Source organism: Nannobrachium achirus (assembly GCF_963921795.1).
Source record: "Nannobrachium achirus genome assembly, chromosome: 19".
Taxonomy (NCBI): Eukaryota; Metazoa; Chordata; class Actinopteri; order Myctophiformes; family Myctophidae; genus Nannobrachium; species Nannobrachium achirus.
This window is the reverse complement of record NC_137826.1, coordinates 44,046,388-44,118,476: the sequence shown is the minus strand read 5'-3', so window position 1 is coordinate 44,118,476 and position 72,089 is coordinate 44,046,388. Positions and strand designations below refer to the sequence as shown.

The window sequence follows — 72,089 nt, the reverse complement described above, 5'->3', positions numbered from 1 at the left end:
TATCGTTAGCTTCTAGGGAGTGCGCTTGCAAAGTTTGAAATTGATCGGTGGAGTTATAGGTAAAACCACAAATCGGCCTGTTATAGCGCCACCATGAGGCTGATTTCAAAAATTTTAAGTGGCATTTCTTCTTCGACCTAGTGGGAACGTGTGTGCGCGATTTCATGATGATTGCACTTTGCGTTTGGGATTTGAGGCATTTTGTTCCAAACGGCTCAATCCTACAAACTTTGGAAGCCAATCTTAGCCAATCAGGATGGAATATGCAAAATCGGACAGATCCGTGTCGATCACATGACTGTGGAGATACTGCCTACCGATTTGTAGGATGTTTGGCCGAAATCTGTAAGACTAGTGCACCAAAATGTGTTTTGCGAACATCGGCCACTAGGTGGCGCTAGAAAAGGCCCATTTGAAAAATTTTGGGCAGAGGTTCTAGATTGGCATCCAGGGAGTGTGTGTGCTCACTTTGGCAGCGTCCGGGCCAACGGCGACTGAGATTAGGTGCTCACAAACTGCGAGGACGGACGCACGCACGCACGGACGGACGGACGCACGCACGGACGGACGGACGGACACACGGACGGAGGGGAAAACATACTCTCCCTCAGCCTTCGGCTGGTGGAGACAATAAAGAGAAGGTGCATCAATAGAGGGGGCGAATAATATATAAGTATATATACATAAAGTGTCTTGCAAAAGAGACCATAGCAGTCAATGCTAGTTAGTGCAAACAAGTATCTCACTGTCATTGTTAAACAAAGCAAAAATACTCAGAAACTACCAACACAACCTAATAGTGCAATGTCAAAAATCAGTGCGAAAAAAGAAGAAACTAGGAAGCGTGTCACCGCAAGACGCACATGAGCACTCTTCCTGGAAGGTCCTTAGAGGTCAAAGTCAATACAGCAATACTTCCTTAGAGGTCAAAGTCAATACAGCAATGGTTCCGTCAGTCCCTCCCTGGCACAAAATAATTTCAAATAGGGGTGTATGGCCCCCATTCAGTACACATCCCACAGCACACCTGGACTTGTCTCAGGCACAGCACTGACCATGCCTCGGCACACCGCTTGGGAACCACTGGCCTACTCAATCAGGACAATCCAAACAGTGACCACCTCTCACAGAAATACTTTCCTTGTTGATTGTCCAAACATTCTGATACTCATTGTCATTGTATTGTCTCAGTCAACCACACCCATGTGGCACTTCAAGCAGCCGAAAACAAAAGCCTGGGGATTATCCCTGCAAATACAATTTGACCCCGGCCTGGTGTGAACACTGCTTTGTCACTTGAGGCCCTGAGGGAGCCCATTTTTATCGGCGCTGACGGATGGCTCATATGTAACCCGAACCCTGGGCTTGTGAACAACAGCCAGTCCTGAGTCACTACTTGCTGCTGGCGTCATTAGGCTGGACACACACCCACGCACACGCACACGCGCACACACACACACACACACACACACACACACACACACACACACACACACACACACACACACACACACAGGCTATTATACTTGAGAGGACAGCAAACCTTAGTTTTGTTTTAGTTTTTTGTTGTTGTTTTGTTTTGTTTTGTTTTGGGGGGGGGAGGCAATCATTATTTTTTTAATTGTACTTTGTTTCACTCACTGAATAAAGACAATCTACAAAATTAATGACCTTATTGATCCCACGGGAAATTTGCAAAGTGACATGCTGTAGCTCTGTTCACACAATGCTGTACCCCCACCAAATGTACATACTTACTTTGCCCCAGTTCGTTTCTTAAATTGGTTTATTAGGTTTTTGACGCTTGCTTTGGCAATGCAAACGTATGTTTTCTCATGCCAATAAAGCTCCTTTGAATTAAATTGAGCGTGGGGGAGGGGCAGTTAGGGGTTAAACTAGTGCCTCGACGCATTCGAATCAAACCTGGGACTTGTTGTTTCCCAGGCGGCCTATCTACCAATTCAGCTATGGCCGCCCCGTCTAAGCATTGCATAGCTAAACAATCCACCCATGTTAAGACAAGGGATAGATGTACATAGTACTACATACTGCACAGGGCTAGCCTGGCGTACATAGACATTAAGGATGTCCATAATGACAACACCAGAGGCAGCGCCACAGATCACTTTCAACCCAGAGTCAAAACCAACAAAGGGTCAAACTCTTTTTTCTGCTATACCACCAAAATGTGGAAAGCCTTACCGAAGGTCATAAAGGAGTGTGGATCACTAGCATCCTTTAAAATTGCCCTGAAAAATCACTTACAGGCAGCAGCCGTTCGCAACTGGTAAAAAACTAACCTAGCCCAACCCTACCCTCCCCTGCCCCTTCTTTGTATATACTGTTTGTTTAGACTTACTGTTTTGTTTTTTGTTTTTCTTTACATATCTACTGCATAGTACTGTGTTCTATTTGTCTGTCATTCAATGTTATATGAGATACTTCAATGGTTTCCAGTGGAAATAAGCTTAGTCTTTTCATGGATCTCCTTTTAGTAGACCTTGTACCAGTGAACTGTACCGTCATGAAACTGTACCTTTTCCTATGCAAACTTCTAATAAAGTCTTCAATCAATCAATAGACATCAAAGGGGGCTTGAGCCCCTGCCCTTTTATCCGTCTGTAAAAAGTGCCCTCTCCAGAGTCCAGACCATGAATGCAGTTTTCACTAAGGTGAAAGAAATCCAAATGCCCCCTTTTCATGTCATACCTGAAGGCATCGTTCAAAAGAATTGCCCTGTCCAAACTCTCCTGAACTTGAATGCAGCATCTTATGTTTTTTTTTTTTTTTTTGTAATTCAAATGTTTTTTATTTTTTCTTCTTAATACAAAAAGTGGTAATGGGTGGTACAGTGCAGCACAACAACAGGTACAAACATATACAGTCAGTCCAAGATAATACAAAAAAAATAAAAATACAAAGGAAATAATACAAAGGAAATAAAAGTAGGAACCTCTTCACATCTTCAGATAAGTGTCATATATGTTAGAAAACTATCCCATATCTCTTTCGCAGCATCTTATGTTGAAAGAATTGCCCTCTCTGTATAGGAATCCATGCCTTACGCCACATCAGTATTCACTTGATTATGCTTAGTTTAGTGTGGTATCAAGTACCGAAAATAGCCGACCTCCAGGCTCAAAACGTGGCGCGCTACAACGCGTTTTGAGCTTGGAGGTCTGCTATTTTCGATATTTTCACCAAAAGGTCCTTTTTAGAAATTTCAGACCCTGCCTCTCTAACATTCTCTACTCGTCCCTGAGTACTAGGGCACAGCGAGTCACACTGCAATCCGTTTTGATCTTCTGCTGTTTTTGGTGTGCAACAAAGTATAAACCTGGCATACCCCCAACACCAACCCCTAAACCCATCATCCTCATTCCTCCTCACAATATCCTATTACTCAAATCCTTCTTGTGGACATCTGGACCTCACAACTAATGCACGTACACAATCACACACAAAAACACACGCACACGCACACTCACACTCACTCACGCTCACTCACACTCACACACTTGCCATCTCTCAGACACACGCAAGTTGGCTATACAAACCACATGAATCACAGTTCCATGGTTTAGATACATTATTGGAATCCATAAATTCAACAACATACTACTGACATAACGAGATTCCACAAGCTTCAAAGATCTCCAATACTTTTACTTCTACTCCACTGCATCTTGGATCCAAATATTATACTTTTACTCCACTACATTTATTTGAAAACTTTAGTTATTAGTTACCGTACATACATTAACCACTTCAGCCCTATATACATTTTGTGCATTTGAAAATAGCAGATCTACAAGTACATCTTTGTGCCAACACTTTTGCTCAAGTACATTGCATAAAACATGTGAATACTTTTTCCACCACTGGCAGAAACTGAACAAGAAACAGCCTGTAATTCTCTCTCTATCTCTCTCTCTCTCTCTCTCTCTCTCTCTCTCTCTCTCTCTCTCTCTCTCTCTCTCGCATACTGTACACACACACTACACTTGTAACCCAATCACAACACAAAATATATGTGGGGCCCTCTGTTTCGGTAGAAAATTACCCCCAAGCCCCAGTCAGCAAGATCTGAAACCAATATAAATATATTTAGATCCATGAAAAAGTAGCACAAGATATTAACTAAGGTACAATGAATAGCAGACAGTATTACAATTGCAACACTCTATTCAAAAAGAAAATCATATCTTGGAGAAGAGCATTTCTTTGTTTGTGATTGATTGAATACTTTATTAACAGTTTGTAAACAGTACGGTGGTATGATTTTACAATGATTGTTAAAAGCATAACACAAAAAGCCCAATAGGGCTTGTTTCCATTGTGGTCCAGATGCAGTTGTATGTACTGTTTATTATGGAGATAAAAACACAAATTATGATCTTGGAGGGAGGGGGCCCCGAACCATTCACAGGGCCCTAAAGACATGTTTACTTTGTTTAGTCAAGTGGGTCAGGCTGCCTGTGCACACGCCACGCGCATGTGGCGCGCACACACACACACACACACACACACACACACACACACACACACACACACACACACACACACACACACACACACACACACACACACACACACACACAGGCATCTTGTCTGCTTTGTATTTTCTTTGCCTCCATCTAATTACTTGGCACTGGAGCCGATATACCATGTCATACAGACACTGTGTTTCCTGTGTCTGTGTCACGGAAGCAGACCGGAGTCAATGCTACACAGACCAGAAATGTTGAGCTCTGCTGATGATGTTTGATTAAAGACACAAAACTCCCAACCCAGATCTACGTGCGTGTGTGTGTGCGCGTGCGTGCATGTGTGTGTGTGTGTGTGTGAGAATCATCCTGACATACAGCCAGAAGGCTAAAGTTGCACAGAGCCACACAGACAGACACACACACACACACACACACGCACCTGCATGCCACACACACACACACACACACACACACACACACACACACACACACACACACACACACACACACACACACACACACACACACACACACACACACACACACACATACACACACACACACACACTGTAAACATTTGCACTTTCACAAAAACGTACATTACTCTCACTGTGTGCACGCGCTGTGTGTGTGTGTGTGTGTGTGTGTGTGTGTGTGTGTGTGTGTGTGTGTGTGTGTGTGTGTGTGATCTTGCTATATCGTCTCTTCGTCTCAACACGGAGCATCTTTGACCCCGTAACCTGGCAGCGTATGGCCAGCAGCTGAGCACAGCCTTGACGTATGGAAACACTCGCCACATCTGGAAGACGTTAACCTCAGGCTAAATGACTGGGTGGAGGAGAGAGAGAGAGGACGGGATGCTGCCTGTGTGCTCTGCAACACTGCCTCTCAACCTCTTCCATTTCAAGGACCCCCAGTTTGATATGCGTTATATAGGCCAGTGGTTCTCAACCTGTGGGACCAATTACTTAGGGGGTCCCCAGGCCCAGATGATTAACTTGTGAAACATTGTTTTCTCACAGTAAACAGACCAACATAAATAGAGGGTATCTGCACATTTCTAAAGTGACAATTAAAGGACTTTTAAGACCTTTTTAGTACCTCTAAAATGACAAATTAAACATTGGCCAAATTGTCAAATATTAAGAGGCAGAAATTGTGAAAATAGCCGATCTACATGTTATAGAATCGTATTAAACAAAATGTAATGCCTCAACTCCAAGTAGTGCTCATCAGGGTGGGGGGGGGGGGGGGGGTCCCAGTTAAAATATGATTATTTTGGGGGTCGCGGCCTGAAAAGGTTGAGAACCACTGATATAGGCCACAGACTCCCATTTGATACCATTTTATTTTACTCACTGCGCCTGGGACCCCAATCTACACTGGAAAATCCCCAGCGTTTATTTAACTCTGAGAGTGTACAAATTGAACTAAATGGAATTTGGTTCCATTTTGTACACATCAGAGTTATAGCTACGAGTACGGCCGGGTACATTTGGACCTCTGGTGGTCCCCAGACCGGACGTAGAAAAACAGTGCACTACAGTCATCTTTCTCTCTAGCGGCATTCACAAAAAAACACACTACGGCTCTGATTTCTGACAGAGCCGGGACACATTTGCCACGGGCACGTACCTTTTAGGCGAAGCCCGAACTGGCGAAGTGGGGAAATGTCCGATACCGTAGCGATCTGGCGAACGTCTTCTGGACAGGGCGTTTATCGTGCGCTTGCCCAGGCCTTACGGCCTGGTCATAAATATAACGATTGCATTCACCACGGCTTCGTAACTCGCGCGGCGCTCCGCCGGCCGCGCGGCCCTGGCCCGCTCTTCGCGGCCACTCGCGCCTGCGGCGCTCGGGGGCGAAGAGCAGGACCAAGGTCCGCTGGCCTTCGCGCCGCTTGCAGTGTCGTGGACAATCGATTCGCCAGATCGCTACGGTAGGAGACAAATCCCCACTTCGCCAGTTCGGGCTTCGCCAGAACAGGACTTTCCCATTTGCCACAACAAGGTCACTCACTGTTTTATTATGTAGTATATTTAGGCTCAGGGTTTCCTGCAGGAAAAAACAGTATAGGTGCTACTGGACTGGAAGAGAGTGCACATGTCTGCACACGCTGGGGCTGCACATGCACAATATGGACAAAATGTTGTACCTCAATATTTATGCCACATTTATTCTTGGTGTGGTGGCCCTATATAAACATATAAACTGCTACCTTTAAACACATTTTAAATACAAGGCTGTTTTTGTATACTATTTAAATCGTGTTGAGAGAGAAATGTTACTATTTGTCCCAAAGTGACTGTAAAGAATTGCTGCAATTCTTTTCAAAAAGCTTGCCTTTATACCCTGTATATATAATGAAAAAATGTGACATAGCTTTGTATACACAATGCTGTACCCCCTCCAACTGCATATGTTCCACCTTTTCAACTGTTTTTATTATATATTTTACAACTGCTTTGGCAATGTAAACATATGTTTTCTCATGCCAATAACGCTCCTTTGAATTGAATTGACCCATTCAGTAGGCCTATCGGGTGAGGGGCCTGTTGGAATCCCTGGCTATATACTTCATCAAATGCCGGTGTCGTGCACCGAAAATAGCCGTTCTATAAGTTCACAATGCATCGTATCGTGACTTTAGCCTGTAAATTAAGTGTAAATGCTTCACATGCTACCAACAGAAATGGAATAGCTGACACATTCCACAATATATCACGTCATCTTTTTTTACGTTCCTAAATGGTTTCTGTGCGTCTTGATGTGTGACATGCCAGACATTCAGTCCTCCACATGTAATTACCAAATCACAGTTCCACAGCCAATTTCACGCTGCGCCGGCCCCCACCCCACCATTCAGGTGTGAGAAAAGTACCTGCTGGCATGTTATTCTAAGGCCATAGCGTGGTAAGCAAAATACCTTTCGGTTTACCTAAGAACAGAGACGCCCTGTTGTGTCAACAAGCCAAGATTTATGATTGAATTTATTATTCTGCCTTTTTTTGGCAGCATTTGTGGGATTGAGGCCATAACTGCCTGCCACAACTTTGTCTTAGTTAGCCAATTCTCAGTTAACCCATCTACTTTGTTAGAAAACAAGTTGAGGTAGCATATTATACCACATCATCAAGATAACAATCAAATTCAAGCTTTGAAGCAAGTATGCACTTCGGTTAAACAAACAAGGAGCGTCATCTATTGACCAAACCATGTAAGTACAACAATTATATTGTGAGTGCAATAGAAATCTGTCTGTCTGTCTACAGTATCTATACATCAATCTATCCATCTATCTCCCCTTTTGATAATTGGAACACCAGCTCATTCTCCCTATGGTATTTAGTTCTTCACTATGTTAAATGTATGAATTCTGTGGATTGTATAATGTCTGTGTACTGTATCTTACCGTATATCCTTGAAGGGTTCAATGTTTAATATGCTCATGTAATAACTCTGTGTCTTATAGGCTCTGCTTCAGGAGGGTCATTGATCTCAGATTCTCAGAAACAGTGTCCTGCTTGCTAAGAAAATCTATACGATAACAGGGGCGATAACATCATTGCAATAAAATGGTTTATGTCAAGGAAAGTGTCTGACCAAAGTTCCAGTGCCACAATGTTGGTAATTCTTTTTATGTGTCTATGGAGTTGACTGCATTATTATGCCTGCAGACCACCCTGTGTGTTTAAAATGTGTGAGGATGTCTTGTAGACTGTAAGCATTACAGTCATCGACAGAATCATTTGCTTAACTTGCTGGAATGGCAATGGGAAAGACCGTTTTTACATGCCCTCTTTGGCAGCAAAAGTTCTGGTATTGCCTGATAAGTGACATCATCATTTTTTTATTTTCACTCCTGCGAGATGTGACTGTAAGCATGTGAGAGATGTTATAATTGAATGTGTGAACTGAAGAAAAAAGTGTGAACTGAAGAAAAAAGAACCACACAAGACCAAACCAGGTGTTGGGCATTCATTCAGCCCATCAAGCTGGACCTAAAACAAAGAACACCACATAAAACCCAAGTGAAAACACTTGAGTCCCCCCCTCATAAAGATGACACTGAAATGTGTAATTTACTGTAACAACTGTAGATAAAGTCACGCATCTGTCTCTGTCTACCCTACAGTATGTCTCCGCTTAGTCTCCATCTGTCCTACAGTACTGATATTTCTCCACTGAACACAAAACTTGCCAAGGAGTTACAAAAGTTGTACAAATCGTGGCTGTAACCACAAGCAAATGTGTGCTTGTTGACTGTAACAACAAGCACAAATAAGCATTGAAAAACTGTCACCCAAACTTTAAGTACCCTCAGTACAAAATACCCCTTGAAGTACAATACAATGTGCAGACTGCCAAAGCAGAGCCACACAATAGACAAAACACAAAGGCGCCCTTCTAAAGGAATACGGTTTAAACAAATGAAACCGTTTCATTTTAGTGCTAATCCCTAAACCACAAAAGGCTCAAACCAAAATACCTAATGGCAGCTCATTCACACACAAAGCAAGCCTCATGCAGGCCTCATGGGCAAAAATGTTACAACATCCTTTTCATTGAAGGGGTGGTAATTGATTGATTTATTGAATACTTTATTAGCATTTTGCAAAGGAAAAGCACAGGAATAGTACAGTTCAGGTCTATAAACTCAAGAAAGCACTATGGCTTATATTGGGGTCCTTTGTACTCAATTCATTGAGACATTAATGACAGACTCATATACAACAATACTATGCAAATTGAATCTACCACTAAAGCTCACATGTTGCATAGCAATGCAGCTTGTGATGCTATATGGTCACTATTTTTGAAATAAGGATTACTGTTCCGCATCTATTTCAAACTCCTCCTTCTCGTCTACAATAGGCTGTCTCAACTTTTCTGATGAATTTTAAGATGAACACACTGAGGTATTTTTCTTTTAAATGAAAACAGCTATGTAAATGTATAAAAGTACCCATGTAAATAGTAGGCCATTAGTGGGTTATTGAGGTTACACAATTGATGAGATTGTTTTGTAATGAAAGAATCTGGCTTTATTTACTACACATACACGCCTACATTTCTTCTTCTCTGAGCTGTTTAATTGTTTTTTTCGCACAGATTTTTGACATTGCACTATTAGGTTGTGTTGGTAGTTGGTAGTATTTTGCTTTGTTTAACAATGACAGTGAGATACTTGTTGCACTAACTAGCATTGACTGTTACGGTCTCTTTTTGTAAGACACTTTATGTATATATACTTATATATTATTCGCCCCCTCTATTGATGCACCTTCTCTTTATTGGTACTGTACTGCTCTTGTTTTTTTTCCTCTTATCTATCTTTTTTTTCTTACTTCTCTGTAACTTTGTAAATAACTGTATGCTGTGCTACAATTGGACAACTGAATTTCCCCCTTGGGATAATAAAGGTATCTATCTATCTATCTATCTATGGAAGGGCCAGGCAAACTATGAGGTGCCATAAGTATAATCTATTTCACCACTTGCAAAATAGATTTTATTTATTTTGTGATCTTTACCTACCCTACCAACGGAGTCAGGAAATAAGACAGAACCACCCAGATTAAATTAGGTTGCTGTACTTGTCCTCTACCCTGAGCCAATCCAACCTATGGATTAAGCTATGTGCAAAGAAAGCTGTTATGTGCATTAGTAAGTGGGTCAACACTGACACCTAGAGGTCTTTAAACAGCTTACAGCTCCTGGAAATAAGCAGTTGTTTTTCATCCTGTTTGTTTTCACTCATGAAGGCTTTAAGCATGAAGATAAATCATTAGGTGTTGATCTACTCTTCACATTTGTTGATTTGTTTTGCAACTGACTCCATTCATACTTGCAGGACAGTAGCCAACCATCCCTATAAATAATTACATAAACAATACCTGCTCAAAAGGGTCCAAAAACATGAACCCTTAGAATAAATCACCTTTAAAAGAATCCTTGGCATCCACCATGAGTAACCATTCATTAAGGCACACTATAAGCAGAAGACATAGATATGGTGATCCTTACCTTTTTGAGATCCTTGGTAGGCATTCAGGTTGGGCAACTTCCATCATTCACTATACAGTATTTCAATGTGGTAACATCAGCCTTCTGTTTGAGGAGCATGTCTTCTGGGGTCCATTGTGAAAAGTTTATAAATATGGTCTGGAAATAAAACAAACATTTACAACAAATTAGACTCTGTCAACAGAATATATAATGTCACATAACTGGATTATTAGTATCAGGTTTACATTATATATTTCACAATGGGCTTTCTATCACTAGGTCCTAGTGATAGAAAGCCCATTCATTTTTCCCATAGAGATTTCTGAATATATTTATATTAATTATTTTAAGCCTGGATCCAAGCCACCCAGGCTCCTCCTGGTGAATCATGACCATAAAACATTTGATTCTGTATGAAAATATATTTTAAAACCGCAAAAAAGCCTCAATATCATCTTCGGATTTTGTACTGTTATTTAGAAGCCGGAGCCATTTTAGGGATTGCCTTACTAATAATGAATTATTCACTTGTCCAATTCCTTTCATCCTGAGGCTGTGGCATGTCTTTACCAGACAGATCTTTAATGCAAATTATACCTGTGACCTGATTCAATCCAATGTTGATAAAAGAATGGATTTCCTCTTAGATCTGTTATATATTAATACTCATTGGGGTGTCCACCTTCATCTCCTGTACATGGCTCCTTTAGTGCCAGCTTTGAATGACCAATTGATAGAATGTAGGAATAGAGGGTATGCACATGCATACAGTGAATGGCAAATCGAGTGGCAAAGTGAGTGGCAATGTGAGTTTAACATTGTTTAATACAATCAGATAGGACTTTTCTGTTTGGATGTATGAGCCAGAAAGTATTTTTTTTTGCCACTCAATAGGCATTTCCACATAAATTCTGGGTATGATGATGTCACACGCATCCCCTCTATCCCTGTTAAATCTGGACAGTCTTTTTAATGCATTCAAATCAAGAGGTATTTTGATTTTCCCAATCTATTTAAAACATTTCAGGTAATATAGCTTACAGTGCCCTGATAATTGATTCATACGCGTCACTCTTTTTTTTTTTTTATTCTATAATTTTTGTCCCACGATTTTGCAACCCATTTTTTCACCCAGTGCCAATCGCCTATGTAATCCTGGGCTCTGCTCTCCCTCTGCCGTGCCTGGGGAGACAACAAACTGACCTCATGCTTCCTTCAATGCATGAGTAGTCCAAGTTGTTTCTTTTCACCTGACAGGGGGGCTTTCCCCGGGATGGACGTAGCGCGTGGAAGGAACACGTTATTCCAACCAGTTCCTTTCCCCTCCATCAGGCGCCCCGGCTGGCTAGGGGGAGGCATTATTGAGACCAGGATTACTGCATGTTTTTGTGAGGGTATCAACCCTAGGAGACACGGGGAGAACATGCAAACTCCACACAGAAAGGCCCTATCGCCGATCCCACCTAGGGTGTGGGTGCTGATAACGCGGAGGGAGAAACACACCCCCAGCACCCACAGCGTCCCCCGGCGGGAATCGAACCCAGGACCTTCTAGCTGTGAGGCGAAGCGCTAACCACTGCGCCACCGTGCCCCCTTCATACGCGTCACTCAACCAGAATTAAGTGCCTCTCTGTGAGATAAAACAACCAGCATTTTAAACCTTGGGCCCTTTCGTCCATGCCTAAACCCCTAAACTTCTTTACTTTTTTTTTTTTTTTTTTTTACTATTTTGAAAAATATTTTTCTTCAAATAGCTGATCTACATCAACACATTGTGAGCTTGAAGATCAGCTATTTAAACTATTTAAAATGTTTTTCAAAATAGTAAAAAAAAGGCAAAGAAGTTTAAGGGTTTAGGGATGAAAATAGGGCCCCTTGTCTCTTAATTTCCAGTGATAACTGATCTTTGTAATTGTACCCCTCTTTCCAGACCAAAGGGTCTAGGAGGAGAAGATGAACAACTTGGCTTTGGATAAATTGAGCCTATCAAAGAGGGAAAATCCTGTACTGCTAAACACATGGCTTTATTTATTATGTGTTTTTCATCAATGTAAGGAAGGAAGTTACATTTGTACACAATAGACAAACAAACACAACATGACTCTGCATGGTGTAGCTGCTGAATGAAAAAAAAAAAGGAAAATACTGAATGAATGTGTTGATTTGTTATTGAATGCATAAGTGAATTGCATAACACAAATTCTTCTTAAACCTACAATGTATTCAAAGGAAGAATCGGAGCATAAATAGAAAAAGTCAGGTCTCCGCCAGGTCAGGTAGGTTATTGTGGGCCAGCAATGTTCGGAATTCGCCAATTCGCCAACATCGGTCAGATCCGTCTTGATCACTTGACTATAGTTCATAAATACATCAAAGATGTGAATTATAGCCTACGGTAATCAATTTCTAATGGATAAAGCCTTGGCCTGGAAGAGAGGTCATCAGTTAGTCCCCAACCTTCTTGGAGTGTTTCAACCCTTAACCACAACCCTCTCAGTTGGCGGGTCAGCAGTGATTGGCCAAATCACTGCCCCTCTCCTCCAGTTTTTTTGTCCAATCTCCTATTAGCCAACAGGAGGCTCTCTCCATGCCTTGTGTGTTCTTGGGGGACTGCAGGTACTTAGAGGTTTCTAGGACTATGGTTTGCTTCCTTCCTAGGGTCCTCCTACATCTCACCAGACTGTTCGTCTGTGTGGTGTGCATGCGTCCGTCCTATAGAAATAATGTGTAGTGATTTGCGTGATGTGTAGGAGTAAAATAAAATGGTTTGCAAAAATCGGCCTTCCGGTGTCGCTATAATAGGGCAATGTTAAAAGGATGGGATTTATTCTTCAACATAGTGCGAATGTGCGTGCAAAGTTTCACCACGGTCAAATGCCGCACTCATGATTTGCGGCATTTCTCTCAAAACGGGCAAACTTTAGATGTCAATCTTAGCCAATCAGGATGGAATATGAAAAATCCCATCTTCTTCACATGACTATAGGGATCATGTGTACCGATTTGCATGACATTTGGATAATATCTGAAGGAGTAATTTAAAAAAAAAATGTAAAACTGTAACATTTCACAGAAATTGCATGCATGCTCGTCGCTGTGTTCATGATTTGAGACATTTTGTTCAAAACTGAGCACTCCAACTTTGGAAGCCAATAGCCAATCAGGATGAAATATGAAAAATCCGAAAGACCAGTTTTGTTTAATGACTATACAGATACTGTCTACCGTGATGTTTGGACAAAATCTGTAGGAGGACTATAAAAAAAAGGTGTTTGCAAAAATCAGCCACATGGTGGCACTATAACAGACCCATGTGAAAAATTCGGGGCAAAAGTTCTGCTCTGGCATCCAAGGATAGAGGAGGGAGGAGGGGGAGGGGGGAATGTGTTCATATGCACATCTTATATATACATTCCTCCTATTGCCGCATCCCACTTCCAAGCCCATTCACGCCCCCTTTACATCGACTTCAACTCATAGGTAGTTGTCTAGGACGTAAGGAATACCGCCCCTAACGCTATCATTCGCCCCCCGTCGCCATGGTGACAGCCCTCCATTGGCTCATTCCCAGCTATGGGACCGGCGGATCCAATTTCAACAGAGGGGGGCGTCGCAGTAAGTGGAGTGAAATTTGACACCACTGTGTTTGCATGTGCGTGCTGCTGCTGCTGCCTCCACAGTGAGGGCAGAGAAATAGCAGAGGCATAACAGTCACTTCTCTCCAGTGCGTCCGGCGGTCAAATATGTCCGACCGGAAACGTGCGCTGCGGCACAATAGTTCCGCCACAATAGTTCCCCCCCCCCCAAAAAACATTTTTTTTTTTACTTTTTTTTTTTTTCTTTTTACTTTTCAAAAAACTTTTTTTTTTTGAAAAAAAAAGTTTTTTAGTAAAGAAGCGGGCGTGGACTCTAGATGTGAGCGGCCCGAAGGGCCGCGAACCTCTAGTACTGTAGACTTGCCTAGTTCCCCTTTAAAAATAAGAAACACCATAAATATATTGGGGGACAATAGACCACCAATGCAGTCAGTGTTGTAACTTCCAGTGCTGTAACAATCCAAGGACGATGAGGGGCAGGAAAGGGTGCTTCAAGAAGATGTCCTGGTATACAACAATCAACCACCCATATTGTTACGCTTGCAGACATTTTAGTTCTCCCAAACTAAGGATGAGAGATGGTTAATATTGCATTGACCACCTTGGGTAAATGTGTCCTCTGCATTTGACCCATCCTAACTATTAGGAGCAGTGTGCAGACACTGAGCAGCAATAGGCTCTATGTGTAACTGTAGCCCTGGGTTTCTGGAAGGTGGCATACCCATTTCCTGTTCCAATTCCTGCACATTCCTGAGACTATTCATGCAAGGTCTGGGCAAATGCCTACAGTACAACAAACAGAGGATCCACTATAATATTTAATGCCACAAAACTTTGCACAAAGATGATATGACAGGATTATGTGTGCGGGGGGGGGGGTTGTAATTTGCATGCAGCATGGTTAACCTGTGTGGTATTTCAGGAATGTGAGGAATGTGGTACACCTGTGTCTTTTCCAACTTAATGACTGGGACCATGATATACATATCCTGATGCCTGTTGGGAACGATGCCCGTTGGGAGTGTCAGTGTATGTCCCAGCCTCCAGTTGTCAGAGAAGTTGTACCGGTCTGTCTGTCTCTCTGTCTTTTATGCCCATGTAATTATTGAGTTCTACGTATATGTCTGTCTGTGTCCCTTTTATCCAATTCAATTCATCTCATTACTACACAAAACAAAATTAAATGTATATCAGCAGGGGACGTCGTGAGACCAGGGCAGGAATATCATGGAGGCCATGAAGGCCATTGCCCCTCAGTTTGGCCTTGTGCCCCTCAAACCAATGGCGTGACCTGAGGCCACAGTGGCCTTAATGCCCCAGCTGACTCACTGCACTACTTTCTCCTCTGTCTCTTTCTTGTCAATGTGTAGACAGTAGACACCGGTGTCTCTTTCTTGTCAACACCAGTGTCTTTTGTTGAGATTCTGAAATCCCAACTTCCCCAAGTCCCCATCTCTATACAAATCCATTGACTTTGATCAGCGCAGGGCTGAGCATGTATCAGATTGTAAATACCATAATTTATCTATTTCACAGCAGAATGCAGATTAGGTCCCTAACCCTTAAATTCAACAAATTCTTTCAATGGACTGAAATCTTGTTTTATTTGATGACCTTCCTGCCCTGGCAGTTGGCCTTTGTGTCCTAAAATAGGACAACACCAAAGGCCAAGTGGCCTTGGCCCTAAAATTACAAATTCCAGGCCTGTGTGAGAGTGAGAGAAATAAAAACACATTAACTAAAACATACTGGGTACCAGCCTTCTACGCTACGTTTAGTGGATTGGTGTAGCATAGCAGGTTGGTACCTGCTCGTATTACATATAAAACTAGAAGCAGTGCTCTTCCGAGCACAGGTCTCCACCAGGCCACACAAATCGGCCTGTTATAGCGCCACCATGAGGCTGATTTAAAAAATGTGGGGCAGAGGTTCTGAATTAGCATCCAGGGAGTGTGTGTGCTCAGTTTGGCAGCGATCGGGCCAACGGCGCCGGAGATTAGCTGGTAACAACCAGGCCACACAAATCGGCCTGTTATAGCGCCACCATGAGGCTGATTTGAAAAATGTGGGGCAGAGGTTCTAGATTGGCATCCAGGGAGTGTGTGTGCTCAGTTTGGCAGCGATCGGGCCAACGGTGACTGAGATTAGCTGTTCACAAACTGCGAGGACGCACGCACGGACGCACGCACGGACGCACGGACGGACGGACGGACGGACGGACGGACGGAGGGGAAAACATACTCTCCCTCAGCCTTCGGCTGGTGGAGACAACAATTATGCCCCATTTGCATCCTCCCATCCACACTCACACACGCACACACACGCACACCCTGAGGCAGCTGTGCACACAGTCACACACAAGCAGGCAAACATCCATGAATGAACCCTCTAGTCTTCTAGTCAACAACAAACACATAGTAGAGTGCAGAGAGAACTAGAAGCAGTGCTCTTCCGAGCACAGGTCTCCACCAGGCCACACAAATCGGCCTGTTATAGCGCCACCATGAGGCTGATTGAAAAATGTGGGGCAGAGGTTCTGAATTAGCATCCAGGGAGTGTGTGTGCTCAGTTTGGCAGCGATCGGGCCAACGGCGCCGGAGATTAGCTGGTAACAACCAGGCCACACAAATCGGCCTGTTATAGCGCCACCATGAGGCTGATTTGAAAAATGTGGGGCAGAGGTTCTAGATTGGCATCCAGGGAGTGTGTGTGCTCAGTTTGGCAGCGATCGGGCCAACGGTGACTGAGATTAGCTGTTCACAAACTGCGAGGACGCACGGACGGACGCACGGACGCACGGACGGAGGGGAAAACATACTCTCCCTCAGCCTTCGGCTGGTGGAGACAACAATGTAGTGCCTTAGATAAAGTTTGACCTGGTATCCCAGTTTATCTAAGGCACTATAGCATCCATCTAAAGCAGTGGTTTTCCAACATGTTCAGGTGAAATTGATATACCGGTATGTATTTGGCTACAGACCACCATCCGAAAGGATTTGTGCCAGGGACCCCATGAAGATATGTGTTAAAGAAGTTATAACTGCATAATGTGCATAGACAAAACTAGCATCTATCAAAAAAGAAAAAGAAAATAATACTATATTAGGTCGTTTCGCTGCAATGTTGAGAAACTGAAATGCAATAGTTTTACTGTTGTGTCCTGTACTATATGTGATGTAATAATCTTGAATCTATATCCTAATCTATATTGTCTATACTTGCGATGATATTTGAATGGTTTTTGTTGCTATTTTATATGTTGAAAAATTGAATACCAAGGCAAGGACCTCCAACGAAAACAAGATCGCAAGGGCTTTTTGGGGGTGTTCCTAGGCAGGTTGTTTCACTGTACTCCCCCCCCCCCCCTCCTTTTGACTGTAGGCTACTTGTACTGTTCTTAATTTTTGTCTAATAAAATATTCAATCAATCAATCAAAAGTCTGGCCTGGTTCCCCCAGAACCACCACTTGGGGGTGATGCAGCACCCCAAAAGTTCCTACTATGATGTCAGCATGCTCAAGTAGGCAGTATACAGTAGGCCTATTAAGGCCTATATAGTATGTAAACAAGGAAAAGTCACAAATCATAAAAGTCACAAATAATACAAGTTTTAATACACAATCTGTCTCATGTGTTTATAATATAAAATACATAGAGTGTGTATAGTGTTCCAGCCCAGGCGTCTAAAACATTTTACTTGTTTACATTACTTTCTCTTCTCAAAGTAGTGGCATTTCCAGATGTAAGGCCTGTGTGTCCTCCAGTCCAGATGGTGTAGGTTGCACATCCACAAAACATCCGCACGTACGCCACACACTCAAGCAAAGCCTTCTTGGACTAAAATGTAAACGTGCAGGGAAGCATACATAGTATTACCGTAATTACTATAAATGGTTGCAAAAAACATTTGAACTTGTCATCTTTTTTGTCTTCACCATATTCTGCTCTGTACAACGTGCCTGTAGTAAAAGTAAAAGTACAAAAGTATTGGTATCAAAATGTACTTAAAGTACCAAAAGTAAAAGTAGCCTACTCATTGTGCACAATGTCTCATTTCAAGTTATCAAATGTATAAAAATCTTTTGAAAAAAGCAGATCTACAAGCTCACTTGAACTGCAATTTTGTAATAATAATCAAAATCTACAAAGTAGCCTAACTAAAGTTTTGAAATAAAAGTGGAGTAAAGGCCTAGATGTAGTGGAGTAGAAGAAAAGTATTAGAAATTGGAATAACTCAAGTAAATTAAAAAATAACTCAAACGTGTAGCCTACAGTAATTTAAGTAAATTGTATTAGTTACTTTACACCACTGCCTGTTTTATATCTTGGTTTTGAGTCAAAGTTACAGCCACATTAGCCAAAATAGGCAGATCTGACAAAAGATTAACATTATCTATACCAGAATACATAGCCTACACTTTGTTATGTGGTATGGTACACTATACAAAAATAATGCCCAATGCCTGCCCTGGCTATTTTTCTGCAGTAGACAGCTAAGGAATGCTGCTGCGCGTCTATTAGAATAACAGGGTGATTCTCCACTAACACAAGAGGAGGTTTTACGTGGCAGCTAGTAGTGGGGAGAGAGTGAGTGTGTCTTCTATTCCTTTAGCCCCCAAGACAGGAGACGGCTATATTTTCGGACAGCATTCAAGGCGTGAAGCTAAACAAGAAAATAAAGGTAAGTCTGGACTGTCATGGCACCATTTAACAACAGTATACGTCAGAAGAAGTGGCCGCATGCATGCTGAGCTGTTGTTGTCATCAAAACATGCAGGGGATCTGTTGTCAATATCAACACATACACTGTAGGTAGGTGATGTGTTGATGGATTAGGGGATAGATTATGGCTTTATTGTGGGAAATATTGAACAGAAAACAGGAGATTATAGCGGTGCTCCAGTCACTTGTGATTTAATATCATTTTTCTCGCGTTACATCGTAACGTGTTGCATGTCCAAGTACATTTGTAACGCCGCGAAAAGGGAAAGTTTTGAAAGTATGAGTGAACTTTTCAACGCGTGCGTCCTACAGGTCGTTGTTGCGAACACATTACAGCGAAATATACGTTCGGAATCACTGACCAGACCTGCTCCTCCTGCGTTCCATACAGTGATTTCCTTTCCAGTAGATTCTTCGAGGAAGTCCTATATGTTCCACTATACTTCAGTTCTAGAAGCGTCTGTCTTGGGCTGACGTCACTGTGGAAGCTATTGCAGACAGCCTAGTACAGATGGGGATAAACTGACCAGATGTGGTCGGACCTGGATGGATATAAATCTACTCTAGAGAGACCCTCGTGTTGTTTCTGGGCATTTTTATAACATTTTGAAAACACTTTCTCATCTTCATATTTAGCTTGATGCTTTTACATCCATTCATTCATACTTTCTTTGACAACAGGCAGAAAGGGAAGTGCAGTAGGCTACTTTTTCCTTTGACTTCAGGGGTATTTTGAGACTTCAGCATGTTTGCTCTTTATTTCTTATCATGTCCAACATAAAGCTGTGTGTGTGTGTGTGTGTGTGTGTGTGTGTGTGTGTGTGTGTGTGTGTGTGTGTGAGATATATACATTTTAACAGCAGTACACTAACCCTGTATGTATGTGCTTTGAATTGATATGGATAGCTGTCATTGTTGTATGGGCTGGTTCAGGTTAAAGTCCATACCCAGAAGAAGACAGCTTTGCTATCTGAAACATTGGTCTTCATTTCTCTGTGGTTCTCAATAAATATTTTGGCACTAAAGCTACGAGTCTGTGCCCCTGTGTGGCTACTTTGTTGATTTTAGAGTCAGACATCACCTCAAAAGGACTGGCACCAGTCCAGTTATATTGGATCAGATTAGCGTTCAACTTCTCACCGATTCCAAATCCAGCATTCTAGCCTGTATCGGAGGCATTTCCAATACTGATATTGGAAAAACTCTAGAATTAAGGGAAGGTGACATTCTCACCAGTGATTGGACGTATGCATAGGTTGCAGGTGTTCTCAGCATTGGTTTCACAATTTGTTTTAAATTGGATATCGGCCAAAGTTTCAATATTGTGCATCTCTGGACGTCAGGGCAGGTGTTCTCAGCAGCGATTGGACTTCAGGGAGGGTGTTCTCTGCATTGATTGAATCAGGGCGTCTTTTAGAGCTGTCTTAGTCAGATTACTCATTACAGTACTACTACTTACTACAGTAAACGTAAATTCCTCTCCTGTTTAAGTATACAGGCTGAGGGCGGTTTTCCATTCCGACATATCCCCATTCTGGCACACCAGGTTAGCATTCACCAGCGTTGGCAGGTTAGCATTTCACCAGGTTAGCATTCACCAGCGTCGGCAGGTTAGCATTTCACTAGGATTAAGGTTAGGTTTGGGTGATCGGAATGGCAATATGTTGGAGTGCTGACATGTAACCACTGAGGGCATACTGGCATAGACTGTAAAATATATGGACAAAGCGAGCCCCGTTGGTTTCTACAGAGCGGTTTAAAGTCACTTTTTCGGCAAATTGAAATCCGCCACCTTTAAACTTACGGCCCCAAAAAGAAACGACTGCTATTGGGTATTTACTCGTTAGAACCAGTAGAAGCTAGGGATGGACATCGGTATCGGCCAATATCAGAAATCGGCAGGTATCATATCAAACCGGCCAAATCGGTGATCGGCAGGTCACTGACATAAATATGTCAAAATCGGCCAATTGTATCTCTTGCACTGCACAGCATGATGCTCGGTCCTGTGACGTAAACATTAGCAAGTAGCAGCCTACTTGGAGGCAGCCTACAGAATACAGATGGTGCTGATTACCTTTGCAATGTAAGGATATATTCCATAATCCTGTGTCAATGTCGTCTACAAAAAGAAGGGGGGAAAAAAGCACGCGTCACCTGCTTTCCTCCTGCCTAGTCCAGACGGTCATATTAGACTGGATATTGTCTGCGATTTTGGATATTGTACTATTGTGATTGATTTGGCATTAGTGTTCTTCTAGCTTATTGGTACTCAAATTGAAGTATGTCTTGTAGGCCTACTTGGCCTGAAACAAAAGGGTATTGGAGCAACCCTATTTCCTAGTTCTTAGCTAAAGAAATCGGTATCGAAAAAATCGGTTTTGGCAGGTCAGACCTTCATAAAACCGGTGGATCGGTATCGGCCAAGAATTTTGCAATCGGTCCATCTCTAGATAGAAGCCCTAGAAACATACCGCACTAAAATGAATGGGACCATAATTTACTTAAAGCTTATCATAAATGATTTAAGAAATACTTTAAACTGCAGATTGAAAACAAAGTGTTTATGAAAAGGTTTACTAAGGTAATAAAATCAAGTGTAAAGTCCAACCAAAACCTCATTCACTTGTATTGAGATGACATTTTCCTGCAGCCTTCACTGCCCTGCAGAAGGTGAAATAGCGATATCTGCTGGGCCATTAATAGGAACTGCATGGCTCAAGAGAACCCAGAAATGAGTTTCAATTCCAGTGCCGATTCCTGAGCCCTTGATCCAGGGTCTACGTTTTTGCAGAAATACAAATAAATCAAAATTTGGTCATGTTTATCAATTAATTTTTTTGTCTTGCATGCGCTTAAAGTGTTCCCATTGTCACAGCATCAAAGGTTTTTTGATGGTCTGCCTGTGCAGCATATGTGTTGCACATGAATATACAGTAGATGTGCACCAGTAGTTTAGTTCTTACCGTGTGTGTACGTGACTGTGCGCACATGCTAGTGTAAGCTAAGGCATATGTTTTAAGAACCAGAGACCTTGCCTGTCTGTTTCTCCTCATGTTAAAGAATGGCCTGAAATAACTAAATACCCACCTTGTGGTCTTTAAAACCTGCTGGGGTGAAGCATGGCTAGCAGCACTGTACAAGATGACTAACAGCCAGTGTTGCAACCCCAGTCTGCCTGCCACGTCAAAACTCCACACGGAAATAATCACTTCTTACACCCCCCCTAGACCAAGAACACATCCTAAAAATCTTTTATTTTTTAGAATACTTACTCACAAGATGGAACACCTTCGCCTTCTATAATTATATTAGCAAAAATAAGTTGCCACGCGTCTGAAACATTAACCTCATAGCTGACCAGAAATGGACTTATTGACCCCAACCTTATTAGACCTAACAACAGTTAAGTTTTCAATGAATTCATAGTATCTGTCACATTCTAATGCCCATGATTATGTGTATGTTCTTGATGTCTGTCATGCTGTTAATATTTTTTTAAGCATCTTTCAAGGCATCTGCAAAAAAACTCCTGCAACTTAAAACATGTTGAAAAAACTTCCTGCAACTTAAAACATGTTGTTTTATGAATTACAAGTGATTCCCAAACAATCTTGACCGAAAAAAGATGTTCAAGATTATGAACCCCATGCCATGCTAAGGCTTACGGTGTGTTACTGTATGTTTCTCCCTGGGAATGTAGAGTTAGTGGGCTACCAGCCAAATATGTCAAAAATGCTGTTTAGAGCAGAGAGTACCCCAGAGGTGAGGGAGGGAGGGAGGATAAAACCATGAAGGAATATGCAAAGCACTGTCAATAATCAATCATTCCAAATATTCAGTTACTCTGTTTTTTTAAGAAGCTTTCATAGTTTTACCTGTGAACTGGTAGAAATTACAAATTTCGCAGAACAAGGGTTTAAGTTTATCTTTTTTCCTCCAGCTCAAGACATACAATCTTAATGGTCTTACAACTCAGGTTAAAAATGTCAACCTTTCTCAGCTTTAAATCTGTAGCTTCCAGCAACATTGTGCCCCATGTTACTGTGACTTGATTAACTATTGCCATCATCAGAAGAGTGAATGAAGGATTCTTTTTTAATTCACACAGTCAGTTAATAGCCTAAATAAGGGAGCTTTTCTCTAATGTTAATAAATACAAAGTTTTCGCTTGTTGAAAATGAAGGCATTGCTGTAGCATTTTGCCATGTGGCTCAGGCTATCAGTCTGCACACATTTTTCTAATCAGATTGGACCCAGGCAGTCCCATATTTATATTGGAGCGCTCCAATCTCATATTAATTACTTTTGAAGAGACACAGCATGTGAGGTGAGTTATATATTTAGAAACAGTTCTATTGCCTCACAATTACTTATAATTGCCGTACTGAAGGTATTTAAAATAAATAATTTTCATATTGCGAAGAGAACATAAGTCAACCTGTTTATGACACATGAACTGTGAGGGGGAAAAGGAAAAAAAGTTCCAACACGTTGTGTAGCCTAGGGCTGTGTTTAGGTGTGTCAGATTTTATATTACAGTATGAAATTGCGGTCAAATAGGTAGAATAACAAGCACAGCAAAGTATCAGATGTAATGCTACATCCACTTTTAAGAGTTGCCATTACCCCAGACTTGAATTTAGCATAACATTCCGTTATGCACTGCACAATATAACCTAAACCTACATGCTCACATTTTAACAACTTCTTCACTCCCCACTCCACCACGATATTATCGTGATAAAAAACACTCACGATAATCGTATTGTGGAGATGTAATTTATCGTGATATTGTCCTCCGTCATGCACTGGGATCAATTCACCTTTTATTTGCCCAAGCTGCATATCCGGTACCACTTAAACTCTTTGGTAAAAGTTGCTTATATAAATATACATACTTGATACAGTCTTTTTTTCACTCTCTATCAAATGTCTGCCAAAAAATAGCCGATCTACAAGCTCGCAGCGCGTCTCAAATGTTAGGATAATGGATTTTGATTATTGCGATATTATTGTAAATCGCGATTTCTTTTGTCACAATAATCGTGATATGAAATGTTGATATCGTCCCATCCCTACTCCCTGGTTTCCCCCTGCCTACTGGGCCCAGCCGAACCCGAGCAACAAGCAACCGTCCGGTTGCAGCTGGGGGAGATTAAACCAGCTGAGTAATCTTTTCCTGTGTTCTTAGGCAGAAAACCTGGGTCTTAATGCTTCCCAGAATAAACCGTTACCGCTAACCGTGGGTCCTGATGGCAGTATGGCACAGCAAGGGAGAATGGTAGGTTGGTTTTATGCTGTCCCACCCATATCCTTAATTAGGGTCTGGTCTACAAGGCAGGGAGATGGGCAGGAAGACTTAATTATAGAGAGAGTAAGAAAAGACCACTGCAAACGCTGGGCCTGGATTCACTTTTATAGAAAGGTTGTGATCTGTTTTATTGGAGAGCTGAATGAAATAACTTGGGCTATGCGGTAAAAACATCATTTTGTAAAGAGCTCATTACTTTCAAGGGAGCACACTCAGCACAGCACACATTGAGAAAGGTTTTGTAATTATTAGCCGTCTGCTGTATTGGTCGTGGATTCAGAAATGGTTGTGAACCTGCCCTCTATCCAGGAATGTGATGCCAGAAGAAAGCCTGCGACAACAAACAGGGCTGTATTTTTATTGTTAATGCTAGATGGGTCATTAATGTCCAGGGGGGGGAGGTTTGGCCTTCCTGTACTTAATTGTGGTTCATTTATAATATAGAATGTAATGCAAAGATGGATGGAGATATTTACAGAGTTATGTCCATTGTGTGTCCTTTCACTTCTACTCCCATTGTCCATGTGTCGTTTTGTGGAGCATCTTTCTTCTGTGTTCAAGTTCCACTGGCCTGGCTGTGTGACGTGAAGGAGGTGTAGCATATTCACTGTGTGATATACTGTTGTCTCATTCCAGATTTGATATTTGTCTTTGTAAATGATAAATATTGACTTTAGGAATGTGAGGGTCAGAGGAAATGCTAGTTTTGGTTGATGGAGTTGGAGCACTATTGAAAATGTATTCAAAAGGATAAAAGCACAAACATGCCTGAAGGCTTGTTTCCATTGTGGTCCTTATTAAGGGATAAGACCATAGAATACTGGAAAACCCCTCTCTTTCCTCAAAAAGAAAGAAGGAGGGTTAGCGTATTGGTTGGTATGTATTGGGATGTATGGGATGGAAAGGTTTGCATTCACACTGACATTCTATAACCTGTAAAGCCATTTGACATCCACATGCCATTGTATGTAAAGTCTATTTGGGTTACTAGTCTACTCTGGTCCTCTCCACAGTGTTGTATGTGTGAAATCAGAGAACAGCAATACATTTTATGCTGCACCAAGTCAAACTGGAAAAAATTAGCCTTGTTTTGAGTAAATTCAATTGCTATTTCATACCATACAAGCACACGCACACACGCTAGTAGGCAAGGCATTAAACTGTTGAACTTGGGGTCAGGGAGGACATAGTCTCGCCTCTAAGGAAACTATGCTGCTGTCATGTTGTGATTCATCTGTAAATGCCGGGTGAGTTACATAAGTGAAGGAACGTTCCACTGCAACTAATATTCTTATGTTTAATTTTTAACCACTTACTTTTGTAAGCCCTCTCCAGTATGCATATACTTTGTGGTATAGGACAGAATATCTGCTATGTTTGCTCCATTTCGTTCCATTCAGTTCTGTTCCATTCTGTCCTGTTTCATTAATGCATTCCATACGGCTCCATTCTGTTCTGACAGGCCACACAAGATGGAGATAGGGTTACGTGTTGGAGTCTACTTGTACTGTTTGCCACAACTGTCCCTATCTCGTCTTCCTCCCCTCCCTGTGGACACAGATTACACTACGACCCCATGATGGATATCTGCCTCTTGGAAGCCTATCGCTGAGTCCCTCATGTTCTCTTTAACAAATCGTTGGCAAATAACATGTATTGTCAGAACCAACTAAGTGGATCCTTGGAGAGGTTCCCATTCTCGTAATAGCCCATCTCACTCTCACGGTGTGCTTGGTTTATAGAAAGTCAGGTGATGTTTTGTCAGCAGCTGTCGCATAAATCATATCCAATTCTTAACCCAACTCGAGCAAAGCTTTGACTGTATCATTACCGTAATAACAGATGTTTTGTGATGTGTGTGTGTGTGTGCGCGCGTGTCGTGTGTGCTTATGACAAGCAGCAGTAAGTAGCAATCATTGAGGAATGATGTGGTAAAACATAGTTGGATTTCAACAATGTAGTGAAAGTTAAGGAATGTGGTTTCACACCTAAAGCCACAATGATTTCTGTCACAGGAGTTGCCCCCCTCCTCCCCCCTTTTCACCTTGATGGCAAGGACCTGACTGCTCCAAGGATAGTGAAATCATCTAGTTAACATTGGGCATGCGACTATCGATGATCTCCTTAGTGATTATTCGATCAATCACCTTTTCAATCAATCGAATAATTGAAAAGTGCGCTTTTTTTTAGAAAAGGAATCTTGTCTTGTGTACAATTATATAGGCTACTAGTACGATAGGATTCCAGTAGAGAATCAGTTGCGCTTCAGAATACTACCATTGTCAGATCCTTTCATCCTTCTGCAGAAGGTGAACTGAGGTTTTGTGGAAGAAAAAAAACATGCAGCTGTTGCTCTGGTCGGAAAAGTTCAATTGATCTTAGATAAACAGTTGAGGAAGAACAGATGGATCCCAGTGGTCTTAAGAGTGTTGAATAGCTGCCATGTGATGATTTCACTGTCTATGTCTGCTATTTATGGAGCTGTTGTCATTGTGAAAACCCATTATTTATGCAGACAGTATCTTTTTAACACTTGAAAACACTGATGATTTGAGAGACTGAGAGCTGGTCCAGGCAACGTGGCAACATGTGTATTATTGCGCTCTTGACAGATAATTAGCTGTAATAAATGTTGCATTAAATAAATCAATGAACACTGGACAGCAGTCCCAATTAATATTTTATTATGTGCCTGGGCTGCCACATAAACATGTTTGTGCTCCCTAAAAAAGGCTGTATAACATAGGAAGAATCCAAGATTGTTGACACATCATTGGGAATCGGATTTGACCTAATTTGGCCATTAATGGCCAATTAACTAGTTATCAAAGGATCAAAAGAGAATGGGGCATTGCCCTGGAAGAGGAGGAGGCGTACATTCTTTGTCCCATAGAGCTTGACGCTGAAAGCAAACAAGATGTAAACGTGTTATATCATTTTAAAGTGCATCATGTTATTATAATAATAATAATAACTTATACTGTATATACATGCACACATACATAAGTAACGAGACAGACAGACTTCGATGTGAAAAGGAGTTTGTTTACCTTCTTCTCATCTTTTCTGTGAACACAGTCGATGAAAGGACTGTCTCCAAACTGGCACACAGCGCATCGAACCAGGAGCTGTCAGACAGACAGGATAGCACACAGACCGGTTGTACTTATTGATGTGGAATCCTGAATCTAGTAGATGGGAGATCATATTTTAATTAGTTTGCCTTTAATTCATTTTAAAATAATTATTTCATGTAAAAATAGTAAAATACAAATAATAAATAGCATGATCTAAAAGCCTCACTGTTTTATATGTTATACTGGATGTATGTTTAATATTTTTAGTTAATTATTACTTGGTCCATGCACTGCTTGCATAGACTGTATAAAGACTGCATGACCCAAAGTCGTGCCCACATCCCTACATGCCATAGCCTTGACGACCTTGCAGGCTTATGCAAAAGCTAAAATGTAATTTAGATTTAGATGCATATTATGTAGACAGATGCCAGGTTCATTTGTAGACCTTGTATATTAGTGTACTGTATATAGTTTCAATGTACAGACTTAGGTCCTAGATTACCATTTCTATGCATTTGTTATTTTTCCTTTCTTATTGATCAGAGCTTCATGTTGCATTCTACAATAGTTACGTTTTTGAAAGGACACTCAGGGATCGAGACCTGCAAGAGAACAAGAAATGAACCAAAACATAAACAACACATTTATCTGTGGTTTTCATCTCCTTCTCTCTCCTCAAGCTGCCGTGAGATGGAACATGGAACATGATGATCATGACATGAACACAGTGCTACGTATGGATGTGTAATAATAATGCCTACCAACAATTGGTTAGCCTCATAGCATTATTGCCTATGTAATTATTTGGCCAAATTGACATTTCTGCCTAACTCTACTTTCCTAACACTGCTGCTTTGTGTGCCTTATTGCCTATTTCCTCAGCCTCTATGAGAATGCTTGTCACATTGTAATATGACTTAATCAGAAAGTGTTTTTAAGGCAGACTATGGCAGATTTCTTTCTTCTTTTTTTGCATGTAACAAGTATTCTGATTCTGCCAGGATGAATCGGTAGAGTTAGGCAGATTTAAAATAAAATAAAATCTGAATTCATTTAAGTTGGTACATGAAAAAAAGGAAAAACGCTCAGAACCTTTACCTCTGCTATTGGACCAATTCTTTCAAAATTCAGATGGCCGTAATTAAGTTGTTGATTCCCATTCACGATGGCCAGATCCACATACTTCTTGACGGCCGGGTCCAGCAAGGAGTAGCTGTTGTTGTGTTGTTGTGTTGCTGCGCTCAGGAGGAGCAATGTGGACACGACAAGTCTCATCTTCTTCTCAGTGCTTCAGTGGAGGAGGAGAACAATGTAGCTGGTCAGACCTCAGACCTTCAGAGGAGGATGTAGACGGTGACGTCAAACTGCAAAGAGCAGCAGACATTTGGCATGTTTTGTCATCATTTTCTCCACAATTGTATCTTGTTGTCACAGTCCAAACTCTGCCTATTGATCCTTCATTGATAGTTTCATCAGTGCTGACTGAGCTCTCTCTATGAAGACATTAGGCCAGGGGACCCATTTGACATGGAAGTGCCATTCTAATTATAAAACCACATCAAAATATATTTATTTTGATTGTCCATATGCATGGCAACCTTTATTATTATATTATCTTCTTCTCCTTTTGAAATATGTTAATTCAAATCAGGATGTAGTGATCATTAGATTCAGAGAAATACAATGAACAATTTAGGTGTTTAGCAGACGCTCAATGAGCAAGGACAGCACAAATGCGTAGAAACAGTCATCTAAAATCGTAGGTAAACCAAGAACCTATTATCAGTCTTACTCTTAACAGTAGAAAAATAAAGTAGAAAAGAAAATGTACATTGGAGCTATACACACTATAGGCCGAGCAATAGCCTCACCCATGTCCCAGACCTCCTTCTACACTGTAAAATCTCTGGACTATATTTCTAAAAGGCAAGTGTCAGCGTTATATTTAGTCACAACATTAGTCATCTTGGCTACTTTTAATCCGACAGCCATGTTGATGTCAACCAGAGCAGAGATGAGAGCGGAGAAGGATTATTTCACCAGGTTGAAAGAAAGAGGACGGACGGACGGACGGACGGACGGACGGACGGACGGACGGACGGACGGACGGGCGGGCGGGCGGGCGGGCGGGCGGGCGGACGGACGGACGGACGGACGGACGGGACAACATAGAAATACCACCTTGGGAGCTGGTGACACTATGAAGCATGCACAGTGACCATCTCATCAGTGGTGTAAATTAACTAAATAGATTTACCTAACTGCTGTACTTAAGTACAATGTTGTGGTATTTGTACTTTAATTGAGTCTTTCCTATTTCCAATACTTCTACTCCACTACATCTCAGAGGCAGATGTTGTACTACAATTATTGGACAACTTCAGTTACAAGTTACTTTGTAGATTTGGTTTATTATTACAAAACACAAACTAACCACTTCAGCACCCATTTGAAAAGTATTTCTACATTGCAATATTGATACCTTTACTTAAGTAAAACACTCTAGTACCTTTTCCACCACTGGTGCTCATCAGACTTGATACATTAGACCTTTTGTCAGCCTTCTGATTGGTCCCTGAGACTCCCTGACTGGCCAACCAGAAAAAACATTCACTTTTTGCTATCGGGGGTGGAGTTTGTGCAGTGGAGAATGTTGCTTCAGCCTTTCAAAAACTGTCCGCAGTGCGGAGCACGGCAATCGCCCGGTACGGCCGCGGCAGTAGGGGGCGATCTCGCTCATCATAATGAATAAGCTTCAACAAACTAGTTCACATGGACCTTATCAATGGTCTAACTAGTTACGATTGGGTACATATATTTTAAATGGGCAGAATTACGTGTATGTGAGGAGAACAGATTATAGTTCTCCTCTTCCTACCCAAGATTCAATGCGCTTTCTATTGCTATTTCTATTCTCTCTCTGATCCAGAGGATTAAACTAATTAAAACATATATTTTCGGGGGGAAACTACTGTTTTGCTATGTAATTACTGTACCCTTTTCTTCCCTTTTTATTAATATCACGTAGATGTGTTTTTTTTGGTACTTTATATAGCTGTAATGAGGCTATGAACAAAAAAAAATCCTATCCACTTCCACTATAAAAGAATCTGCAATAGTGATTCTGTCCCACTGGGATTAAACACATTAAAACATATATTTTCGGGGAAACCCCCTGTTTTGCAATGTAACTACTGTACCTTTGTCTTCCCTTTTTATTAATATCACCTAGATGTTTTTCCTTTGGTACTTTATATAGCTGTAATGAGGCTATGAAAACATAAAAAAATCCCATTCACTGCCACTATAAAAACAATCTGCCCAGGGAAAATGTCCCATCATAGTAACAGGGCAGAATGGGGCGGGATTTGCAAACTAGTCTATTGACAGACTGGTTTGTGATTCCCTCTCATTCTGACAGTGCATTTGTCTCCCAACCCCCCCCTCCCCCCAGGTTTGGCAGCGATTACATTGTCTCCGCTTTGTTCTTTTCCTGTAACAATCGCAGCATTGAGGTTATTGAGACAAAGTGTCTCAGTCCGCTAATGAGCCATATTTAGATGGGAGCTAATGTGGAAACTATGAAACAGGCCACGTCTTTACAAGGTCTGTTGATTCTGGGAGGAAATGCATCGTCATCCAGAAGCTTGCCTGTTTAGGATTTGGAAGTGTGGTTGTCTGATTGAAGATGTAGTATAGTATGTGACATCAGCAGCAGCCTGCTAGACAAATTAGAGTGTGCATGAAAAGCCATATGACTGGAATATGAACAAGCGCGGAGCCCTGTTGTCATGTCAGTCAGAGAGTTTAACCCATTTAGGCCTAGAATTATTTAATGCTTTAACTATTGAAAAATAGCAGATATGCAAGCTCTCAGCTTGTAGATCTGCTATTTTTGAAAAATAATGCAAACATTTGTAACTCAAATATTTGCTTCTAGGGGTCCCTGGAACAACATATTTTGAGATGGGGGTCCACAAATAAATGTCATTTTGGGGGTCCTTAACATGAAAAAGTTTGAGAACCACTGATTTAGAAGAAGGATTTAGAAGACATTTATAGAATCGGGTCAAAAATATTCAAAGACAAAGCACAAATGTTCACGAATTTTCAAAAATAGTAGATCTACAAGCTCGCAGCGCGGCACTCGGTGCCACGCTCTGAGCTTGTATATCTGCTATTTTCTTATAGTTAAAGCATAAAATAATGGTTATAGTGGTTCAAATCTAACATGACACAGATTTGCGTTCAGGTCTAAATGGCTTTTAAAGTACCTACGGCCAACATACAACATGAGGCTCTTTGCATGTTATCCCCCTTCTCTTCCCGTCTCTCTCTCACTGTCACTATTGGAAATAAAGCATAAATGCTGCAAATAATATATATATATTCTTTTAGCTGAATTTGTTATAATGTTTTAAAATATTTATTTGGGGGCTTTTTATGCCTTTATTGATAGGACAGCAGACTGACAGGAAACGGGGAGAGAGATGGGTTGTTGGGATCGGGATTCGAATCCACAACACACTGTCAGGCTGGCATTGCAGCCGTGGGTGCCCGGACCACCAAGCTAGCGGCCCGGGGCTGAATTTTACGTTTTTAATTTCGCAGACCAAAAATATCATTTTTGTATATACTGTTAAACACACTGTCTTATTGATCCTCACACAGTCCTGTATAAACTGCCGTTCAAAGGTCAGTAGATCAGTATTCAGGATGGAGTGTTGTTGTCCTTTGTGGCCTCATGTGTCTGTGTCTGTAATTACAGGTGATCACAGGAAGCAGAATGAGGAGGTTCTTGTCTCTCGTCGTCTCCTGGGCTGTGCTCTGCTGCTGCAGCTGGACTGTACAGGCGGATGTCTTCACCTCCATAGGTAGGCCTCTGAATACAGTAGAGAAAGGTATCTGCAATGAAGCAGACAGCCCGCAACACTCCGTGGCCAAATACATGCAATTTTGGGGGTCCTTGACATGAAAAAGTTTGAGAAGCACTGATTTTAGAAGAAGGATTTAGAAGACATTCAAAGACTTTCAAAAATAGCAGATCTACAAGCTCGCAGCGTGGCACTCGGTGCCGCGCTGTGAGCTTGTATATCTGCTATTTTTTTTGTAGTTAAAGCATAAAATAATGTTTAAAGTAATAATGCGTAGTAATGCAGTCCAGATCTTAATGGGTCAAACCAGATGGAACAGGCTACTGAATGGTCAGTTCTGTGCAGAACGTGTGGACGCAAAGCGGATATTTATAGTCGAGGAGAAGTCTGAACGTGAGAATCCACTGCACTGTCTTTTGTTGACCAGACTGAGGTTTCAGAGGGAAGGACCTGTCTGGACTTTTCAAAACCAAAGAAGCCTGCAGAATGTGAACGTGGCTCTCTGGGCTCTGTCTGCTCTCTGTAGATGACAAAAACAAATTGAACAGCACCATAGTTTAATTGCCTTTTATGTTTACTTTATAATCTAAAATCTTAACAAGTCCTGCTGTGGAACCAACACTGGTATCCAGTTGCACAGTCGTCTCTTTTTATTAGAACAAGTATTACCCAAGCGAGCCTCAGCAGCCTGCCTCCAGTTGGCTAACACTTATCACTATAGTAGTTTTGGCTACAGCACTGCAGTATCTGTGTGTAAAAGAACACAGCGCTGTGTGATTGTGCTTTCTCCGTGGTGACCACTGTGTTTCCACTGTGTTTCCATGGTATTGTTTACACCACTACGGGCGTCAGCGGTAACCTACTCGTCTCGCTTCAAAGGCTCAAGACTAGTAGCACCCCCAGTGAGAGTATTTTTCTCGCTGGGAAATGCTATACAGTCTGTACCAAGAGGTTTAGGATTCTCAAAGAGAATCTTCGGCATGGAGATTTTCATTCACACCCATAAATACATTTTATAGGCCATGGTGATGGTGCCAAGGGAACGAGGCACTACCACATGAAGCATTCTCGCAGAACTATCACGGTCAATAAATTCTCTCCCTTGTTGGATTATGAACTATAAACAGTGAACATGCAGCTGTCACTGATGCTTTAATCCAGAACAATTTAAATTTGGCAGACACTCCAATGGGATTTTGTGATCTGTACATGCATGATGTGGAAGAAACTATATAACTGCATGTGTATAACCTTTATAATTACCATTAATGATAATACTTATACAATACGTTATGGTATTTGATAGCTTGTAAGAGTCTATAACTCTAGCTGCCTCCGCTAGGTCTGATAGCTGTTGTTTTGGCAAATCCTATCTTGTTCAGCTCGTCCTTGAGGCAGCGACAGTATAACTGTGATCTCTGACTTGTCTACTACTGTAGACTACTTGTCTATCTACTGTACCACTGACATGAGTGTTATTTTTACTTCTCCCCATGATATCATGTACATAAAGCATAACCATCACCACAGAGAATATTGTCTGGTCTCTCCTAATTGCCTAATTATGATTGATCCTGAATTCCACAACAATGATACTATAGCTGTGCCTGTTAATGACATATTTTGTCTTGCTGATCACTTGTGGTTTATACCTCTATTATGACAAAATAATAAACTAACAAACCAGAACACACAACCTTTTTGAGATGAGTTTATCTTCAGTGTCATGTTGGTCACACCGTACTCATTTCTCCCTCTGTCTTTGTGCATCTTTCCCCTCTCTCTCTCTCTTTCTCTCTCTCTCTCTCTCAGGCCAGATGACCGATCTGATCTACACAGAGAAAGAGCTGGTTAAGTCTCTGAAGGAGTACATCAAAGCTGAGGAGTCCAAGCTCGCTGCTGTCAAGAGGTACAGTAGCCTACAAACTCTTTACTGCCATGCCCCCCCCCCCCCCCGTGGGCTGCTCTCTAGACTGACCCTCCCTAAGAGAGTCTCAGTGTACTCAGAACCAGGGCTCCGTCCAGACTGCGGCCAAAATGCTGGTCTCCAGAGTGCATCCATGTACCCAACAATCAGTCCAGTGCAACTCAAATATTTCATTGGACCAGTGCACCTTAACATTTAGCAGGTCTGTACAGTATGTGTGGGTGCACCTTAATCATATGCTGGTGCACCTACTGTATATGGGTTAGGATCACCCAGTGCAACCAACTATCAAGTTAGTCTGGAGCCCTGACATGATTGGCAAGTATAACCGTATTCCATTAACACATTACTTACTTCTAATATGGGACACACACTGCTATTTCCGCTACAAGGCAATGCTGATCTGCACCAGGCTTTAGGTAGCTGAGAAGGGGTTTGTTGAACCTCTTTACTTCAAAACTAGAAAGCCATCAGAATATCTATAATACTTCTAAACAATCAGAACAAGGCGTCAGTGGCTCAAGAGGTAGAGTGGCCGGTACCCGGTTGTAAGTGTCCTTGAGCAAGACACATAACTGCTCATGATCATCATGTTGGCGGTGCCTTCCATGCTGTCTGTGTAATACAGGCACTATATAAATGCATCATTTACCAACTTTAAACTCCCCTGAAGATTTTAGGTTTGTAACTAATAAACTCTGCTCTCTGCGTTTAATCACTGATGTCACTTGGGCTGCAGTTGGACTACAAATCAGTTTGTCCCCAGAGGGGCAATTGCTTGTGCAGCAGTAAAAACTGTAATAATATAAGATCAAACACCCAAGGCAACTAAATACTGTCATCATAAAAAGTTATAACATAGAGTACTTGTAAAAACACATGCTCTTGTGCTTACTTTTTATTTGATTACATTTGTATTGTGTTTTATTACTTGGACATTTATACTTTGACAGTTTATAACGCCATGCTTTTGATTCCCTCTTAATTTCTCTGCCTGTCTCTCGCTCGAGTGACAATGTTTTTTTCCTCTTATCTATATTTTTAATAGAAGTGTTAAGTCATAGCTAAAAGAGAATCAGCAATAACATGCATAAGGCACCCGAAAGTAACAAATCTCCCTCTTCATTATGTTCGCCACTTCCTTGTTCTCTTTCCTTGTCCCCTCCCTCTTTTTAAATGTTTCTAGTTACTTTAGATTATTTCGTTTTTCACTTGAGAAAAAGTTCATTATATTGTGACTTACTGTACATAGACTATGTCCAGTCATAATAAGCTCAGACAACTGGTATAAACACAGCATCGGACTAATCCAGACGTGTCGTGTCTCTCAGCTGGGCCAACAGAATGGACTCCCTGACCAGATTGTCCACCTCAGACCCAGAAGGCTACCTGGCTCATCCTGTCAACGCCTACAAGCTGATGAAGAGACTCAACACGGAGTGGTCTGAGCTGGAGACCCTGGTGCTGCAGGACCCCTCTGACGGTATGGAGAACAGCAGTGTGCTTTATGTATTATTACTAACCTTGTGTCCAGTTGCTCCTCTGTGTCTCTCTGCTCCTAAACGGTCCCTTGGTACCCATCACACTACTTTGCTGGTGAACCTCCCTTTCTCTGGAACCATCTTCCCTTAGTTCTAAAAATGCAGAGTCCGTCACTTCTGAGTAGTTTGGTTTTAACTCATTGCATGCCAGGCCCGATAGTCCCGAGATTATTTCAATGTCTTTCCCTGCCAGGCCCGATAGTCCCGAGAATTTCCGCCATTTTGAAGGGAAAAAAAAAAAAAAATTCAAAAAAATCTTTTTTTCAAAAAAAATTTCTGACCCCAAAAAATGTAGTAGGCATGATAGAAATCGCGAAATTGCATGTTTAACCCCCATAGCAACCCCATCTATCAAACATGGCAGCCATCTTTGTTTACATTTTAGGAAAACATAATGGCTTCTATCTCATGAATGCCTGAACGGATTTCCATTCAGATTTTTTTGTTTGAAAGCTGTGAGCAATGTGGACACACGTGGTGCATTATCTAGGCATGGGTGTGCATGATCCGTGCACTATGAATTACATGGAAGTCTATGGAGACTGGAGGCATGGTAGAGTACGAAGGTATTGTTAAATGGCGGGGAATGTGTTAATATTGTTTTATTGAGTTTTTTTTTTTTTCTGTTTGAGATTTTTATGGTTATTGAGAAAGATGTTTTATGTCAGGGTAAAATAAGTTGTTGGTTTTGGGTGACTCAAGACAGTGTTGTCAGTGCCTGGGAAGTTGATGGTCAAGAAATTCCACAGAAAAGGGAGTTCCAATCTCAAGAGGAGGTCAGCACCAGATTGCCTGGTTGAGTCATCATTAGTAAGAAATGTGCACATAACCGCACGTGTTGTGTCTGCTCACTCATAAATTACCAGTAAGACTCCCTAATCGGGAGATAAGCGACCGTCACGTCGCATACACAAACTTTAGAAGGCAATGGTAGCAAACCAGGAGGGAATATGGGAAATGGGACAGATCCATGTTGATGACATGACTTTAGAGATACTGTGTATGGCTTTGCGTGATTTTAGGGCGAAATCTGTTGGAGCAGTGTCCAAAAATGTGTTTTGCAAAGATCAGCCTGATGGTGGCGCTAGAAGAGGGCCATGTGAGAAATGAGGGGTGAGGTTATGATTTGCCTTCCAAGGAGTGTGTGTGCAAAGTTTGGCTTCGATAGGGCCAACAGTGACGGAGATAAGAGTAGGGACAAAAGTGTGACGTGACGGACAGATGGAGAGACAGTCGGTGGAGCTTTTCATAGTAACTTGCGACCTAACGGTCGCAACAAATCAGTATATCAGTTAAAATCTGTTTAACTCATTTGCTGCTATGGCCGAGGAGCCCGAAAAAATCCCGATGTACTGCCCTGCCATGCCCGAGGAACCTGAAAAAAAAATGTACCCCAAAAAATGTAGTAGGCATGATAGCAATCGCGAAATTGCATGTTTAACCCCCATAGCAACCCCATCTTTCAAACATGGCAGCCATCTTTGTTTACATTTTAGGAAAACATAATGGCTGCTATCTCATGAATGCCTGAACAGATTTTTTTGTTTGAAAGCTGTGAGCAATGTGGACACACGTGGTGCATTATCTAGGCATGGGTGTGCATGATCCGTGCACTATGAATTACATGGAAGTCTATGGAGACAGGGGCATATGATATGAGAGTACGAAGGTATTGTTAAATGGCAGCAAATGAGTTAATATGGAGGGTGGGACAAAGACAAAAAAACGTTGGCCTGGTCGGCTTGAAACGTTCTGAAGGCCAGAACAGAACCTCTGCCCCAAATCTTGGCCTGTTATAGCTCCACCAGGAGACAATTTTTGCTAAACAAAACGTCTTTATATTACTCCTACAAATTTCATCCAAACATCACGTCAATCGGTACACATTATCTCTATAATCATGTGATCAAGACGGATTTGCCCGATTTGTCATATTTCATCCTGATTGGCTTCCAAAGTTTTCCCGTTTTGAGGCAGAGACCTGCATGTGCTCAAGTTTTTCTAGTTTAATTTAAAGCTTTTTCCCCACACACCACACTTAGTAATTCAAACATTTTCTTAAATTATAAAGCATTATGACTACAATTATACAGTGTTACTTATAAGCAGAGTATTTATAATACATGTTTAAATGCATTGTAGACATGGAATGCATTGCAGTGTTAGCAAAAATCTTAGCCTATTCTTTTGTTTTGGTCCCTGGTTCACAATCAATGAAAACCCCACACTTGTCAAAGGTTGTCCAAACTGTGGGTTAAATTGTGTTGTGTTGTGTTTGTGTGAGCAAAGATGAGTTTGCTGGCACTCTATAACAGGAGATCAGACATGAACCTATTTGAGAAGCTGAGATTGTCAGTCTTGTATTTGATAGGAAGAGTGTGTCTAAGTGAAGTAATAGTCCAGCTGTGTTTGCAGTCCTATACCTGTGCACACAAGTTGGCGACCTTATCAGTTGCCAGCACCTTAACACAGCAGTCAGTGAGTGTGTGAACGAGCGAGCGAATGAGTGAGCCAGCATGCGCACGTGCGTGCGTGCGTGCATGATTAAGCTCAAGGTTTTATCGTTTCAAGCAACTTGTGTGCACAATGTAGCTCTGAGATTGTAAAGGTAAAATGGACCCGAATGGATACATTTTTATTTACACTGAGGATATTTCCGTGTATGCATTTTGTGCAGGTGAGATTGTGTCACATAATGGTTTGTACAGTATGTGTGTGTGAGAGACTGAGAGTCTAAGAGAGAGTCCACATGTGCAACGTGTCCTTGCTGTGTGTGCACGCGCGCGTGTGTGTGTTTGTGTATGGACCTACCAACATCTGTGGAGTGTCGAGATGGAGATGGATTGGATCTAAGAGGAATGTGGAGGAGTCCTCTTGTGGAAATGTTTCTAGCTTGGCCTATTTGTTATTATTATTCACTTGTGATCCATCACACTGGGAACTAAACTTGCATCCTGTCCTGTCTGAACAACAAAGACAACTTAAATAGCTTGGTAGTTGATTAGATTTTCTTTCTTTCTTGTAAGCAAATTAAGTTATACAGTACCATCCTTCTCTATTTGTGTCCCTCCAGGTTTTATCTCCAACATGTCTGCACACAAGCAGTACTTCCCGGACGAGGAGGATGAGAAGGGTGCAGCCAAGGCACTCATGCGACTCCAGGACACGTACAAACTGGACTCGGAGACCTTCTCCAAGGGGAAGCTGCCAGGTATGTCCCTGGGTGGGATGTGTGGGTGTGTGTGCCCTGGACACTGTCCAGCTGCGTTTTTAATGTTGTGCTTGAGAGTGTGCGTTGTAGGGCGTATAAGAAAAAGTGTGAATGGCATATTGACACACTGTATTCCTACAAATCCTAACCTGCCCACGATGTGCCTTTTAAGAAAAGTAGAGCAAACTAAATGTCAGATTTTTTTCCCTTCCTTCTACCATACTGGGGGTTGGATTATACAGATACTGGGCTGTTTTTTTCCACGTGTAACACACACACACACACACACACACACACACACACACACACGCACACACGCACACACACACGCACACTCACACAAAGGTGCCCTTCAGCAATGGCCAATGATTGTAAAGTGATACAGAAAGTTTGAATGGTGCAAAAAGCTATCATTCAAGCCTCCAACAGGCCTGTATTGTTCCGTAGCTGCACCAAAAACGGGATATCATTGCAAAAACCCTCTACATATCACGTGTTTTTCTTCTCAAGAGTCAAATAGCACGACACATAATCTCAGGGTGTTACAATGTCCTAACATCAGTGAGGAAGACATTATATGGCTGCTTATAGCTAACCTTTATATTTACCATCACCATCATATTTACCAAATAGCTGATCTACAAGCTCACAACGTGTCGATGTAGATCGCCTATTTGAAGTGTTTAAAAAAAAAAAAGGCAACGAATTTGACGGATAACGGAAATATAGCTGTATGTGTCTCCGCTAGACCTGATAGCTCTGGTTTTGGTACAACCTATCTTTTTATGGTTCAGTTTGTCCTTGAAGCAGCTACAGTATACTGTACACTAATCCCTGTGCCTCTGGCAGAATTACCGTACCACTGAGTGTTATTGTACTTCTTCCTAAGGCGCTGTACAGACATTTGCGTGAAACATCTTCTCCGTATCGTCTGAGAATGGCCACTGGGGGCGCCGTACTAATGCATTGTCAATGGAAGGTTGTTTGGTGTTTTGTCCTTGCCGTGTCTCTTGGCCAAAAGACAGGCTGCGGTTGAGCTTGAGACACGGCAACGACAAAAAACCAAACAACCTTCCATTGACAATGCATTAGTACGGCGTTCCCAGTGGCCATTCTCAGACGATACGGAGAAGATGTTTCACGCATATGTGTGAGTCCAGCCTAAGATATCATCTACATAAAGCACAACAATTTACTACCTAGAATTCACCTAGAGTTCACTGTCACAGTGCACTAGTGACTCCTACTAGTTCAGCAGGGGTATGCATCTATGAGGAATTGCGTGTCCCTCCACATGTGTTGTGTCCATGGGTCATCAATATGTCCATACACTGACAAATGTGTCCATGGCAAAGACTTGGCCTCGTCCATGGAAAACTTTAGATTTTCTGTTTTAAACACCATTAACATGTTCTTATTCTTATTTGGCAGGTGATGTCATGTGTCTCAGAGGAGACATGCTTGCCAAAACCATCCCTGGAACTAACCAACAGGGTTTAGCAGTAACGGAGATTTTGGGAACTAGCATAACATGACTAAAATGGGGGGAAAGGGGTTAAATTAAAACCAAAACATTTAGATTTTTTCTTTCTTTTTTTCATCCTTCCTGGGGTTTTTCTGCCTTCCTTTTTTTTTATCAAAGGACAGGCGCTGTAATTTAGTTTACTGTTAAATCCTTTTGAGACTGCAGGGCTCCAGATAACTTTTTGGTTGCACTGTTGCGCATTTAGGTGCACCCAAGATTTTAGGTAATTATGTATAATGTGAAACAAAAATGTCACACTTGACACATTTACGGTCGCGTTTGTGACCAATGAGCCTTGAAGACTATACAAATAGAGTTGAGTCTGACTTTGGTGCCACAGCAGTGTTTTCGTCAACTAAAACTATGGTGAAAAATGTTCATCGACTCCCTTTTTTCACTGACGAAAACTAAATAAAAACTTAACTATGATGACTGAAACTATGACTAAATATAATGACAATTTTGTAAATAAATAAAAACTAGACTAAAATGTTATTTAGAGACTTGTGGAGAAGAGATCCAGTAGAACTAAAAAGACAAGTCAGTGTGGTTGTGCTCTGAAAATGGCAGATCCACAAGCTCACAATCAACTGTAGATTTAGGGTTGATTCATACTCCACTTTTAGAGCCTAATTTATTTCGGCGCCATATCATAGTTTAGACAGAGCCGAACCGAAATAAATTAGGCTCTAAAAATGGAGTATGAATCGACCCTTAGTCGACTAAAATCCTATGTAGCGGGGCTGTTAAGGAGAACAATACTTCAGTTCTGGAAAGAAGCACCACAATTTTACAGAGTGTACCTCTTGGGTCATTCTTTAGAAAAATCACATTAGACACTTAATTTTCAAAATGTCCGCCAGTTTTAAAGATGGCCGCCTTTTCGGATATGTTTTACAGTACGCCAGCCAGTTAATATCGAATTTTCATAATATTAGAGTTGTTTTGTAGGTTTTAAAACATCCTGAGTTCATTTATTACACTTTTAAAGCAGCCAGAATAACCTTTCTGACTTTTGGTTGGGGTCTTTCCTCACCTGGGACCCCCCAGACAGACCCCTGAGCCTATTTCAGTAATCGCTCTGCTCCTGCACCAGAACAATGTTAAATTAGATCTGAAATATGCTCTGAAATAAAAAATGACTAGTAGCAAATAACAGAGGTCTTCCACGGGGGGTCCGGGACCCCTGGGGGGGTCCTCAGAGCTATTACAGGGGGCCTGCCAAATCTCGATGAGATCTTTTTTTTTTTCTTTTTTTTTTTACATTTGAAACTTTGAATGTTTTTATGTATCCTGGTTTTATGTATTGTACTTTGATGGTTTATTAGTATTCTCAGTATTATTTATAATGTTTTTTGTGTTAAAACAGTTATGGTTGACAGCTGTTACTGCAGGGATTGCAATAATGAAGGTATTGCAACTTTTCACTTTGGGTGCAGAACAACATTTCCATTTATTGCACTGCACTCACACTGACAACACATACACACACACACACACACACACACACACACACACACACACACACACACACACACACACACACACACACACACACACACACATTTTAACCATTTATTTATGTCCACACAAAGGAGATGCATACAAGGACACAAATAGTATAGGTGCAGTAGAGTAACATTTACAAAATCATGGCATTATGTCTTCATGATACAATAGCAAGGCACTTGGTACTCTACGGGTATAAGTAACAGCGTCTCCGCCATATGTGGCGGCTGCCGATTATAGCGGAGACGGAACAATACTTTGCCAGCCTTTTTGCCTCTTTTTTAGGCACTCCAAGTTGTTGAAACCCTCTAACAACCAGCCTGTGGGTATGTCCTAGGCTGCCAAATATGAAAACAAATAGTCTGCACCTGTACCCCAGCTCTGAGATCGTATTTAGGAGAGGTTGGTATTTAATGACCTTGGTCATGAAAGCTTCCTCTAGGCTAGGGTCAAAGGTGCAGGCCATCTCCAATACAGACACTTCCCTGGACTCTTCATCAACCACAACAACATCTGGTGTATTAGCTGTCAAAGATGCAAACATTTCCAAGTTATCACAGAGATGAAACATGGATGGAATGACACGGGAATGTTTGCACACACACACACACACACACACACACACACACACACACACACACACACACACACACACACCTCTTTGTTATTGTCACCCCAAAACCCTCACCTTATCCTCTTATAGAGCCCATGGTTAATTACGCCCAAAGAGATTCACTACACTACAGTAATTTCAGACATGCAGGATATATTCGTCTTCATCATCATCATCATCTTCAATGTCCAACCTAATAGTGTTGACACAGTCTCCACCATAGCATAGAGTGAAAGGCAGGTTATTTGAGCAGCTGCACCGTCCCTTACAACCTGCTTTGCAGACACATTTGATGGGCTCAAGTACTGCCTTTGGAGCAGGGAGAGCAAGAAAACTGAAACCTGGAATATACCCTCCACTCTCTGAATTCCATCTATTTTCTTCGATTGGTGGAAGCACAGGGAAATTTGTCAGGTATGATTTATCCTGCATTGTGACGGAGTTGGCACGGAGGTAATGTGGTAGCAGTGCAGCACGAGTTGGAGGTAGCATCTCACCCTCCAAGTTATTTGACAGAAATAGTTCCCATCTGAGTAATCCCAGGGTTGTTGGACCTTTTGAACTGTAAACATGGCATGCAAAATGTTCGGACTGCAATGTTGATGGAAGCTCACAATTTATAAGCTCAGGAGGAATGGCCAATGACCTTGCCAAGGTCCTTGAAGCGGTTAGTGGCTTGGTCATCATCATCATCATCAAGTAGGCATTGACCCATGTCTTTTTGGTGATTCCAACAAATGTTCTTCCCCAGTCAACACCTGAAAAACGCAAAGGAACCCTTGACATTTGTAACATCAACTTGAACTCACTCGAATATATCAATTTCCTTTTTTTGTACCGGAGGCAAGGACTTGATAAGGAATCGGGGTATCAGCCTCTTCATGTGTTTGCACTTCCTCAAAATCATGTCCCTTGATGAAGGTATCGTATTATGATGCCTACTTCGTCATACCTGACAAATTGCCCTGAGCTTCCATCAATTGAAAAAATAGATGGAATTCAGAGAGTGGAGGGTATGTTCCAGTCAGGTTTCTTGCCATCCCTGCTGCAAAGGCAAAGCTCATCAAATGTGTTTGCAAAGCAGGTTACAAGGGACGGTGCAGCTGCTCAAACAATAACCTGCCTTGCACTCTCCTCCCTGCAAATGATATAGTGGAAACTGTCAACATTATTAGGGAGGACATGTATAGTAGTGAATTTCTTTGGGTACAATTGACCGTGAGCTCTTTAAGAGGATAGGGTGCGGGTTTTGGGGTGACGATAACAAAGAGGTGTGTGTGTTGTGTTGTCAGTGTTAGTGCAATGCAATAAATGGACATGTTAGACTGTGCGCCCAAAGTGAGAAGTTGCAATACCTTAATTCTTGCAATACCTGTGAACCTGTCTGTCTAACACACACATGTTATAAATAATACTGAGAATACTAATAAAAACAGTTTCAAATGTAAAAATATATATACATATAAAAAAAAGGAACTTCCCCATCAAGATTCGGCAGGCCTCCTGTAGTAACTCTGAGGACCCCCTAGGGGTCCGGGACCCCTGTGGAAGACCCCTGGGTATTTGCTACTACTCATTTTTGCTTTCAGAGCCCAGTTACAACAACTTTAATGCTTCAGTTATGATCTAATTTAACATTGCTCTGGAGCAGGAGCAAAGCGACTACTCAGATAAGCTCAGGGGTCTGTTTGGGGGGTCCCAGGTGAGGAAAGACCCCAACCAAAAGTCAGAAAAGTTATTCTGGCTGCTTTAAAAGAGTAATAAATGAACTCACGATGTTTTAAAACCTACAAAACAACTCTAATATTATGAAAATCGGACATTAACTGGCTGGCGTACTGTTCAGAGGCAGCCATCTTGGAAACATGGCAGCCATTTTGATTTTTCAGTGTCTAACGTGTTTTATCATAGGAACAACCCCTAAGGAGTACTTGTGAAAAGTTTTAGGTTTCTTTCCACTTGTGAAGTATTTTAGTGCAAAAATGCATTTACCTGCCCCGCTAATGATGTCATTTTATTCAAAAAGAAAATTCTAAAACAAAATCGAAATTTCCTTGGTGCCACAGGCGTCCACTCCAACGTTTTCCTGACGGCAGACGACTGCTTCCACATGGGCAGGACGGCGTACAACGACGCCGACTACTACCACGCCGTGCTGTGGTTCCAGCAGGCGCTGCGGCAGCTCGACGAGGGCGAGGAGGGCACCACGGCGTCCAAGGCCGACACGCTCGACTACCTCAGCTACTCTGTCTACCAGATGGAGGACCTGCCCAGGGCCATAGAGCTCACCCGCCGCCTGGTGGCCATAGGTATTATTAGGCCAGAGAGAGAGATGTGGGGGGCCAGACAGTCCGTGCCTTCCCACGTGGACATTTTGGTTCTTATTAGAGTGTTAATAATCTGTTGTCACCCTCACTCACCACCTCTTTCCCATCTCTGTCTCTCGGGATATGGGTCTCCTCTGTCTCCCTCTGTCTTGCTGTCTCTCTTTCCCTTCCCCCTTTCTTATTTTAATCCCATCCTGTTTAAGGTCCACTGAGGACAAATGTTCCTTCTATGCAAGGACCTTCTGTGCACTCATAAAGAAGGGTACAGGTTGACCACATTCCGCTGGCACAGAAACACTAACATAATAATATACGTGAAGGAAGAATAAATAAATATAAGTGTTATATGTACCAACCTCGGTCATTTAACCACGTTAACCCTGGCGTCCCTCATTTTGGTATGTCTTTATAGCCAAACATTCTCAAAAATAGCGTAGCGTATTATATTATATATTATCCTTAATTTATACACGTCATATGCTGTTGTTGCGCAGTGAAACTAGCAGATCTGTTGCGTTGTGAGCTTGTAGATAGAGCTATTTTCACTGTATGGCGGCGTCAGTCTTGATTGGCCAAAAAGAGCCGTGTAAGAGCCACATGAGTCTGAGGAATGGACTCCCAGGAACGAGCTCGAATGCCCGTCACCAGCCTACAGTATGTGGCACTTCCTCACTTGGTCTCTCTTTTCCTTTCACGCTGTCGCTTCCTTTCTGCCACTGCAGCCGCGTGTGTGTTGGCCTGCCAGAGTAGCAGGGTGTAGCCCATCCAGGGAAAGTGCCTGTGGTTTCTGGCTGCTATTTTAGTCGCAGCGACAGAAGGACATGTTGACAGGCGAAGGCCGTCTTCACATGGCTGTGGCGTGCGTCCCTGTTTACAATGAATCACCGCCCACAAACACTAACTAGTGTTAAGTTAAATGGACCAAAGAGGCAGCAGAGGTGAATTCCGCTTGCTTCGAGTTCGAGCCGCCACAACCTGTCCTGTTTAAGTCATGAAAAAGGAAAAGATGCCTTTTTTAAACGCAATTGTTTGGATAATTTGGACAAATGTACCTTGTATAATTATAGTTGTAAAGGTTGGGTGATGTTCAGTCTCCCTTTCCATCCCTAAACATTTAACTATGGCAGTAAATGTGCCCAACCTGGGAAGTGTTTAAATCACAACTGCAACAGTGGAGCTCCTCAGTGGCCTGAAGGGAACGCCTGTGGTCGTACTGGCCTGGGCAGCTCCCAGGTGTGTAAGTGTGTGATTTTGGGACTTGTAGTTAACGCCCAAACTGCCTGCCTTGTTGAGTTTTGCTGGGGGGAAATGTGAACATTCCATGGGTAATTGAAGCTTTAGTAAACAACAGTAACCATGCAACCCTATGTTATTTTCTTTTTGTTTTGATGTTTCTGATCCTGGGCGTAACCGTCACTGGTCTTGACTCCCCGGTGATGAGATGATGGTAGGACAGAGTTTAGACAGAGAATTGTCTGTCCCAGTTTGAAGCTTTTTGAGATTTACAAAGGCATTACTTAAGCTTAAGGAGTTGAGTGCTTTTGTGGTTCCTGTAATTTTAGTACTAGAGGTAGCTTTGCTAACAGGTGAAAATTACTGGGTACAGGGGACCTTACCACTCTGTATTTCCTTTGTCTAGCGAGGATTTAATACAGGCCTGTTCCATCCAATGGCCAGAAGAGGGCATTATTTTCCATTATTTAATAGCATTGTTTTGCTTACCCCCAACAGAGAAAAGAACAGATACATATTTCACATTACTTTTTGAGCGGAGCTAACCGCTCCTACATCTGGCTTTGTCTGTTTGTACGTATGTACTGTATGTCCCGCCCCATCACACTTTGGCCAAGCTTTGCTTAATGAAATCATAATAGCACCGCTCACTTCACACTGGGTGTGATTTTTTTTGTTTTTGTTTTGATAGGTGTCCGTAGGGTCCTATGCACATTTGTAATGCTGTGCTGGCAACTTCTTCACTGTTTCATGATATTATTATTGAGCTGTGCACCGTAAATACTTTATTTAATTTGGAGTCTTTCTGCTTTGTTGCAGGGACTTCTCTTCCTATGTCCACAGATGCAATGCAAAACCAAGTTGAACTTTAACTTTTCATGACGCTGCACTCCACAGTGGCTGAATTATAACCTCTCATTGGGCAGAACCTCATATTTGAGAACTCAGTTCAGTTGCCCCTACTCACTCTCCCTAATAGTTTCTAATCACAGAACTAACCACTAGATGTACTTAATATTTTATATCTATTGTTCTGTTATTATTTAAATATATGGAGATAAGACCTTTCTGGCAGTGACGATATCCTTAGTTCTGGACATTATGTCATAGTAGGTGAACATTCTGCAAGCTTCAGTGAAAATAGCAGATCTACAAGCTTAATTCAGAACTGATCAGAAGTTGTAAAATCTGTTATTTTGGGTGAAAATACATTTTTGGACATTAATCCACTTTCCCACGTACTGGGGGATCCCGAGGCGTTCCGAGGCCAGCGTGGAGATATAACCCTCCCCATCTGGTCCTTGGTCTGCCACGGGGTCTCCTCCCAGTGGGACATGCCTAGAGGACTCACCTAGAGAGACACCCAGGAAGCATCTGTTCTGTACTAGATGCCTGAAGCACCTAAACTGACTCCTGAGTCCTGCAGTGGCTCTACTCCAAGTCTTCTCTCCCGAGTGACTGAACTTCTCACCCTATCTCTAAGCAAGCCACCTGTCTGAGAAAGCTAATTCCAGCCGGTTGTATCCTCAATCCTATTCTTTCTTTCTCATTACCCACACTTAATGCCCATAAAAATACAAAGACTATTAGGCCTATGTAATCACTAATCCTAGATAAAATGATAATAAAACAAAGTGAATCTCATTCTCAGCTTCACTCAGTTCACAAAACAAACTCTCTTCATCTGGATTGGCATTAAACCTGCCGGTCTCTCTGAGAGGGCAGATACCTCTCAGGCATTCCCACGGTTTCGACCCACATCTTCTTGTAGGCCTGCAATCATGGCTTGCACTGTTCAGGAGTTCCTTGCTGGTCACGTTTCAAACACAAACCCCATCCCTATCTTCAGGCATCGTCCATGTTGCCGGTAATGTTGTTGTCACAGGTGGCCAGCACCTCTCTGTTCTCATAGGCCCAGAAGCCGCTGAGGTCGATAAGCATGCTGCAGACCGTGTCGCCCCGGCAACTGTTCACTAAGTCTTGGAGGGTGATCTTCAGTTGGTCCTTGGGCTTCACCATGTCAAAGATCTCATCCTTGACATCCTGGAAGGAGACGGGCTCCTGTCCGTGGGCCTTCATCTGTTCCTGGATGGCCCTGAAGAAGTAGTTGAGAGAGAAAACGTTGAGGTATCCCCGGTGCTCCACGTCCAGCAGCTTGAAGATGTACCGTAGCGCTGCGGGCTCCTTCCTGTTCTCCAACGCCAGGACAAAGTCTAGGTACGCCTTGTAGTCCATTTCCCCGCCGTAGGTGAGGCATTCCTGGAACACTCTGTCCAGGAAGACTGGGGTGAGAGTGCCAGTCCCGTAGCGAGACAGCTCCTCTTTGCTCAGCATGCCGTTGCCGTCGTTGTCCAGGTTCAGATACTGACCGTAGACTCTGAGAGCTGAAGGAGCCGAGAACCAGTTGGACTCCTGACTCTCTTTGGAAAGCTCCTCGTCTCTCAGCTCCAAAAGGTCGTCCAGAAACCCACAGGCCAAGATGTCCAGGATCCTGATCTTCCCTGTGCGGCGGGGGTCCAGGAAGAAAAAGAACTTGCGGACGGTGGCGCAGATGTAGAAAGGGTAGTAGGACTTCTCCAGACCATCCAACTGCGGCAGAGTGGGGATTAGCTCTAGAATATAGTGCTCCAAGTCTGATTCTCTGAGGTATCCCTGTCCTGCCTCGTCATACAAACTCAGACCTATCCTGATCTTATGCAGCCACACTTTCCTCATGACATAGGTGAAGAACTGCGTGACAGAGATTCGGCCGTAAGGGTCACCGTGGAACAGCTTGGCATAGACTTTGGCCGTGAAGAATTGTTTGCATTTGGGCCCGGCAATCTCCTCCACTTTCAGGAAGGCCTCGTAGCTGATCATGGCCTCCTCTCCGGTCGGTGGAGGCACCTGGTGCTTATCCAACAGGGACCACAGGTTCTGGAGCTCCTCGCTGTCCAGCAGCTCTCTGCCCTTCCTCTGCAAAAGCATGGTTCTTGACTCGTCTCTCAGTTTCCGCAGCACAATCTCATTACGTGCCGGCAACCTGTAATGGAAGCGAGGGATGTTCTTGTAAGAGCTGTTGTCTCTGTTGCTTCCTCCTCTCCGTTCAGAGTGGAACTTGGTGAACGAATCTGTCTCTTCTGCTTTTTTCTCCTCTTCGCTTCTCTCGTCTTTTTTGGAGTTGGCTAATCTCCTTTTTAAAACGTCAGACCACCTGTGGGACAGTTGATCTTGTTTATCTTGTTTATCTTGTTCCATCCTTGCTCAGAACTATCGCCACTAAGTTTTTCATCAAAAACGAAATAATGTAAAAAAGCCATATATGGAGATCTGTATCTGTCCAACTGGCTGCTTTTCAGTAAGATGACTCAATATTAATTAATAATAAAATATAAATACAACTGTGAATATTATATTTGATCCTGGCTGGCGTTCTGGCTCTGCTATACATTACTTCCTGCTCAGCACATTATAATCTAACCATTTAAAAGCAGGGAGATCTGCTGTATACATGCATAACAACCCCCCGGGGAAAACGGAAGCTTAGAGAAAGCCGAGCCTACTGGTGCTGTTGGGACGGTGGTGGGAGGAAGCTCTCACACTGACAGGCACTGACAGTAAGAGGAAGTACAATGAACGAGATGAGCTTAAATAGACCGCCAATAGTCCTATCCTTTTATGCCCATATATGAAGGTCCCTGATGTCATAAAGAATATTGCCATACCATACTGTATATACGCCCATAAATGGCATATCGGCCAGATCGGACCGACTTCACCCCCATCTGTACTCCCAATATTAATAAAAGTACTGGAGTGTTGCAATTCTGGGACCTTGCAAGTGTGGTTGCACTGACGCGAGTCGCAAGGAATCAACTGGGAAATGAATTCCGTCTCACCATTTATATTATGTATTTTTGTAATCAGTCAATCCTGTCTGATTGGATATCTGGCCTTACAACCCAGATAACTTCAGTTAAAAGTTTACAAAAAAAAGGTTCACTTTAGCTGTCAAAAAACGTTCTCAGACCTAGAACAATGGTGTGTTGCCTATAGCAACCACACTAATAAGGAGTAAGTAGTAGTAGTAGTATTTGTAGTACAATTCTACTGCCTATTATGGTTCTACCAGTGGTTTTGTGTAAACACACTAAACACCTCTTGAACCTTGAACCTTCCAGACGCCAACCACGAGCGAGCCGGAGGCAACCTGCGCTACTTTGAGAAACTGCTGTCCAAGCAGCTGATGGAGCAGGACCAGACGGCGGAGCCCCGGTCCGGCTCTGAGCAGCCCATCCAGCTGGACACCTACGCCCGCCCCAGAGACCACCTCCCCGAGAGGGAGGCCTACGAAGCCCTCTGCAGGGGCGAAGGGCTCAAACTGGTGAGCCACGGGAAAGAGGGACCCTCCCTATTAGTGCAGGCATTATAGGAATTAACCTTAACTAATTGCAACGCTTTCAACTCTTTTTTTGTTTCATAAATATGTTAGTAACAACATAATAAAGTCCTAAGAAATCCCAGTGGTGGAACATATTGAAAAGCTGCTGAAAGTTTAGGTCTCATTAACTTTAATCTACAGTAAAAAGAATATGCTTTAAGTAGCATGTGAGAGATCAAACTAGGGGGTTTTCATTATTCTGAATCCATTGCAAGCATTGGTTTTGCACGAAAAACATTTCTTGGGCTAAAAACCGCTCCCTAAAAACTGTCAAAAGTGTTGACTCATCACTAAACCATAGTTTTGTGGGGCAGTTTTTAGCCGAATTGATGTTTTTCTTGCAAAACAAATACTTGCAATGGATTCAGAATCATGACAAAAACCTAGTTTGACCCCTCACAGATTTTTTCCCCCCTGTATTGTGAGGTTAATGGGACCCAAACTTTCAGCAGCTTTTCAATATGTTCCACCACTGGGATTTCTTAGGACTTTTGATATGTTGTTACTAACATATTTATGAAACGAACAAAGTTAAAAGAGTTTCTTTTGCAATTTGTTTGAGGTTAACCCCTTATTTTATTATTTGATTTTGATAAAAGAACAGTTTAATAATTGATATCTATTACGGGCGTGTCATTTAGAGGTGAACGTTTTCAAAAAGGATTCAAAAAATGTTCAAAAATAGAGCAAATGGCTCACAACTCGTTGCATCGTGACACGTTTTGAGTTTCAAGATCTGCTATTTATCCTGTTTTGCTGTTGTGCGACAAAGTATTCGATGGTCTATAAAAAAGTAATCAATGGAAAGGTTGATAGTTGCAGCACTGCTATTCTTCTTTATTACCTCATCTTTGTCAGTTTCACTGACAACATCATCCACTTTATTAGATCACAGTTGTATAATTGTATGCAACGTTCTCCGTAAACTGCATGGTAAAAGTAAGTACCACACAGATAAAGTTCTACATATCCCCTTCAGACCAGTGTCAAACGCAGCCGCCTGTTCTGCCGCTACCAAGACGGCAACCGGAACCCTCGTCTGCTGCTGAAGCCCATGAAGGAGGAGGATGAGTGGGACAGCCCTCACATCGTACGCTACCTGGAGGCCCTGTCTGATGAAGAGATCGAGAAGATCAAGGAGCTGGCCAAACCCAATGTGAGAGAGAGGAAGTCTTAAATATGATTTTATTGTGTAGTAGTATAACACGAAAGGCAATATTTGTCGGAACTGTTAGAGGCTTGAAAACAGAATTATATACACTCGCACATGCAGTTTACATTTGACAGTTTAGGCATTTAGCGGACACTTTTAATGCAGAGCGACTTACAGTACAATCAAGCAGGGTAATACATCAATACAATAAGCAAGGTAATACATCAATACATCAACATCAGTACATCAATTGCATATAAATATCAATCTAGAAAAAATTACGTAGGTAGACCAAGCACCTAATCAGTAAAAACTTTATATAAAACCTAAGTATGTATGGTCCTTGAGGGTAGGCAAGTGCTACGCTAAGTGCTATGGGCTTACAGTAGATGGAGTCTGAAGAGGTGAGTCTTCAGGCCACGGCGGTAGCTAGGAAGTGAGTTTGTTCTAAGTGTGACAGGGAGTTTAAGCACGTACACACACACACACACACACACACACACACACACACACACACACACACACACACACACTCCTGCCCACACTCCTGACTCCCAACGGGCAGGTTTGCAAACAAGACGGGACAAGACAAATTCAGAGCTTATTTGACATGAGTGCTTTAACATTTCTGGCCAAGTAGTTGATACCACACTGTAGATTTAAGGAATGTGTGCTTGTAGGGGCAGAGATTGCCCTGGCTGAAGGAACACCCTGTGTGACCTAATGTCGCCTTCTGGCTGTAAAGCTGAACATTACACCTTTTACGGTGGGCTCAAGAGAGTTTGTGGATGTAACTTTTAGGTGGTACCCAGCTAAATGTGTGATGGTTAGAAATCTGTCTGCATACTCCTCCTGAGAGTGTACACAAGGAACAGAATAGTCCTTTTGGATCTTTCTAAGAGTTCAGTTAACACTGAGGATTTAAATAGTGCAAGGTACCAGGTATAAAAGATCTTATCTGCCTAATGCATATCCAAAAATTTTGAGGATCACTGTTTTTAGAGAGATACATGTATTTTCAGCAGTTAAACTCAATTGACATTTCATTATGTCTCCTTCAAGCTTGCCAGAGCCACTGTTCGAGACCCCAAAACAGGAGTTCTGACAACGGCCCCCTACAGAGTTTCAAAAAGGTATTATTTATTTTATTCAATTTTTAATTTAGGTGAACTGTGGATTGCTATGGTCACAATCCCTTTTTTTGTTTGTTTGTTATTTGTCTTTCTTTCGTTATTTCTTACAGAAAGACAGACATCATTTTTGCTTTATTAGATAGTAGACTGTAGACTGTGTAGAGAGACAGGAATGTCAGGGACATGCGAGACATGACAGGAGTCGGATTCAAACTCAGGACTCACAAGGATCATGTGGTCCATGCACTGACTGAGCCACCAGCCACTCCTCTTTGAGCGATGTTAATCCTTTAGCCACGCTTTAGTAGAAACATGGACAAATCCACCTTCAACTGAGTGGGTTAGAACACACTGTGCTGGGAAATATTTACTAATGAATGGCTGCAGTCAAGAGTGTACTTGTCTGTAGTGTTCATAAGAGACATATTTAATTAAAAACACTCCTGGAGGTACAAACCATGCCTGTACCAACGTCTCAATGTCTCTCCATTCCTGAGATATGGCTGATCTGATATGACCTTGATGGTGACATTTAGATTTTAACTTTTTGACCCTGAAGTTTATTATTATTACAACTAATTAATCAATCTCACCAATGCTTTTATAAGAATCTGTCCATTCATTTTTGACTTTGGCCTCAAATTTGATTGTGACTTTGACCTTTTCGACCCAAACGTGAGTTATCGCATCGGTGCAGCCTACCGACTTATGGCCTGCAATGTCATGACATTCTGCTGAGCCATTCTCTGGTTATTTAGTCAGACACACAGACAACACAGAGTACAATATCGTCGTTGTCGGGTGAAAACCTTGTATGTCCAAAACTGTTTGTTTTGCATTTATCATTTTAAAAACGATCTAAACTAGTGATAACAGCTGATCTACAAGCACACAACGCCTCGCACCGCGAGGCGTTGTGTGCTCGTAGATCTGCTGTTTTCACTACCTTTGTGTGACTGCCTTGTATGATGAAGCAGGGCTTTACTTTGTGAAAAAACATACCAATTTGAAACTTGGAGATACGAGGTTTCTGCCCAACAGTGACGATATGGTACACCTGAGTAATAACTGACTTCAAGCCTCATAAGAGCCACCTTTTTCTGTTATTCTTCTGCTCCTCATTCACTCAGTTATTTCGTATTCCGTTACTATGTTGATTAATCCTTTGTCAGTTATTCAATGTACTATTGTTGTTGTTGTTATTGGCGATCACCTGAAGAAGACCGCAAGGTCGAAGCGTCTCTTTGTACCTGCTGCTTTGAATAAAGTCTTTGGAGCGTTAAAGTGAGTTTGTTCTCTCTACAATTTTGCTGCCTCTGCAGTTTGGCTCGGGCAGCGAATTTGGAGGATGTGGGTTATTTTTGTCTTTTATTATTATTATTGGGGATGACATTTAAAGGTGTGAATAACTAAATTAACTTGAATTTTCGTGTGTGTGTGTGTGTGTGTGTGTGTGTGTGTGTGTGTGTGTGTGTGTGTGTGTGTGTGTGTGTGTGTGTGTGTGTGTGTGTGTGTGTGTGTGTGTGTGTGTGTGTGTGTGTGTGCGTGCGCGCGCACGCGTTCTTCCAGTGCGTGGTTGGAAGGTGACGATGACCCTGTGATACAAAGAGTTAACCAGAGGATACAGGACATCACAGGTCTTACAGTGGAGACTGCAGAGTTACTACAGGTATAATACATCACAGTAGGGACTGTTGAGTTACTGTTATAAATCTGCAACGAAATCTTATTATAGTGTGGGTGTACCAACTCTCTCTCAGCTTGGCCCGAAAAAATGAAAGACCCCTGGTATACACAACAGTATACACCCTCACAAAGCTTGCATAGTTTAGGCATTTAACAGACGCTTTTAATCCAAAGCGACTTACAATAAGCAGGTAATACACATCACTATAATAAGCAAGATAACATTAACAACAATATCACAAATGCATAGGAATATCAATCTAGAAAAAAAACAATAACATAGGCAGACCAGGCACCTAATCAGTAAAAAAACTTCTAAAACTTAAAAATGCTATCTAGCTTCATGTATGGTCATTGAGGGAAGGGGAGTGTTACATTAGTGCTATGGGTTTAGGTGGAGTCTGAAGAGGTGAGTCTTCAGTCCACGGCGGGAGCTAGGGAGTGAGTCTGTAGTTCTAAGTGCGACAGGGAGTTTATTCCACAGTTTGGGGGCCAGGAGGGCAAATTGTCTAGGACGAGTGGATTTTTGGCCTGGGGTTTTTAGCGAGGGTTCTGTCAGCATCCCTGTGTTGGCTGCTGACAGAACCCTCGCTAAAAACCCCAGGACAAATATCCACTGCAGTCCAATCCAGTTGCATCATGCAGGACAACAGAAATAATGTACATTACATCACAGTTGGCCTCGTGAGAACGGCTCTTGTTAACTATCTTTTCACTTCATTCATCATGGTAGACTCGTGTTCATTGGTATTGAGTGATTATTCTTAGAGATGTTTTAAAACATCATATTACATTACACTAAGGGCTGTGAGAATGACATGCTGCATAGGTCTCCAGCCAGAACCAAACATGTTGTTCTGGCTTTTTGAATCTCCAAAGATCAATGTCTCTGTCTAGTATCTAACAAGTGTGTATTTGTTTTACACTCAGTGAAAGCAACACTGAAGATTTGGCGGTGTAAGCTTCCTTCACAGGATATGACTTCACCCAAACATTTACGCATATTTTGGTCCAAAGCCAAAATATGAATTACATAACTTGTTAACTTCACCATACTTAAAAGGCATTATAATAAGGACACGGTCACACCACACTAATATTCTACCTATGAGAGTGGATTCACAGCTAAATTAAAACAATGTTTTGTAAAACCTACCAACATCTACAATTTGCAGCAGTGTGCATCTACTAATTGTTTATCACCGTTGTATACTACAGCACTACTGATATATTAGAGATTAATGAGATCTATAACTGTGTGTGTGTGTGTGTGTGTGTGTGTGTGTGTGTGTGTGTGTGTGTGTGTGTGTGTGTGTGTGTGTGTGTGTGTGTGTGTGTGTGTGTGTGTGTGTGTGTGTGTGTGTGTGTGTGTGTGTGTGTGTGTGTGTTCGTCTGATCAGGTTGCTAATTACGGAGTTGGAGGACAGTATGAGCCACATTTTGACTTCTCCAGGGTAAGTGCAGTGTGTGTGAGCGTGGGTTACATGATGGCCTTTAAGCGAGCATGCGCGAGTGCATGTGTGTGTCTACAGTATGTGTGTGTCTTTGTGTGCCCTTGCTTACTTGTGTGTAGGTGTGTTTGCATATATCTGTATGTCAGTGTTGGGAATGTTATTATACTCTCTATATATAGGTATATACTGTATATCAATAAATAAGAACGATACGTGGAAAAATAATTGACAAATGTGGTCTTAGAAATTATGCTATAGAAAGGTAGATTCTGCCAATAACATAACATGATAAAAATGATGAAACGACTTAGAAGCTGCAGCGCCCTCTATTGGTGCAGGGTATGTATTTTGAAAAGTTGAATACAAGACTAGACTCATGTTAGAACTGAATTAGAAGCTTAACAATCTAAACAGTGTTTATACGTTTATTTTATGGGTTATGATTTAATAAACAGAGTTTGTTAAATATTGTATTACTGGACATTAATATGTACTCCCATCACTGGTATACTGTACATGTGTGTATACTATAACTCAGTGCCAGTGGTTGTTCTCAAAATGACAAATGAGTGAGGTAAGTCTTCAAGCAAGGCAATTACGCAAATCATATCTTTTCCAACTTCACCGTGCTCTGGCATGCTCTCCGTTCTTTTGGTTATGTCCCTCTAATAATGTACTAATCTGGCTGTTGTGTTCGTTTTGTGAACTTCAGTCATTGTTGTTTGAAAGTTGCTCATCAATGCATCATACAAGTCCTCAAAGAGTTGTAAATCAATTGTCACAATTGATTCATGTCGAAAGTGCACAAAGTACTGGCTGGATGATTGACTAAAAACATATTAATAAACAATTTCAAATTTGATTCATACATTTATTTGGAATTCATTGCAAGTGAGCATATTAAGATGTAATCCATCTGTTCATGCCATACATTATTTGATCATTAGTTAGCACCCTTAGCGGTGGGCTCCTAATGTGAGTCTTTGCAGTCATGGGTTAATGTAGTAAACGTTTGTTTCAGCGTCCTTTTGACAGCATCCTCAAGGTCGATGGAAATAGACTTGCCACCTTCCTCAATTATGTAAGTATGTGTGTGTGTGAGCGTCCTGCCTCCCTGTGTTTTTACTCTTGAATTTTATCTTCATAGAAAGATGAGCCTGATGCTTTCAAAAGATTAGGCACTGGAAATCGTGTCGCCACTTTTTTGAACTACGTAAGTATGCGTGTCAAGCCGCTGCTATTAGCTGGGTTTGTGAGGTAGTTTGCCCGCTCTGGGGCCATATGTATGAAAGTATGCACAGCATCCACGTTAAATGGATGCATTACACGTCGCTCTGCGCTTCTCCATACAGACAACATTTTTGTCATGTGTATGAAAAGGCATGTGCACCTGTTGTTCATTGTAAATGATGTCTCATGTCACATCACTGTGGAATCACGCAAATGTGAACATAACCACTCACCACTCTATCCACTGGACGAGCTCATGGATGCTATCCTGGACCACACAGCTGTCAGATGTTTCTTTGGAGAAGTGTATCAGCGTCATTGATAATTGTTTGCATCAGCAGAAAAATACAAATGCAATGTAAATTGACAGTAAATTAGCTAATTCTTATATGATTCTTGCACTTATGTTAAAATATTTCTATGAAATTTGATTGGACTCAGAACATTTTATAATTGTTGATGACAGGGTCGTTTGTAGGACAGACGACAGCCAAGGTTCTTGGTTCAAAATACAACCCTCCCACGCTACTTGCCATACCTAAGATGTAGCTGTACTATAACCACATGGGAATATTGTGGGGTTAAAAATAAGCACATTATATACTTTGTCTACAGTATGTGTGTGGGTGGGGATGGCTGATTGATCGTGTTTGCATGGATTAGCTGTGTAGTGTGTTGTCATACCTACCGTAGCTCTTGAGTACAATTAGTTATGACTCATGCCAGGTAAGACTGTTTAAACCAGCCATCACCCACTCATCACAATTCTTGTTGCTAAAACGCTCCCTGTTAATTCATTGTATATACCCCATTCAGACGATGTCTCAAGTCAGGTTTCCTTTTCATACATGCTGATCTTTGCATAGATTTGTGCTCAGCATCATTTTTATGCATACGCACCCTTCATACATATGGCCACCACTGTACTGTATGTCATTTCATTGGCATAAGCTCTGGTTCAATTGACATATTCACTCTATGTAGAATGCTATCTCCTATGGTTTATCTATAACATTGCATCCCAGGTTGTGGTGGACAAAACGGCTGTGAAGTGAAACGCGTAAAATTCCAATTAACTTTTTTGTCAATCAGTTCCAGTATACATATTGTGGAGAGTCTCTATGAAGCCTACGTATTCCCTTGCTAATGCATGATCATGGATTAGTTTAATCAACCAATAAATGTGTAGATATTGAGGCAGAAGGTGCTAAATCAACCACAAAATAAAAATGTCACATGTGTGTGCCTATACAGTAGGTAGCAGTTACTTTAATGACCATGGAAAATAAAGACAAGTATAAGGCAGATTTATTTATAGTGACATTCAGAGTTTAGGTACAGTGCTACAATGTGCTGTACAATGATAACAGGAATTCACAGATACAATCTACTGGCACATTTATTCAGTAATAATACCCACGTCCACTCTCTTTAGTCTAGGCTTTATGTAGATGACAATGTTTGATGTTGATTACTGCTGATGGGAAGGCGCCCTGTTTGTTTGAACACCATTTAGATGCCAATGTAGACGGCAATAAGGCTTTTTTTCTATTTATGAACCAATAACATACGTTGTTTTGCATAAAGTAGTTATTATGTTATTGGCTTGCTGGTTGTTTGTTAACTGTCTGGCATTTGGATGCAACCTTCTCCCCTTGGTTTTCATTGACCGATTCATTCCCACGAATGTGTCATTACTTATGTCCTTGTTTCTAGATTGGGAACGACACACATTTGCATCACTCTTCACCAAATAATGCTAAAGTTGAATGTTGTTTATTATTAACACATGATGTGTTCATAATGTGTTGTTCTTGATATATTTGAATCTGAACACGTCTACCAAATAGAATCAAATGTGTATGGTCCCAGGCTAGACATGCATGTATTAAGCACACATGGAGGTCTAGTGAAGTTTTGTGACCTAGATGTGTGGTCTTCCACAGATGAGTGACGTCGAGGCAGGAGGGGCCACGGTGTTCCCCGACTTAGGAGCTTCCATCATGCCTAAAAAGGTAATATGCAACTGTGTGTGTGTGTGTGTGTGTGTGTGTGTGTGTGTGTGTGTGTGTGTGTGTGTGTGTGTGTGTGTGTGTGTGTGTGTGTGTGTGTGTGTGTGTGTGTGTGTGTGTGTGTGTGTGTGTGTGTGACTGTGTGTGTGTAAGAGAAACCGTATCCAAAATGGATCCTATTAAGTGCATGTTGTGGTTGAGCTCACAACACTGCCTACATAGTAAAATCAAATCATTAGTGTTATTACAGATCCATTTGGTTACATATGTACACTCTTGGACTTAGGAATAGATAAATGAATACTGAGGATTTTACTGTGTGGTATCATTTCAACCATTATGTTGAAATGCAATCTTTGCCTAGGTCAAAACATTCAAATCATGCCATAAGAATTTTTCTCTCTTTAGAGAAAATAACCTTGACTCTAGATCACTTAAACCCTATATAATGCATTGTACTGTACTTCATCGTATAAAGAATAGAAAAAACATTGCTGATGCCGAGCTTGTCGATCCACTATTCACTGTATTTGTGATCTTAATTTACAGTATATTTCACCCACTGTAGAGTGACATGCCCATAATAAGGAGGTTATAAGTTGATAACTTCCGGAGAAAATAGGTTTAGCCCCTCCCACTAACTTCAACAGCACTTTGAGGTTTCAGGGAGTGGGACCTTTTTTTTGGCCTTTATATCATTCTGATGCTTACCTATTTCTAGCCCAGTGTGAAATCCTTTTGTACACACGGTGCTCTCATCCATATCGTATATTGGACCTGGCCCGTGTTGGGGTTTTCTCATGTGTTTAGTGTGTTTGTGTCTCCACAGGGGACTGCAGTGTTCTGGTACAATCTGTTCAAGAGTGGTGAGGGAGATTACAGAACCAGACACGCGGCCTGTCCCGTGCTAGTTGGGAGCAAATGGGGTGAGTCAAATAAAACGTTAAATAAAGGGAAGTCTGAACTTCAAGCACTTTTATTTAGTTTACTGGGACATTTGCTCAGGCTATTGCCTTTACACTTCAGCTGTCATCATTAGATCTTGGTTCCTATCCCGAGGCCAGAAGACTTCTGAAGTCAAACAAGTGATATAGTCTAACAGGAATACAGGTTACGGATGTACAGATTGTTTTCAGTACTTAAAGGGGTAGTTCACCCCCCAATTTCTTTTTTCTCGTTTTCTATCAATTACTCGCCCATTGGAGACTTGAAAGTGTTATTTTTGTTGGATTCCTAAGCCAATAATTTGATGACCAGCAGTGGGGAGACACAAAGAGCCTGCTTTGTTCCCTATGGAGACACAAAGAGTCTCCTCAAATTATTGTCTTGGAAGTGAGACAAAAAAACAAGAAATATCCATGAATTCAAGTCTCCATGATGGGGTGAGTAATTTGAGTAATCATTTTGGGAGTGAACTATCCCTTTAAGTGCCGCCGCAGCCACTTACTGTATGTGACTGTGCTATTTATATAAATACTGTAGCTAATAGCTATAGACTGCGAAGGGTCACAGTTTCAGACAATCTATGTAGTTACTAGCACACTTTTTAAGTTGCTATTTTTATTTCCTTTGTTATCATTACTATTCTGTATTATTTTATTATTTAACTTATTTGTTTTTTTTATTGTTATCTAAAACGGACTTGTGTTTCTCACAATGGGATGCTCCACAATGTAACCATGCTCTGAAAGATGCGTTGACTGGTTTTGCCGCGTTCACAGTATTGCCTCCATTGTGGCTACAGCCGTTGTAAAAGTTTTATGACGTGAGCGTCTGATGCTTTCAGCATGCATTCTTCCCCTGTATAGCCTATACGGTATATTTAATCTTACATCAGAATTATGGGATTTATGCCTAGTGGTAAGGCACACGCATACCACAAAATGTAGCCTGACAGCGTGTTGCGGGTTCGGTTCCCGAGCCTGATGACCTTTGCTCGCTGCATGTCACTCCCTGTCTCTCTCTATCTCTACTGTGTAATAAAGGGAAAAAAAATCAAGCAACTATCCTTTCTTCTTTTTTATTCTTAATCTTTTTCTTCTCCTCTGTCAGTGTCAAACAAGTGGATTCACGAGAGAGGACAGGAGTTCTTGAGACCCTGTGGGCTGACGGAAGTTGCCTGAGACTCCTATGTCTGGAACGCACTCACATACACTTACACACTAGCAACCAGTCCAGTAATGCCTTACACTCACACATGTCTTCACACACTCTGGCATGAAAGAAGCATGAGACTAAGCAAACTGTGATCAAACTATGTATGACCTGTGCCTTAGTATTTACCGTTGAAAAGTGGAATTGTTTGTTGTGCTAAAGATAAGACAAGATAAGGTGTAAACCTTTATTGATCGCCAGAGGTAAATTAAGGTATCATGATGGTCATGAGATGAAGTAAGAATTGACCTAGATTATGGCACTGGTGAATGTCTGGTTCTGACCAATGAGCTGTCTCATTTTATTGGAAACAAGTGAAAATCAAGTTGTACATTTTGTACTTTTATTTTTTTTCATCTCCAAAGAGAGGACAAGGAATTATTGGAGATACTTTGTACTGAATCTTTCTAATGTGATACATGTCTTAAGTCATTTCTTTGTCTTGTTGAAAATGTTCTGTTTGTCTTTTTTCGTTTTTTATACTGACTAGTGACTACCAGTCTACCATTGAAACATTTCAGCCAAATTCATCAATTTGTTTTATTTATATAGTATGTTTAAATTATGACACTGTTTTACCCTTGTTGCAATGATGGCAAATGAGGAACTCAATACATGTATTAAAAGTATTTTAATTTTGCCAATTTTGTCTCAAGTCTCCACAATTTCTTATTGGATCTTTCTGTAAAAATATACTCTGATACTGCTCATAATTATTTTTTTATAATCTTGAAGGTTTATTTAACTGTCGTGGACCACTATTTAGTAATTGAATCTTCTAATGTTCTCCTACTTATAACTGGTACGCAAAAGATGTCACGTTTGTTTGAAAATATACTGTATTGTCTGGCCCTTTTGGATAATGATTTGATTTGATTTGAGTTTATTAATTCATGCTTGCAGTGGAGCCAGGGCCCCACTGAAAAACGGCAGAACTTTACAAAATACAACAATAAAAATATGTAATAAGCAAGCAATTCATGAAGTTTAAAAATATTCCATGGCAGCAGAAGTAAGAAACATGTATCAGTTCATGGTGACCATATTGTGTTTCTATAAAGTGTCATTATACAGCCTAACTGCGGCGTACAGGGTAGAGTTTTTAACTCTGTTTGTTTTGGCCGTGGGCCCTGGTTCGTCCAGCTCATGTTGGTTTCTGAGTGTCCTGGCAGTGGAGCTTCCTCTTGTTTGTGGTAGCAGGTCATGTAGAGGATGTTGCTTCTCATGCATGTCCCTGACCAGCTTCACTGCAGCCTCCTCCCTCCTGGTCTGGAGTGATGGTAGGGGTTGTGAGATGTTACCAGCTCTCCTTCTAATAATTTTACAGGCACGTTTCTGGACTCGCTCTAGCTCTGCTTGTTGTTTTTTAGAGCAGCCCACCAGGAGCACTGAGCTGTATTCCAGACACGGCCTGATGAGAGTGGTGTAGATGGTGATGAGGTCATCTGCAGGTAGTCCGTGTCTAGCCATGACCGTGAGATAGTGCAGCCGCTTGGAGGCAGTTTTTACTGTCTTCTCAATATGCACATCTCCAGTCAGGTTGTTGTCAAGGTGGTATCCTAGATACTTTGTTGTTGTCACAACGGGTACCTCCTGTCCCCCCAGCATCAGCGGGGGAGGTTGTGGTGGGTCCCGTGCAAAACATATCCGGAGTTCCACTGACTTTTTCCCATTGAGCATCATTTTATTTTTTGCTGCCCATTCGTCCAGCCTTTTTGCCTCCAGGCACATTGATGTGTCTGACATGATGTTGGCTATGGGGATCGCTCTCGACAGCCCGATATCATCTGCATATCCAACATCAAGGGTGTCCTCAAACACAGCATCCCGGGTAGCCATGTAGAGGAGGAAGATATAAGGGGAAACTACCCCCCCTTGTGGCACCCCAGATGTAACCTCAATCCAGGGGCTGTGGGTTCCATTTGCCACCACTCTTTGTCTCCTCCCTGTGATGTAACTGTGTAGCCAGGCTATCAGAGATGGGCACAGTTCCAAACCTAATATATTTTGCATCAGGGTCCCATAATCAATCCGGTCAAAAGCTTTAGACATATCTGCCAACAGTACTCTCACCATTGTTGGTTTGGAGTTGGTTTCAGTGAGCCAGGTGTGCATTGCTCTAACTAAAGCCGTTGTGGTACTGTGCTTGGGAAGATATGCATATTGGTTTTTACACACGTTGAGCACCGTGGGCATAAGCTTTTTCAAAACAAAACGTTCTATTGTTTTCCCTACACAAGAGGTTAGAGAGATGGGACGCCAATCTGAGATTGAGCCAGGGTCTTGACCTTTGGGTATGGGACAGACATTTGACTCTTTCCATATTTCGGGAACACACCCCTGTTGGTAAGAGCAGTTGGCCAGATGTGTAATGACCGGAGCCAGGTCCTCTGCCTGTTCCTTAAGCAGCCAGGTTGGAATACCGTCCGGCCCACTTGCTTTCCGGGGGTCCAGCCGAGTAAGGGCTATCTTCATCTCACCTATGCTACAGATGTCACTTTGTGTAGGAGGTCTTGGTAGGGGAAAAACACAATAGGGTGTAATGGATAAGTGTTTAGCACATGTTCTATGTAGTCAAATCACTTATTGCCTATAGCCGGGGAGCCACTGTGCCAAAATGAGAGAAGACCTGTGATGTCATGACATACTCCAAATTTTAGTTTTTCCTATTAATTTGGTCAATAAGGTACACAGAATGAGAGGCCTGCTCTGCCGGAAACACTGCGAAAAAAAGTTTCCCATTGACTTCACTATACTGGAAAAAAACACACCAAAAAAAGTAGCATGTGAGGGGTCAAACTAAGGGTTCTTCATGATTCTGAATCCATTGCAAGCATTTGTTTTGCATGAAAAACATTCCTTGGGCTAGATTTCAGCCTCTCAAACCTGTGAAAAGTGATGAGTCATCCCTTTTCACCGTTATTTTGGTCCATTTTCTAGCCCAAGGAATGTTTTTCATGCAAAACAAATGCTTGCAATGGATTCAGAATCATCAAGAACCCCTAGTTTGACCTCTCACATGCTACTTAAAGCATTTTTTTTGGTGTGTGTTTCTTTCCTGTATATTGAAGTCGATGGAGTGAATATACAAATGGCCATAACTTTTTTTCGCAGAGTTTCCGGCAGAGCAGGCCTCTCATTCTGTGTACCTTAATGACCAAATGAAAAGAAAAAACAAAAATAAAAAGTATGTCATGACGTCACAGGTAAAACCCTATTCTTTGAGCTTTTGGGCCTGTGGCTCCCCGGCTACTAATAGAACAATTCAATATCCAACAACTGATGCAAACGATGTAAAATTAAATCGATCCCTCTGCAATATATTAGTCTACAACAGCCATGCTGTCAGAGAGAACCTTGAGGTCCAAATGCTGTGATGAACTGAACTATTTAACGTTGCAATCTGTATCTGTACCCTAACTTTCATGTCCCCCATGGCAGATTTGAACCCAGGAGACCACATTCTATTACCGTAAGTTCAGTCAACGGCGATATTGCACTTATGAGCTTCAGGCAGTACTGCTTGTCAGTTGTCAACCAGTCCTAGCTGACACCAGGGTAAATGTATCAATGGAAGAGATCAACCACCGAAGATTTATATTAGGGCTGCAGGCCTGCAACTATCAATTATTTTCTTATGGATTACTTTTTCTTGATTAATTGAATAATCAAGAAGTGCGTTTTTTTATTATATCAATGAATCAATTAACCACTCAAACCAGCCTATTTTAAACTTCATTGCACAATGGTGTCTTACAAAAATGGTTAAAATAGCTGATGTATAGGCCTACAAATGCTCTCCGGAGATTGTGGAATAGTTGTCTGGCTGTGCCAGACTATGAACTTGAGATCTGCCATTTCAACCATATTTGAAAGTCTGGGGAATTTGTTTAAACGGTTCACACATAAAGCAAATAGATCACTATTTTTGTTATAATCTTTTAGTTGGATTAATGTTGCAGCCTACAGTACCATACATGGTTAAAATAACTTTTCATTCATTAAATATGTGGCGGATTGCAGCTTTAAACGAACACAGGCTTTTCCAGTGGAGGATGGAGGGGCGGGGTCTGGCAGCATCATCGCCGCTCATCACTGCTTCATTGTAGGGTTGCTGATGCTGAGGTCCTGCCGGTCCTTACCGAGCTGAGGGGGGGAAGAAAAAACGTAAACCATGCCATGGACACGACGCTTCTGCTCATAATTAGACACCCGGACGCTGAGATCGATCACACGGTAAGACGGCAGGGTTCATACTCATCGGTGTGTGTTAATATCCGATCAATTATATTTTAGTCGGGTGAGATTCTGACAGAAGGAGGAGGTGGTGGAGGAGGAGGAGGCTCCGTGTGGGCCTTTTGGTTTTGTCAGGTTGATGATCTCACGGAGCAAGAAGCGACATTGTGTAGCAGGCCTGTGTATTGATTTCATTATGGCCCCCCACAACGTGCAACAATGCATACAATGTCATCGTTTAAAGATAACGCAAATAATAGCCTCTGCTGTACTGTTGCACGTTTAACATGGGCGTGTAGCATCCTCTGCTATAGCTCTGGTGGTCCAGAGCGTTAGCGAGTTCTCTCTTAACGCTCTGCCCAGGAAGCAGGCTCAGATACAGGACAAGGAATTCCACTGCCCAAAGAGGGCTCGACTTCAGTCAAAATAAACAAAACTACTTTGCTACTCACCTAAACAAAGGCAGTTTTGTGTTGTTGAAAGTCTATTCTGCTGGGTGGGAAGCCTCTCAGCACCCTACCCCCTCTGTAAAATACACTTTTTGAGCAGAAAATTAAATATGTCCACCAGATGGGATTTATTTGTGTTTACTCCACAGTGCCCCCTACAGATTATGGTCAACGGTAATATGTATGGACGAGATCTGTAGGGGGCGCTGTGGAGAGAGCAAACCAATTTCCGACTGGCGGACATATTTAATTCTCTTCTCAAAAAGTGTATTTTACAGAGAAGGTAGGGTGCTGAGAGGCTTGCCACCCGGGAGAATAGACTTTCAACAACAGAGAACTGCCTTTGTTTAGGTGAGTAGCGAAGTAGTTTTGTTTATTTTTGTACTAAAGTCGAGCCCTCGCAGGCCAGTAGAATCCGATGGCCTGTATCTGAGGGGGCTTCCTGTCAGAGCGTTCTGGACCAGAGCTACATACATCAGCTATAGCATGTCTGTCTGTTGACTCGGAACCAAGCGGCTGATGTTGGCCTGCGCGTTCGCTATGCTTATGCCATAGAGAGACGGTCAAAGATGACGTTGAGGAGGTCCGTCCGTGGAGGATGCTGCTGCTTCCATCCATCCATCCATCCATCCATCCGTCCGTCCGTCCGTCCGCTGCTGTTTGTATAACTGGGATTGTCATCCGGGGGTCCATCCATTTTAAACGATGGATGTGCACGGATGCGTTGACATCGATTGGTCTCTCTGTGTGTGTTCCGTGTTGTACAGTAACAGTAGCCTACCGTGGCGTGCACATTCTGCACTTTTCTTTGCAGAAAATGTGTGTGCAGACTGTGCACACAGGTTTCCAGTTGTTGATGCATGCATTGTGCCTTAGGTGGTAGGTGCCATATGCTGCATTGATTTCTATAACATGTACTGTAATGCCTGTGTGCTGTGTTGATCCACTTAATTATGAGGCCTGTGCTGTGCTCAACTGTGGCAGTGATCTACTGTAGGGATATAGAATTAGCCTTGGATCATAGCCTATCAGAGATGTATTTTATCGAGTCCTGACTTTAATATTTCGTATCTATGATATGAAAGTCAGGACTCAATAAAATACTATGACAGTCTTGATCCAAGGCTATTCTAATGATATGTCACAATTGTGTGTGTGTGTGTGTGTGTGTGTGTGTGTGTGTGTGTGTGTGCGCGTGTGTGCGTGTGTGTGTGTGCGTGTGCGTGTGCGCGTGCGTGTGTGCATGTGTGAGGCCAGCATATTACTCACGACACCTCTAGCCCACATTGATTATGTCTGTACATTGCTCATTTAGGCCTACATCTGCCATAGGGGTCTCCTCCATCCACGTTGGCCCAGTTTCCCACACACACACACACCATGCCTGCTAGGGGGCATTTATATTTGTGATGCATGCCATTGGTTTTTGGATCAGCGCTGTACGGTTAATCTCTACAAGTTAATAGTGTATAGATTGAGTGCCAAATACAATCCTTTTTCCTGTTTCCCCAGTCCTCTACAGTACATACACCACCAGCAAGATGGAGGCAAAAAGACAATGCCATATAGTGCAGTAGTTCTCAAACGTTTTCAACTTTTCATGTCGAGGACCGCCAAATTAATGTTTTTGGCCATGGACCCCATTTTTGAAGCTTTGTGTTATATATAAATATTTTTCAAAAGTAGAAGATCTATAAGCTCACAACGCATCGCATTCGCATCCCAACACATTGTGAGCTTGCAGATCGGCTATTAGAGCGGTGATAACCACTTTATGTCCACCCGTTTGTCCATATGTCCCGAACAGCCTGGGATAGGCCAAGCTTCGCGGAATGTTTTGAGCATGTATATATTATAAAGGCACCGCTCACTTCACGCTGGGTGTTTTTATATATATATTTTTTTAACCAAAGTATAAAACAGATTTAAAGTGGTTAAAATGATTGTGATGTAGCACAAATGTAGCCATGGGGACCCCCTGGAACCCTTTCAAGGACCCCTAGGGCTCCCCAGACCCCACTTTGAGAACCACTGGCATAGAGTACCATGTAATCAGAAAGCACAGACGTCTGTGTGTTGTGTGGTCATTTTTGGAGCGGTGAAAGCGCTCCCAATAGACAGGTATGTCCGTGGGTATGTCCCTGGGTGGCTGGGTGGCTGGCTGGCTGGCCGTGTCCGTAGCCTGGCAATACCTTGAGTGGCCACACACAACACACTAGTTAAAGGAGGGGCGCTGTTTTGTGCAGGCCAGGCACACTCACCACTCACTCACAGGCACAGTTTACAGTTTACAGTTTAGGCATTTAGCAACATACACAGGGTATAGCTGCTCAGATTCACCGCTCCACTTCGAACCAAGGTTTGATTTTTACATTATGAAAGGAAAACATGATCTTGTGAAAATGCATCAACCACATGCTGATCTTATTCCTACACTGTCTTATGGGAAGGTCCTGGATACAGTAGCAAGGCACTATGACTCATCCATGGTATCCATGTTTCTCAGCGTCTAACAATGTCAAATGAATAATATTTCAATGTAGCATTCAGGGCTTTGGCCTTATTGGTACGAGATGATCAGTGATTTGGTTACTGGTGGTGAGTGGCCTGCTTTGATGTTCCAAATGCAAGCCATGATGGGCCTATTTCATATCGACTAGCCAACCAACCGCTGTGCTCCTTTGCACTCCAACTGAGGCTGTTATTATCGAAAGATGTAACATTCAACTCACAGCCGTCTCCTTTGTCAATAATGCCATCCCTTTGTTCGTATATCAATGAACAGTAAGTCTGCAATTTCTGCTTGCTGTGTACATAATCCACAAATGAATATTACAGAAATCTACTTTGGAAATGATTATTTTATGCTTATGGCATCCAATCTAGATATTATAATAATCCCAGTTACAGCACAATGAATTCAAACTTAAACCACGCTGAGTCACTTTTTGGCCACATTTAATGTCTTCATGCATCTCTGCTTATTCTCTAGCGATGCCATTTTGCACTCAGTCTGATGGATCTGTATAGTGATTTGTTTTCTTGGCCTATAGCAAGGCGGCAGACATAATCCCAGATGAAAACATGGTGGTGCTTTTACTTAAGCAGTCTGTATAATAATGCCATCAAACAGCCAGCTAGTGTCACAACCAGATTCATTAGACTTAAGTTGCTCTTTGGAGTGGAGGTCATAGACTGATCGTATGGCTTCTCTCTTATGTAACCTGGACTGTCATTTTGTTTGACAGTCTTAAACCAAATTTGTGTCTTAAAACAAATAGCAGACAGTGGTAAGCAGTGTGGAGCACATGGATATAATAATCACTGCCTGGCTTGTCTAGACAAGGCAACGAAAGGCAAAGCAACTTTATTTGTACATATCACATTTAATCAAGGCGATCCAAAGTGCTTTTCATAAAACTCTAAGCATTGAGACATTTAGCATTAAGGGAGTGGGAGTGTGAAAGAAACACATTGTGAAAGGACATTTGAATACAATAAAACAATAAGCAATTTGAACAACGTCGGTTAAAGGAAGTGGTATACAGAAAGGTCTTTCAGCTTTTAACCGAGAGTTTTGGCATATGGTCTTTCAGCTTTTAACCGAGAGTTTTGGCAGACATGCAGTTTACTGGAAGTTTGTACCTGACATCAAGTGCATAAAAACTGAACGCTTGGCATGTATTTCTGATTCCAGGTTTCAGAAAGCAGACCTGTCACAGACCAGCTGAGACTAGGCCTGGATAGTTCATGATGTAGCACAACTTAGGATCAGAAATGTATTTTGGCCCTAAACCATTCAGTGCTTTATAAACCAATAGGAAATCATTTCTTTGACAAACAGGGTTGTTGTCTATGGTGATACTGCTATTGGTTATGGTTGGAAATGGGAAGACATGTTGGAAATGTGTTATTATTACAGACCTCCGTGTGTTCGAGCTACGAAGGTGGAAACATACCCATCACCTGTGGTCAAGGGTGGGTTTTGTAGTAATTTACGAGCACCAGAAACTTTATCCTTTTGATTTTATAGGTTTAACCAACTACCATTAATGTATTTATAGGCTGACAGATCTAAAAGCATACCATGCCAAACATATAACTTTAAGTTATATTTAATAGCATGCACATTTCTTTTTTTTTCTTCTCCTTTTTACTGATGATAGTGTGGGCATGTTTATGGGTCCTCAAATGATGGTCTGTTGGAAGCTCTGAGCGAAAAAATTATCCCCCAAGAATGAGTTCCAGACTTGAAATTCTGAGTTGGAAGAGCTTTCTTTCTTGTGCATTTTTCGTAGTTGGACCTCAACTCACTAAGTCAGAGGAAATCTCCAGTTTCCGTTTCCGACTTGCCTGGAACCGTGGAATGTGGCATTTGCTATGGACTGGATTGTTGCTCTACATGTGAAAGGGCAAATATTGCATGGTGGTCTAAATCAGTGCCAGTGCTGCGGCAGCCTGCAAGCACACAATATTTGTCAAGGATCAGTCGCATGTGCTTCTCCAGCGATTAGCAACATGCAGCAACTTTGGCCAGGACATCCAGTCAAAGTTCCACTTCACTATGCATCTTTATATAATTAGCCACATGGTGGTGAAGGGATCACATTGGGATAGTTGAGCCCACCTTTATATTAATCTGTATTGACATTTGGCATGCCATGAGTTTCTGGCAAGTGCTGTAGTCTACACAAAATGTGATCTTCTTCTTTTGTGTGTCATCATCAGATGTCCAGATCAGTAGCGTACAGCCACGCCCCACATCGAAGATAATTAACATTCAGTATTATGTGATTATGTTTCAGTGTTATATCACTCACTAATAAAACACACACACACACACACACACACACACACACACACACACACACACACACACACACACACACACACACACACACACACACACACACAAGCAGACCAAGTAAATAGCTACTTTTCGTATAAATAACACTAACACAACAAGTACCGTTAAACATCAATACGCCATCAAGCACCATTTCCTCAGTGCTCAGTGCCTGCCATCACTCCCAATACAATCGCTATAGTCTTCCATTAGGTCCAGTTGGCTGGTCAGAGAAGCAGGCAGACACTGACAATCCGGTTTCAAGTCTCGCCTCAGTGGGCTGGCTGGCATCTTCCTGGAATCCGTTGTCTGGACGGTCCAGCTGAAAACACTGCTGGATTTGTAAGTCAATGGAGCCGAAAGTGGGTCATGGTGCCAGTGTGCTTTGTGATGTGGTGTTTAATGCAACTACACACACTAAAGAGATACAGTACATGCACCAACACACTGCACACGCACACACACGCATGCACACATACGTGCACAGTACACTGCGCGCACACACACACACACACACACACACACACACACACACACACACACACACACACACACACGCATCGAGGTCTGAGCAGAGAGAGGATATGGACTATTCAACTCTCTGACGGCGGGCAAGGAGATTATCCCTTTTCTTCCTCTGTTTGGCTTTTCTCTCTTGTTAGTCCATGCTTCTCCGTCAGCCAACACAGGAAACATAACAAAGTAGTAGGCTAAACTCAGTCATGTCATGTAAGCTACAGTATGACATTTATACATTAAAAACATGATTAATTTAATAAATGTTTTTGTATCAGTCTTTTTTCAGCCATGCAGAGATGTTCTGCAGCACACTGTGCCTTTGTCCACTTACAGTATGACCAGTGAGCGATTCTCGAGGAGCAGGTGGTGCTGAAGTGCTTTGCTTAAGAGCAGTTTGGGAGTAATTGATGAGAGCTGAGAGAAAGTATTGCTCTGGGCGGCAGTAGCTCAGTCAGGAGGTAGAGCGGCTGCTTGGGAACCGGAGTTTGATCACAGGCTTCCCCAGAGTTAGTGTCAAAGTGTCCTTGAGCAAGACGCTAAACTCCTAATTGCTCCAGATGTGCAGGTTGGTGCCTTGCATGGTTTCCTCCGCCATCTGTGCATGAATACTGTATGTGCAGTGGTGTGTTCTAGAATTTGGATGGGCACAGGAGGGCATACTATAATCTATGATCTGCGGCCATTCCTGTGGCCAGCTCATACTCCAGTGCATAATACACTGTATCTACCGTAGAACACACCACTGAATGGCTGTGTGAAATGAATGAGTGAATGTAATTCACAATCTATCCAAAGCGCCTTGGATAAAGAAAGGCCCTATATACAC

The 72,089-nt window shown here is 42.0% G+C and overlaps 2 protein-coding genes across 2 annotated transcripts; one reads left to right on the top strand and one right to left on the bottom strand.

The window, feature by feature from the left end:
* Positions 1–18,731: 18,731 nt before the first annotated feature.
* Positions 18,732–61,182, top strand: LOC308304850 (prolyl 4-hydroxylase subunit alpha-2-like; the record flags this gene model as incomplete). Its single annotated transcript, XM_080749478.1, has 16 exons — positions 18,732–18,776; positions 31,980–32,085; positions 33,898–33,994; positions 35,344–35,495; positions 38,627–38,764; positions 44,478–44,720; positions 50,132–50,334; positions 51,371–51,547; positions 52,607–52,677; positions 54,247–54,346; positions 55,764–55,817; positions 56,839–56,898; positions 56,965–57,030; positions 58,994–59,062; positions 59,889–59,985; positions 61,112–61,182. The coding sequence occupies exons 2-16, from the start codon at positions 31,998–32,000 to the stop codon at positions 61,180–61,182; spliced, it is 1,686 nt and encodes a 561-aa protein (XP_080605604.1). The 5' UTR covers positions 18,732–18,776; positions 31,980–31,997.
* Positions 47,817–49,208, bottom strand: LOC308304074 (serine/threonine-protein phosphatase 2A regulatory subunit B'' subunit gamma-like; the record flags this gene model as incomplete). The annotated part of the gene is made up of 1 exon (XM_080748633.1): positions 47,817–49,208. One exon carries the CDS (start codon positions 49,206–49,208, stop codon positions 47,817–47,819), a length of 1,392 nt encoding a protein of 463 aa, XP_080604759.1.
* Positions 61,183–72,089: the final 10,907 nt, after the last annotated feature.